This window comes from Cupressus sempervirens, chromosome 6 (genome assembly GCF_028749045.1).
Source record: "Cupressus sempervirens isolate cs-2001-9-10 chromosome 6, ASM2874904v1, whole genome shotgun sequence".
In the NCBI taxonomy this organism is placed as follows: Eukaryota; Viridiplantae; Streptophyta; class Pinopsida; order Cupressales; family Cupressaceae; genus Cupressus; species Cupressus sempervirens.
The window spans coordinates 691,950,956-692,023,044 of record NC_143123.1 but is presented as its reverse complement, the minus strand read 5'-3'; the positions used below and the strand labels follow the sequence as shown (position 1 = coordinate 692,023,044).

The following is a 72,089-nucleotide window of genomic DNA, read 5'->3' as shown; positions in this document are numbered from 1 at the left end:
CTAGCATGTTCCACCTTTTTGTGGAAGAGTGCTTAGTTGTCAACCTTATCTTCTACCACCTTCCAAGCTTGTTCTACAAGCTTCCTTGAGGCCTTTATAAGTAGTCTCTCTCTCATTGTAAATTCATCCATTCACATAGCAATTTCATTTTTCCTATTGTGAAATATTTTCTCTAGCTTTGTTTCCTTCAAGCTCTTGCTCCTTAGGTTTCTCTTCGGCAAGCTATTTGCATTACAAGTGATCTTGGCAAGTGTAGAGTTGGACTTCATCAACTCCTACACGGTATCAGAGCCTCCCTACTACTTCTTGTTCGAAAGATTTTTTTGAAGCTGTGATTCGGAGACACAAACCCTAGTTTGTTTTTGATCTTTTCTTCAATCGAGAGGAAGAGCATTTTTTTAGTATTTGGAGAAAAAGGAGGAAGAGGGTTTGGCATAACAAATCTGATTTTTTTTGGCTTTTTTCTTTATTTTTTGGAGGTGCAATGGCGGCGATTCAAAAATAATAAGTACAAAGGTGATTTTCAAACGGCGATATCTACCTCATACGGACTCATTTTTTCGAGCAATTTTTTTTGTTTTGGGGTAAGATTTCGTGATCTACATATTGGTGTAGGTGGTTTGAGATCTCTATTCCTAAATTTTTCTACAACTCGCAATTCTCAATTTTTTCCAATTTAAATGCTTAGTACAAGCTCATCTAGACACATAATCAAGTTCTATTTTTTTTGAAAGTGTATTTTTTTTGTCTACTTTCCAGATCTGCAATTAGATTAGAAGTTTTGTAGACAAAAATACTACTTTCATAAATAGGTCCTAAATTGGCTATTGTAATTGTACTAAGTAAAGAATGCCCAATTTATACATTATGGGAAGGGAGTATTTTCTTCTCTATAATAAGACCCTTCTACTTCCATCTTCTTCTCTCTCAATGGCAGATCCATCTATGACCTGTCTCATGCCACACAACTATCACACCTAGAAGGCACAAATGATAAGGTTTCTCATGTCAGGCTTATTGTCATGTCTAGATGAGAATCAACCTGTTCTCACACATCCTTTTGAGGTTCTTCAGCACAGGAACAAAATGAATGAGGCCATGGGATTGATTGCACTGAACATTTTATACTGTCTGTTATTTCACTTGGATGGTTTGACCACTACTCAGGCTTATTGGCTCAAATTTTAGACTTTGTTTGGCACACTGAATGAATTATGAGCATTGTAGCTTGATGTAGAGTTGACTTCTTTGACACTTGATAGCTTTCCCACCATTGAGGACTTCTTGATGAAATTCAAATCTTTGCATACACTTTTGTAGGGATGTGGGAAAACCAAGACAGATGTTGAGTGTATCTTTTTGATACTCTCAAAGTTAAGGGGACAATGTTAAATCTTCTCTTCTACTCTACTATGGATGCCTTGGGTGACAAACATAGGATACCTTCATTTGAGATATTTTGTGATCGGTTAACTCATGAACAGTCCAAGATCAATCAGATGGATTCACTTTTAGGTTCATAGTCGTAGTCATTGCTTGTTAAGGATACATAGGAGCAGAAGTCGAAGCAGATATCAAATCCCTCTTCTACTAATTCATCATCTTCTAAGAAGAAGGAGAAAAATAAGACTGAGACTCCTACCTATTCCTATTGTCAAAAAGGATCTCATGATGAGGCACATTGTTTTCAAAAGAGATTTGATGGTTATAAGAAACAAATTGCAGATTTGCAAGCTCTTCTTCAGAAGAACATTGTTTCTTCTCCATCCTCTTCTACCTCACAGGGATCTGCCTTTCAATCTTCTTCCACATCTTCACCATCTACATCAGATCTTGGAAAGGGTCATGCATTACAAGTTACCATTGCATCTCCTTCATAGGTTCCTTAGATACTGGATTCAGATGCTTCTCACCACATGACATCTTCTCAAGGTGTCTTCTCTACTCTTAAGGCTTCTCCTATTCCTCATATTCTAATGGGGAATAACACTACACTACCAGTCTGTGAGAAAGGTTCAGTTCACATCCAGGATGGTATATTCAATGATGTATTATATGTTCCATCTTTGTCTACCAACCTTCTCTCGATTTCTCAAATTACACACAGTGGATCAGGGAAGACAGTTGAGTTCACTACTAATTCAGTCTTCATTCAGGATCATGTAACAGGAGTTCTTATTGCCATAGGGGCAATTGATCCTTCTACTCATCTCTACACCTTCTCACACTTTGGTCCACCATCTTTGTTGTTGGAGAAAACTTCTTCTCTTTCACAGGAGCATCATGTGGTGCAGTTATTATACTTGAACCTTTGTATTATTCCTGAGATCCCTATTTTGACTACCACACTACATCCAGTTGAGGGCTTTTCTCTTCTACAAAATTTTTCTTCTACTCTACCTAATCCTCTAGTTCCATTCATTGAGCCTCCAGGTGTACTTGTTGTGGATACTACAGAGGACATTCATGACAATGTCATCACACCTGCGTTGGGAATTCCTTTTCAGGATCCTCATACTTTCTCCTTTGGGCATCAGCTAGGTCTTCTAGTTTCCCCTGTCATTCAGGGATTCCCTTGTTATTTTCCCTTGTTCCTTCCACATTGGAGTTTCATTGGTTTGATCATTTCTATAGGAGCTCCATCATTCTGGGGGGGCTTTGGTGACTATTCTCATGGGAGGGCTAGTTGTACTTATGGTTTTGAGAGAGTCTCTTGAAACATTTCTAGTGGAAGTTGTCCTTGGGAGGTGTTGTTGAGACCTTCCTTCCTTCGCTTCATATTTTTTACCTCTTTTTGGGGGAGGGTTTTTCCCCATGAGTTTTTCCCTCTTTCCCCATTTTCAGAGGTTGCATTGTACATGGGTACCTAACATGGCCTTGTTGTCAAGACCCATTCTACATTTTCTCTTAGTTTTTTCTGAGCTTAAGGCATTCCCCTAAGTTGCACTTAAGGGGGGGCGTTAAAGTCAATAATTAATTATTTAGTAATTATTTATTCTATTTACTTAAGCTTACTTAGGTTAATGCATTTATTTAATATTCAGTATTTAATGCATGTAGTAATGAGTTGTTGACAACACTGGAGTTTGTTCCCTTCTAGCATGTTCTACCTTTTTGTGGAAAAGTGCTTAGTTGTCAACATTATCTTCTACCACCTACCAAAATTTTTCTACAAGCTTCCTTGAGGCCTTTATAAGTGGTCTCTCTCTCATTATAAATTCATCCATTCACATAGCAATTCCATTTTTCCTATTGTGAAATATTTTCTCTTGCTTTGTTTCCTTCAAGCTCTTGCTCCTTAGGTTTCTCTTTGGCAAGCTATTTGCACTACAAGTGATCTTGGCGACTGCAGAGTTGGATTTCATCAACTCCTACACGTGGCACATGAACACAATATTTGGTGACCCAGAAACCTTCCAAATAGAAAGTAAAATTGGGGTGGGGATGATACCCACAAAACTTCAGTACTACAGTATAAAGTTGGCTTGTTAAGGCTTACAATGATCACTTATGATTATCTTCCCTATAAGGAGCAAATAGGACTGCTAAGTCCACCTTGTTAGAGGTTTTACAAACATAGAATGAAGTATGCACTCTGTTAAGAGATTTAAAGAAAGACTATTAAGCCTACCCTATTAAAGGATTTAAAAATTAATTCACCTATTAGGATGAAACAGTAGATCTAACTTACAACTTGATTACTAATTAGATACTTGAAGTACATATCACCTCTTGTGATAGATATAACAATATTTCTTCTGATTTGACCTTCCTAAATACCTTTCTCTACTGCTGATTCACATTTGCATGTCGATCTTCTCAAAAACATTACTTCTTCATCATGCTTGGGAATGATACAATGCATTACATATATACCTTTCCAATTCTTATATTTACAAGGTCAGCCAAAACACAAGTTAACACAAATATTACTGAGTCGATCCAAATGTAGAAACTCAAGTTTTGAATAGTTGACTTGGTGACCTTCTAATACTCAGTGTCCAATGCATTACTCAGCATCATCATGCATTCGATAGAAGTAGAAGCTCGGTCCATACTAATCACTCAACATAGCTTCGAACTTGGTGAACATTGGAGACTTGTTAGATATAGTATAACTTGGTAGAAACTGATTTCTATGTTTACCTTGCTTGCACTCGATAAACATTACTCATCCATCACTCAGTTGACACTAGCTTCACATTACAAAAACTAATGACTCGATAAACACTCTGAAGCTTGGTAACCACTATCTGCTTAGTCTAAATTGTTGGACTTCACACTGCCTGTTTTCACTCGGCAACTTCTAGAATGCTCGATGTGAACTGCTAAAATGCTAAACTTAATTGACAACCACTCAATGCATGGTATAAACTGGAGACTGAATGATGAACTCGGTAACCATGTAGAATTATGAATAAGTGTTGTCACTAATGGAAAATGTAACTTAATGCCAACAATCTCCCCCTTTGGCATTAGTGAAAAAAACACTTATTGGTGAAGACTTATGTATAGTGACATGCTGATTTTTTTTATTTTTCAAAATTTGTATTTGTAATTCTGTTGTATATACAATTGCACATATCTCCCCCATACAGTGTACATATTATATAAGGCATAGTACCATACTGTATATACAAGTCTCTATTATTATGTACTATACATATGTCTCTCCACAAATATCTCTTTCTCTTCCCATTTTTGACAATAATGCTAAACATTTATTCACATCATACTTATATAGAGACACTAAAATGTGAGAGAAACTCAGAGTGTACGTTGAGAATAAGAGCTAATGTCTTATCCAAGTTCTCTTGCAAAATTTTGTAGGTATGAAGTACCACTTGAACCTCTACTAAAAATTCAATCATATGGTTTGCAATAGAAAAATTGTTATCATGAATCAATGTTTTTGAATATGCAATATGCTTCTACATTGTGTCCATGATTGGTAGGATCATGTTTTGGATGTCTATTAATGTAGACCTAATTCTTGCTTCCTTTCTCAACAATTCAGCCTACATGTTTAACAAAAATCTAATCTTTATGTGATGTGCAGAGCTTGAATTGGGATCAAGCTACAACTTTTGAGCGTTAGCCTTCATATCCTCATCAATTTTATTTATTTTTACCTTTATTTCCTTGGTATACTCAGTAACATCACAAAGTTTGGCAAAAAGAGATGTTACATTGGTAAAAGAACTTTCAAGATTAGCCAAAATTGAGGAAAGCTCTACTTGATGAATAGCAATGTGCTCAAGCACCTTATTGTCAAATTTTTTCACTGCCTTTTCTAATAAATTTTCTTGACTAGTAGAGTACTCATTAAATTTATTCACTACTTCCTCTAACTATAACAAAATATGTTGATATGAATCAACATCTACACCTATAGCCTCTGTCAAAATGTTATTTGCACTTTCAATTATCCTGTATTCCCTGTCCCTTTCCTTTCTGAGCTACTTCTATCTAGCCTTCTATTCCATAAGTTGGTTGACCAATCTCATTTGTTCAATAGTTGCATTATCAAAATCCAACTTAGGAATTTCAATCTCCTTATCCAAGTCAATATCTTCATCAATTTATTTTCTAGTAATCAGAAGTTTGAGGGATGTCCTTGGTTCTACTTCTGATATTACTGCTTTGGACTTAGAAACAGAAACAATTGTAGAAGCAATAGGGCTTGTTGTGAAAACTTGAATAGGGCCTACTGAAGGAATACTGACAGGAGCGCTAACAAAATCCAAAATTGAGGTGCTACCCAAAATCAAAGTAACAACAGGTGGAATACTAACTGAAGTACATATACTAGGAGCACCGGTATAAGTATTTACAAATGAAGTACTTACAGGAGCATGCAAAGTTGAAGTTGACAAAATTTTAGAACTTGATGTTGTACACAATGCGAATGTCCTTGACTCGGGAGTTGAAGAAGAGGAGGTTTGCAACTCGATGAATGAAGTGGTAGACACTTCCATTAGTGATGCTTGGAGCTAAGAGAGAGAGAAAATAGTGATTGATCAGATGATGTATCTATGGTGGTTGCAATCATACTTGCTAAATTTGTCTCCATGCCAGATGATTTAGCAGTCTTTGGTGGAGAGTGAGGAAGGGAGGCTATAACTTTTGCAGCTATCTTTACTGGATCATTCTCTTCATCTCCTTCCTTAGCTTCCTCATTAGCTTCTTCCTCTTTCTCTTCTTCACCATCCTTCAATGCCTGATAATCTTCAACATAAAAAGTGACACAAGGTGTATTATCTTCTTCATTGTCACTATCATCATTATCATCATTTATTTCAACTGGATCCTCACTAGGTTTATGCCAATGATAAAAATTTTCCCACATAGATGTAGCATCCTTAACTACATGCTCAATTTCCTTCACCAAAATTAAACAAGTATGAAACCTCATCATCATCTTCTCTTCATTTTTCTTCATTTCTACCTTGACCTTAGCATTAGTAAGATTTGGTAGCAACTTTCTCAAATTTTTCTCAAATATATCTTTGGTTGTCTACATAGTTGCTTCCCATCTAACCTTGACTTTGTCTAACAAGACTGCAAGGATTTGTGAAGCAAACTAATCAGGAGAGAATTTCCATCTTCCTAACTTGTCCATGATTAGATCTTCAACCTCCTTTTGTTCTACTGGATTACTAGTTTCATATTCAAGTGCTTTGAAGTTATTGATTCCAGCACCTACTCTTAATTGGTTGAGTCTTTCTTGAAAAGTGGGAGAAGGCTTAATAAGCACAACTTCACTATCTCCTTTCTTCTTAGATCTTCTGGTAAACACAATTGTGGAGGTCTTAGGTGGCTTGGTGATGATCACCCTACCTTTCTTTTTCATAGGCACTTCCTCCTTTTCAAATTATTGCTCTTCATCTTCAGATTCTTCGTTGTCTTCTCCTTTGGCCTCAGTAAGCATGAGAGGAGCACTTGCAGTTTTTAGCTTTGCTATCTTCCTCTTACCTTTACTTACCGCCTGTGGGAGCTTGATCTCAAGCTCTATTCTAGACTTTGCATCATCATATGTTCCAAAGATAGGTAAATTTGGATCTATAGTTTCATTTACCATGGCTTCAATTATGTCTTTTGTTTCATCAATATTAACCTCATAAGGAAGAGGTTTCACCCATACAATTCTAGGCCTAACTGCCTGAATGTATACTCTGTCATAGTCAAACATGAAACAAACATCATCCTTGTAGTCTTCAACTAGTTTTGGTGGAATTTGAAACCTATTATTCATCTTATCCTTAAAGGCTTCAAAATAATTGTCCATTATACTGTCAAAATTCTCACCCATTTCTGCAATAAACTCATTGATTTGGTACAAAACTGGGGTATCCTTTCTCCATACTACTGATCCTTTGGATGGAAAAAAAATTTGTACATAAAAGAAAAAACAAGTTAACAAAGAACCAAATTTACGTGGCTTATTCTTTGATGTCCTTATGCTTTCCATGTTCTTGTTAAGTTGTTTCAACATCAAATCTGCCAAATCATATTCTAAATTCTTTTTTACAACCTTGTAAGCTAAGTCCACAGCCTCACATAGTACACTATTCAATCTGTTGGAGCTATATATCTTGTGCACAATGATATGAATTCCAAACCTAAGTTCCACGTCAGATACATTGATGATTTTTAGTCCTCTACCATCCTACTCAGCTAGTGTTTTCTTCTATAGCTCATCCTGACCTAGGGTTTTAGTAACCTTAACCATGTTAAGCATAGGAAGACCCATGATTTTGTGAATCATCTTCTTTATTATCAAGACAGGCTGCTCTAACCATATCTAACCATTGTGCACATGGCTCAAAATATACCTAATCCACTTAATTTGGAAGTTTCTTGGCAGATGCGGAATGTGGGTCAAGCCTTTCTCTTCTAAGTGCTTATGCTCAAGTTTTAGGGTTCCATCCACACATAGTTCTCCTAAGGCACTATCCATTTCTAGGGTTTTAATTTCTTCCATAGCACACTTAAATTGAGTATGAATTTTTAGTAATGAGGAGTACCTTTTGTGGGATTTCAAACTGAGCTCCATTAGGGTCGAGTGATTCCACAATTGTTGGCACTAGTTTGAAGTTTGGAGCCTTCCACTCAACACCACGCACCACCATCTCAGAACCTTTCTTCATCTTGTTGCTACTACTGGTGGATTTCATGATCACTCAATACACTAATAAAATCTCCTTCAAAAAATTTACTACAAACTATGCTCAAGATTGCCTGGATGCTCTGTAAATTGCTCGGCTCTAGATACAATGAATTCACGGTGAAAATGAAGTCAAAATTCTGCCCTTTTGATGAAAGCATTTCATTAATGCTCAGTATGAAGAGAGCCATAATGACATAGTGCTTGATAGGTTGTCATCCACTATCTATACAGATAACTTGGTAGAACCTTGTAACTCGGTGACCAAACAAAATCTTGTTACTTCCAACCTCGCTTGGTATGATCTAGCCTCGGTCGGTGAATACTGATGCTAAACTTCCTATGATCCCTCTGTATCTGAAATACTAATTTGGAACTGCTTAATATGTGGCTTGAAGATACAATTCTAGTTCTTCCCTAAGAACTTAATTGGAAATGGTGGAGTTACCCATTTCTTGAGTGACATGACCATCATTTGAACTAGTTTTCTCGATAGATTTGGGAATTTATTGTTGTCTCATCTATTTCCTGATGTTATGAATTTTAGCTTTCTTTTCATCTTCAACTCTTCCTATATTCATGCAATTCTTAGCTATATGACCAAATTCAGTGGATATATATCACCTTGTTGTTGTATCCTTCTGTCTCAACTGATGCCTTGCATAGTTTATGCCAATGTATCCATATTCTCCACAATAATGACATCTATACCAAGTATTGTAGTCCCAACCAAATATTTCCTTTACAAGTTGTTCATCTAGATTGAATGGTTTAGATCTGCATTTAGATGCCTTGTGACCTTGTTTCTTGCATTTGTGACATTTACCTTCAAACTTTGGTTTCTCTTGCATTCATTAGTTTTATGACCATGCTGACTGCAATTGTAGCATTTTCCATTGAATTTTTCCTTTCCATTGCTCCAACATTTGTTTTATGTATGACCTATCTTGCCACAGTGATTGCAAGTAGGTCTTTGATTCCTTTTACCACATTGTTTGGAGGATTTGTCTTCTTCTTTGTATCCAAGTCCTTCTTTACCATTTAGCCTATAAAGATTATGCTCATTTTCCTAATTCAATTGATCCATGTCTGCTTGGGATTTCATTATTCTTTCATTAAGTTGCTTTTCAGAATTTAGATCAACTTTCAATCTTTCATTGATTTGATTTTTAGTGCTTAAATCATTCCTTAGCCTTTCATTTTCAAATCTCAGATATGTGATTTCCTCATTTGCATTGGAGAGCTGATTAATAAGACTTTCTTGCTGAAGGGATTGATTTTGAGTTGCATGGTTTCTTGCCTCCAAGTCTTCATTAGCCTTATTTCTCTGTTCCAAAATTTCACACAATCTTATTGACTGAATTTCTTGTTCTCTTTTCAATTTTCTTACCTCTTCTTGCAAGGAGCCATTCTTCTCTAGGAGTTCTTTGATTGCCTCATTTGCTTCATGTAAACTGCTTGAAGAAAAAAAATATTCAATCTTTTCTTCAACATATTGGTGATCATTCAATTATTTTGTAAGTTCCTTCCTTCTTTTAGGGATTGGGAAAGATGCTCTTTTGCTTCCTTGAGTTGAGCTATGGCCATCTCCATATCTAGGTTCGCTTTGTCAAGTTTGAATATCTCCATTATCCTTGATCTTTGCTCAAGCTGTCAAACTTTGTCCTAAGAACCACAAAGCTCTGATATTAATTGTTGGAAATAATTAAGACTAGCTAGGTTACTAAGAGGGGAGGGGTGAATCAGTAACCTCAAAAACTTTAAACTAATTCAGTACTTAATTAACATAATCCATTCACCATTAATTCATCTAATCTACTGATGCATGAGAAATTGAAAGATAAACATTCATGGCACATGAACATAATATTTGGTGACCCAGAAACCTTCCAAATAGAAAGTAAAACTCGGGTGGGGATGATACCCACATAACTTCAGTGCTGCAATATAAAGTTCGCATGTTAAGGCTTACAATGACCACTTCTGATGATTTTCCTTGTTAGGAGCAAATAGGACTATTAGGTCCACCTTGTTGGAGGTTTTACAAACATACAATTGGTTAAGAGATTTAAATAAATATTGTTAAGCCTACCCTATTAAAGGATTTAGAAACTGATTCACCTATTAGGATGAAATAGTAGATCTAACTTACAACTTGATTTTTGATTAGATCCTTGAATTATAGATCACCTCTTGTGATAGATATAACAATATTGCTTATGATTTGACCTTGTTGAATACCTTTCTCTACTGTTGATTCACATTTGCATGTTGATCTTATCAAAAACATTACTTCTTCATCATGCTTGGGAATGATACAATGCATTACATATATACCTTTAAAATTCTTATATTTACAAGGTCAGCCAAAACACAAGTTAACACAAATATTACTGAGTCGATCCAAATGTAGAAACTCAGGTTTTGAATAGTTGACTTGGTGACCTTCTAATACTCAGTGTCCACTGCATTACTCAGCATCATCATGCATTCAGTAGAAGTAGAAGCTCAGTCCATAATAATCACTCAACATAGCTTCGAACTTGGTGAACATTGGAGACTTAGTAGATATAGTATAACTTGGTAGAAATCGATTTCTATGTTTACCTTGCTTGCACTCGATAAACACTACTCATCCATCACATAGTTGACATTGGCTTCACATCACAGAAACTAATGACTCGATAAACACTACGAAGCTCGATAACCACTATCTACTTGGTCTAAACTATTAGACTTCACACTGCCTATTTTCACTCGGTAGCTTCTAGAATGCTCGGTGTGAACTGCTAAAATGCTAAACTTACTTGGCAACCACTCAATGCATGGTATGAACTGGAGACTAAATGATGAAATCGGTAACCATGTAGAATTATGAATAAGTTTTGTCACTAATGTACCTCAAAATAGACAAATATCTTTAATTTCATCACAAATTAGTTTTAATAGAAAAGAAATATCAAAATATGTTATGAGGAAAATAGTTTGTGATGAGTCCTGATAATGCCCTATTTTTGTTAACCTTTTGTCTCATACATTGCCCACTTCTTTGGCATAAAATTCCCTTTTGCCAACCTATTGATAGGAAATTAGACTAGTAAAGTACTTCTTTAAAAAGGAAAGAATAGTTCCTAAAAGTTATTTATTTTTTGAAAATAACATATTGTGACTAATGCTACTACAGGAGCTGAGAAAGCTAAGGATGTGTAATCGGGTATTCAACTGGAAGATCCGTTTTGAAGATTGTTGTTTTGTTACACTAAGAAATTAGTTTCAAATGGCTCACCTTTGGCCATATGTTATTATAGTTAGACTATTGTATAAATTGTTATATATGGCCTGCGGCCAAAACAAACTATTGTCTATGTTTGCGAAACAGGCCAACGGTCATTCGAGTTAGTTGTCAGTATGGTTAAACACTTTAGATTATATAAGCAAATGTGAATCAAAAGACCTATGATCGATAATATATGAAATTCCCTGTTTTTGCATCATCTCTAAAATACTGAATTGAGAACGCAGAACTCCTATAGCAGCCAGTTTTAAGTTAGTTTCACCCTGCGTACCGGAGGAGGGCCCCCTCTTGGGAAACTTGGTGAGATTAGTGCAGTTTATTTTGTAAGTATTTTCATATTGTTGATTTTGTGTGTTCCTTTCAAGTTTTAATTGTATGCATTTTCAAGAATTCTGCTATATATTTGATTGAATCTATACAGAGCTTGTCGATTGATTATCGATTTAGTTGTCTGATGAAGTAATTGGTTGTGATAAGTTATAAAGAAATTGTTTGATATTATCCTATCATTACATAAATCTATTACTGTTCACCACATTCCTCCTACCGCCTGTATTCATCCTTAATACTCAAATATCATTTGTTCTATTCCCCTTACCATATCCCTTCATTCATTGAGCTAAAATACTCCCAATATTCATATCCTCCTGTCGTCATCCATAGTATTCTTTGCCTTCTTTATCATACTTCCTACCGCACTCATCACACTCTCTGTTGCACTGTATTAAAACCAGTCAATTAAAAACCTCCTGTCGCTACCATATTTCCTGTCGCAATCGAGAAGCTTATAATCCTTAATTAAACCAACCTCCAATTAGACAACAACTTTCACAATAAGCATTCATTGAGATTAATTATCTAAAAGAGTGTGATTAATTACTTAGAGGTGTGTTAATAAATACATTGTTTAATTGTTAAAAGGTGTGAACTTTAGATGAATTTAATCCATTTATAAAAAGTATTGTTTGAATCTTAAAACTCATTTTGCAGCAGATGTGTGGTGTGTTTGACTTTTAATTGCTTTGTGTTTAAAGTTCATTTGTAGTAATTTGATTCTTAATTTCTTTGTGTTCATTTGCAGTGAATGTGTGGTAGTTTAATTTATTAGTAAGCAGTAATTTGCATTCATAAAACCCTTGATTTATTACTTTCACCCCTTGAGCAAACAGTCGTTATATCTCTCACAAGTTTACGAATCCTGGATTGACATTTGTAAGGGTAATTTTGATTCAATTATATCCATAAAAGGCTATCCCAGTGAACCTCAATTTTACCCAACAGTTTCCCGATGATAGCACTTTGGAAGGAAATCGGGCAATTGTGTGTAGAGCTCCTCATTGTGATAGGGTTGACGATAGAATCAAAAATTTGGTATATCATTTTGGGATGATAATACTCATCCTTCATCAAATACTAGAGATGTTGTCAGACACAAGGTTAGAGCTAATCATTGTGAACATCATACAAAACATTGGTTGGACATAATGCAACGTGAAATGTAGGTCTCATTTTGTAGTTCAAATCCTAATATTAAGATTGGGAAGACATTATTTGAAAGATTAAAGCCATATTATGTAAGGAGAAACAAAGTGTTTGAAACTTCTTGTTGTTGTTATCATATTGAATTTGATCTCCACTATCAGGTTTATCAAAAATTTGTAGAAGATACTTTTGGTTATAAAAGTGCTCCTCCTAGTAGATGGAGTGAGTTCATTTCATATATTTTATGTGACAAAATAGATGATCATGTTGATCAAATTAATTTTATTAAAGGAACATGTGACACATGTGCTAATTTAACTCTTTTTCCTTAGAATAAAGAAGACATTAGTGTAACAAAAATGATAAATTACAAGGGTTACAAGTATATAAGGAATGAAACTAAATTTGGGAAAGAATCAAAAAGATTAGAATATGTTGAAGAGGAGATAATTGTTGGAGCTTTTATGGACAAATTTAAAAGTTTTATTCAACCATATATTCATCATTCATTTTTGGAAAAGTGGCAAACATGGAAATTTGAAACACTTAGAAATAATTTTCCACTTCAAACCATTTTATCAATTGTTGACTTCACAAAAAAGTAATCTTTCATTCATCAAAAGGCTATACAATCAAACTACTATTTTTGAGATCAAGTTTCTATTATGGTACAAGTTTTTTATTATCATGCACATATATATTTGGATGGTATTCAAAGCACAGATGAAGCACAAGTCATCAAGAAAGAATATCACTTCTATATAAGTGATGACAAAGACATGATATTCATTATGTAGAACATTGTTTCATGAAATGTTTTGCATATATGAAACAAAGGGACTTAAGTATTGATAAAAATTACGTATGATGAGATGGGTGTGTTGTACATTTCAAATCATTTAGGCCATTTTATGCACTTTTTTGATATCATCGTAATGAAAACATACCCACATGTACGGATTTTCTTTGAAAGTGGACATGGCAAAGGTGAACATGATGGTGTTGGAGCTTGCATCAAATGCACTCTATGAAAGTATCAAATGAATTATAAGTGAGTTTGTATACATAATGAACATGATGTTGTTGAATGATGCAAGACACATTTAGCATCAAATGAGGTTGGTGCATCATCAAGAACGAGTCAAACAGTACCATGTAGAGTCTTTTGGGAGATATCAAGTACATGTGTGCACAAGTATATATGTAAATTATTTAAGTTATACATGTATTTATATATATTTTGTCTCTAATATTTATGTATATATTAAATATGTGTGTTCAAGTGTTGATAGAAAAATTATGCATGGTTGCAAGAGGATAGAAAAATATGATCCTTATATTATGTTATGAGCACCAATCATCAAAATTGGGCATTGTACATGAGAGACTATTCATGTTTTTTTTGTTATTTCATTGATGAGAATTATTTTTAATGCATCAACCAGGATCATGGATATGTAGGTCAATGGACTTTAGTGTCACTTGTTGTTACTGATACAACTAATGGAGCTAAAGATGAAAACTTTGATGGCATCCCTTTGATTTCTTTTGATTATAACCATATCTCTGTACTAGCTTGAATTGGTAAGTATTTTTAATTTAAAAATTATATATATATATGTCACAAAAAAAAAAAATAGCTCACATGTGTGTACATGTATGTATTTCTTGTGTGTAGAGGAAGTCTTTGCAATTATTATTGAGCTTGGAAATGTAGAAAGAGTGAGTTGCTTTTTATTGTGTTGCACTTCAAAAAGGATGAAGTTAACTGAAACTAAAGTAAGTGATTGAATGTTATTCCCTACAGGTTTATTTTTTAAATTATATATATTACACGTAACTTATTATTAAATAATTATTTTATTTATTATGTATGTACACATTTAAATGCATGGTGTATAGGTTTAGTTATTTTGGAGGGAACATATCACAGGCAAACTATATTAGTGAAACATAGAATTCAGTTTGTTGATTACAAACTTGACAATAAGGTGCTTCAATATAGTCATCATGTTATTGCTACCTCTATTTATCTACATCTAGTTGAACATCGAAGTGGACGTCACAAGTGGAGACTAGATACTAAGGACCATGAGAGAATATTAAATGTTCTTCATGGACATGTGGGGCCACTTGGAACAACTTGAGATATTTCATATTTAGAACATGCTTAGATATTTCATATTTATCTTCACTCGAGAAATATTTAAAATTTATGTTCATTTAACACATTTAGGACTTATATGTGTATGTGTACACACATGTTCATTTCATATTTAGGATGTATATACACATGTATATACATTCATTTTATGTTTAAGACTTATATATGTATATGCATGTTTATTTCATGTTCAGGACTTATAGATGGTTGTTCACTTCATACTTAGGACTTATATGTGTACACATGTTCATGTCATGTCATGTAGGACTTATTTGTATATATGATATGTTTATTTCATGTTTAGAACTTATATGTACATCCTTTTCATTTCATGTACAACTTAGGACCTACACATATTTGAATTTATGTTCATCTCATGTTTAGTCCACTTATATGTGCATGTGTATATATGTACTCATTTAATATTTAGGACTTATATGTGTACATATGTTCATGTCATGTAACTTAGGACTTATATGCATATATATGATATGTTCATTTCACATTTAAGACTTAAATGTGGATTATTCTCATTTCATGTACAACTAAGGACTTATACGTGTGTGTGTGTGTGTGTGTGTGTTCATTTCATGTTTATTCCACTTGTATACATGTTTATATATGTATTCATTTAATGTTTAGGACTTATATGTGTACACATGTTCATAGCATGTAACTTAGGACTTATATGTATTAATGATATTTTCATTTCATGTTTAGGACTTAAGTGTGCATTATTTTCATTTCATGTACAACTTAAGACTTATACATGTGTGTATGTATGTTCATTTCATGTTTAGTCCACTTATATACATGTGTATATGTATATTCATTTAATATTTAGGACTTATATGGGTACACATGTTCATGTCATGTAACTTAGGACTTCTATGTATATATGATATGTGCATGTCATGTTTAGGACTTAAATGTGTGTTCTTTTCATTTCATGTACAACATAGGACTTAAACGTGTGTGTGTGTGTGTGTGTGTGTGTGTGTGTGTGTGTGTGTGTGTGTGTGTGTGTCTGTGTGTGTCTGTGTGTGTGTGTGTGTGTGTGTGTGTGTGTGTGTGTGTGTGTATTCATTTCATGTTTAATCCACTTATATACATGGACATATATGTATACACATGTTCATGTCATGTAACTTAGGACTTTATGCATATATGATATGTTCATTTCATGTTTAGGACTTATACACATATTTATATTCAATCTAATCAATCATTTTAATCATGCAAGTGTTATAATGTTGAATTACCTAAATTGAACCAATCACATGTGTACATGTTTGTTTAATATAAATAGTAGATACATGTGTATGTTAATTTCATGTGTACATGTCTGTTTCATGTTTAGGACTTCATGTGTAGGATTTCATTTGTTAATTTCATGAACTTAGGATTTCATGTGTACATGTTCATTTCATGTTTAAGAATTATATGTTTATTTTTCTTTCATGAACTTAGGACTTATACATGGGTATACTCATTTAATGTGTATATTTAAATGATATATGTGTACATGGTTTATTTAATATAAATGATAGATACATGTGTATATTTTCATTTCATGTCTAGGACTTCATGTGTACATGTTCATTTCATGTTTACGACTTTTATGAGTGCAAATAGATGTGAGCAATAATATTGTTTAATACTTGTATGCATGTGTATGATATGTGTATGTTTATTTCATGTTTAGCACTTAAATCTAAATTTTAATTATACTTAGTCAATTGAATGCAAGTTACATAGACAAGTATCTAATTTCATTAATCGTGTGCAAGTTATAACATATTTAATCACCTAAATGTAATCAAGAGCACAAATCTAATAAATCACATGAAATTAATATCTAAAGTATGTAATTGAATCAAGATCGTAAATGTAATCAATCAATCACATGTAATTAATATCTAAGTTCTATGTAATTCAATCAATTACATGTAATTGTGAACCTAGAAATTAAATCACCTAAATTGAACCAATCATGTGTGTAATCATAAACTAGAAACATATATGTAGTTCACGTGTCTAATCATAAACTACAAAGATATATTACATGGAGCATAAACTAGAAACATATATAAAATGTCTAATCATATGAATCATATAAATATGTCATGTATCGTAAATGAACCATAAACGTGTGCATACATGTCAACACATATATAAATACCAAATCATAAACATGTATATCTCTTGCTTAAAAGATAAATAATAAAGTAAACATATCGTGCATACATCCTAAACTAGAGAGTCATCCAAGCGCATACGAATAGATTGACCCTCTAAGCGAGACTGATGAGCATCATGTGGTTGTGAAGTATCAATCGACCCCTACAAATTTAGTGTACTTGTAATTCATTAGACATATATACATGCATGCATGCATGCATGCATGCATGCATACATATATAATAGCTTTTAGGCTCCTTATATTTGAAAGGTGTGTAGTCTAAGGACCTGGCCAAAATGTTCATGGGAACTTTGGAAAATAATGATAGGAAAATGTTTTAAAAATTATGGCCACTAGAAGACTTACAACTAGTATGAGAATGCTTCTTGCTATGCTATGTTCAAATTTCATAATTCTACTACTAAGTCAAAAAAAAAAAAAAAAAAGTAGTATCCATGCTCAACTTTATAATTTAATCTTCTCTCTAGCTATGGTTCCCTCTGGGGATTAGAAAGCCTACCTTCAAATACTAGTTCTTTAGCATGATGGGGAGTCGGTGTGCTCTCTGCTGTTGTCTAATTTGAACATTCCTAAAGAAAGAGACTAGCTATGGGCCTTAACAGAGCAATAAGGCTAAGGTCTTGGTAATTATCTAATTTCGTCAATAGATTATGACTTTCCTCTCTAGTATGTTTTATGTTTATTCATGGTTTTCTATTTTCATGAACTCAGATAATTTTCTAAACTAATTATTGGGCTCAAATTACTAAGGTGACTTGAATCAAAATGGTTTTTTTCATATTGCTTACATTTTTGAAACCCAATGGTTCCTAGTGAGTGATAGGATGTTTCCAATATTAAATGGCACTAACATTATCTCCTAGTCCAAAAAAAAAAATTCTTGGTTATTTTGGTAGGATGTCTCCAAAATGAGATGGAACTCATCTTTAGTAATCTTCTCTCTGAAATGGCCTTCCTGACCAGAGCCTTTTATACAAAATGTAAGGAAACTATTCTCATTTCTCAATGTATTTCTCTCTACTAAGAGATTATCTATAATCTCTTCATCAACCTCTAACTATTTAATCTCAATAATATTATTCTGCAACTCTGTAAAAGAGGGTATCCCCTCTTCAAGTCCCTATTTGGGCATTTGTATGTATACCAAACTTTGGTCCTAGGCTACATCGGGGGTTTTCTTAACCTCATTCTTTTTCCCCTAGTGCCTAAACTTGAATGGGGTATTTTTAAATATTTTTGAAATTAATAAAAAATGGGTACTTGTCTCTTATTGATCAAAAAAAAGGTAATATCAATTTATATTATGTAGAAATATATATTATAAAATATATTAATTAAGTTGATAGGCTTATATGTGGGAGCTTTGCTCCCTATTTTTGCATTTTTTTGACTGGAAGTTGTCAACCCATATAGGATTTTATAATTTTGGGTAATAAATTTGTTAATAACTACCTGAAGTCTTCCAAAATAGAAATATCAAAATATTCTATTTTTGTCTACAAATAATTATTATTTAAAGTAAAATATTTCAACAAATGTACAAAAACAAAAATATAGAACTATCCTTTCCAAAAACCTAAAAATTCTCAAAAATGGAAACATCAAAATACTCCATCTATTTGTCAATTATTATTAAATGTGAAATAGAAACATCATTTCTATGCAAGAGAAATTATAGTGCTATTAGCCATAGGCAAATCTAGTTGTGTATATACACACAAGAAGAAAGAACAGTAAAATTCAAAGCACAAATATATTGTAGTATGTAAATAAATATTCTAGAGCGAAGCTGCTTTATAGTGAAACTTTAATTTTTTCAATAATCTTGTCAAATCTGCAGTCATACATTGCAAAGCATTACCAAAAACCCTAGTGATTTGGTCTAAGTTATTCAAATGGTCAATTACAAGAGGGAGATGAATGAATTTTGAATATGTTGTCATTAAAGATCAGTCATTTCCTCTAGTGTATTAACTAGGTTGTGATTTGTACAATGATATTCATCCAAAAGATTTCCCTTTCTCCATTAATTTCTAATAAAGTGTCTATCAGTATAGATTTAACATTGATTTTATTTCAATAGATTCTTTACAGACTTTAATTTTCGGCAATTTTGATTGTTTAAAATTTTGAAATTTTTCTTGGCATCTTTCAATTCAACGAATTTAATCTTTATTTTCTATTAATAGATTTTTTTGTCTTTAATCTTCAACAATTATGATTATACCTTTCAATTCAACTAATTTTACCTTGATTTTTATGTATGGAATTGTTAGAATTTTTAATGAGAAAAATGACATGTTTTCCTTGGCATTTTTCAATTTCTTTAAGCAAATTAGAATTTTAGATGATGTCTCTTTCTTAACAGGTTTTCTATGCCAACGTGAATTTAAAATAGATTCAACATGAATTTCAACCTATATTTTCTTTGAATGGATTCATTACAATCTTCACCAAATCATTTAATTTAGAAAATCGAATTATTTTCTAAGATTTTTCAATTTAACGTTGCAATCTGATCTTCACTGCAAATTTTTGGAGATTTAAATTTAGATAATGCTTCATTAAAAATGGTTTAATTTGATGGCAGTATGAATTTAACATTGATTTGATTTGAATGGATTTGTTATAGACACCTTACTTTAGCAATTTGTATAAGTTTAAAAATAACGTTTATTCTTAGAATCTTTCACGTTGTTTCTTGGTTTGAGTTTCATTGAAACAATGTAATTGGAATGTCCCCAACATATAAGAATTGAAAATTCTAAGAATGTGTGGATGACCTTAAAAGGGATCAACATTGTAAGTTGATAAAATTTGAAGCATCGAGGAAGAGGTGGGTGGACGTGGGATAAATTGATGAAAGGTTTTTATTTTTTTTTGTTGTTTAGAAGTTATCAAATTCTTTTGTGTAAGACTTATCATTCTAACTTCTACTTTTGAGTGGTCTAAATTGTCTAACATAAAGCATCTTCAAATACAAAACTAAAATGTATATCTTACCAAGAGGGATGTGTGTCTGTGTGTCTGTGTGTCTGTGTGTCTGTTTGTATGTGTGTGTGTGTGTGTGTGTGTGTGTGTGTGTGTGTGTGTGTGTGTGTGTGTGTGTGTGTATGTATATATATACGTATGTATGTATATATGTGTGTGTATGTATATATATGTCTGTGTGTGTGTGTATATATGTATGTATGTATATGTGTGTGTGTGTATATATTTGTGTGTGTAGGTATACATGTATATACTTATACATGTATATGTATACATGTATGTATATATATACATACATATACATATATATACGTACGTACGTACGTACATACATACATACATACATACATACATACATACATACATACATACATACATACATACATACATACATACATACATACATACATACATACATACATACATACATACATACATACATATATATATATATATATATATATATATATATATATATATACACATATATATCACTATGAATACATAATATTGAAAATGATATTATTTAAATTTATAAATATGGATCTCTTTCTAAGTTTAGTTATTTCAGTTAAATCAAAAATTGTTTAACATTTCCAATAACATTTTTATAGTAATATTTTTCACATCATTTTGTAGTTAATTCTATATTAATTATTCAGTTTTAACTTATAGATTTTATTTTAATCAAGCATCTATTTTAATTTTCTATAAATTAACTAATTCATTAAGCCTATAGATGAAAATTTTATAAGAGATGTATTTAATTTTATTATTTTAATTTTCAATTTTTAAAATGTAATTTTTTGATTAAGTAAAAATAGGTTTTGATAGGACCCGAAATCTTTTACATAGAGTAAAGCATATAAGCATTAAAAGTCCAAAAGAAGCTATGCATCACCAACCATAGAAGAAACAACCAAAATCAAAGAACCCTTAAACAAAAGGGGCAAACAACAGAAATAGAAAAAAAACAAAAGAAAGATAGAAAAAGAACAACTAGAAAGTCTTCAACAGGTCCACTACCTGATCAACCAAAATGTTCATTTTAACTATAGAAGACCTTACCTCATCAAGTTCTTTATCTTTTGTAGCCTCAGGTTTCTTTGAGCTAGCCCTAGTACATTTTCTAGGTCCTTGATCATCCCTCCACTCCTTATTTTCGTGGTCCTTTCTCCCCTATTCCATCTTCTCCAAAAGAATCTTGATGTTTTCAAAAGTGACCTTTAAGACCGAGCAGCTCTGTTCAGCAATCATTTTCAGTATGTATTCAATCCCCATGACTCTATTTCCTAGCTTGTCAAACCTATTCTACAGATCTTTCACCATTTTGTCTGTATTTCTGACTATCTCCTCCATGGGTGGAACTATTTCATCATATTAGTGACATCTTCAGCATTACCAATAAGATCAATAAGTTTGTCTAGGTGTTGGCCCAGGGTTATTTTCCCCCTATTGATTTTACTGAGATGCTCAAATTCCTTCTAGAAATCCTTCATTTGATCCTTAATCAAATCAATATCCCTCCTCATTAGACCTGGATTGTTGAATGCACTAATTACATTCCCATGATCTTTAGTATCAAAGCTTTGTCTCAAACTTTCCTCCCTTGGGTTCACATTAACATTCTCAGAGTTATCTTCTAGGTTCAAATCAGCATCCCCTTTGGGCATCTTCCTCTTACCCTTAATGTCCATAGCCCCCATATAGGAGAGAGGATTTGCATTCATTTTTTCCCTCTTACCCTTCTTACCTTTTTCCTCCACAATCTCCTTATCAGAACCCAAATTGGTATCATAATCCACCTCATCATTGTTCTTCTTCCTTTTCTTAGAAGACAAGCCATGCAGAGTAGAGATCTTCCTCTTGTTTTTCACTGGCTGATACTCCTCCTCATTTGTCTCACCCTCATAGTCCTCATCAAACTCACTCCCTTCTATATCATGATCCTCCATATTCTTCCTTCTCATACAAAGCTTTTCCACTTTCTTCATTTTCAAAAAATTCATGATTAAATCCATAAGCCCTTCATGATAGGCACAGTCCCCATCTGGGTCATTTTGTAAGCTCAGAATAGTGCTATCCAAAGATTACATGAGGTAGAAAGGGAAATCAATCCTAACCCCATGCCTAAAATGGTTCACTAGTATGAAATGATGATCATAAATTTTGGAATAGCACCCATCCAGGGTAATATACTCAATCAAAACAAACAAGACAGATTTCCAAGGTCTAGAAATTCTTTTAGGGCTAAAGTAAGAGTTATTGATTTTAACCAACCTTTTTCTTTCGTGGTCCGATTCTGTAAAATCATCAACAGCTTTGTCTGAAACTTTAATGTCCCTAAAAAAGTTGATCCCCTCCATTTCCAAGCTTGTAGTTTCAGCAATAACATCTTCGATTACCTCCACATGTTGATTCCCTACAAGAACGCTTCCATTATTCCAAGTTTTGAGGAATTTTCTAGTGATGGAGGGATTACTTCCCTTAAGCTTCTCAAGATAGCCCATAATCCTGCCTCTTTCCAAAATACTCCAGAAATCAAGTTTTTATTTCCACTCAGAGTAATTATCAAGCTCTCATCTCTTTGTTTTGCCACCCATATCTCTATTTCTATTGGAAATACATGTCTCATCCAAAAAAATAATGGCGTTCATAGTCTTTGCTGAGAAGAAAAAGGTATCTCTTTTATTCTCCAAAAGCACCAACAATCTGTGTAGCATAAAGTAATTGATCACATCATAATTGTGCCCCAGCAAGAAATGCCTTTTCCAACTCACCTCATAATTATACCACAAAGTAAAATCAATCATAGTTTAAATTTTTTTGTTTGCTACCAATCTAGTCATACTCCATCAGAGATAAGCCTTCAATAGGGATGTCACTACCATTATGCCAAACAATCTTCATGTGATTTTTGTAGGCCACATTAGTAGCCCAATCAGCTGTCATATTAGATTCTCTATAGTTATGGGTAATAGCACATGCATACATCAAAGGAATTAATCAGATTTATGGATTTGAAAATGATATTATGAATAGTCCAAGAAGGGGTAGTGACCTTATTAAGGTAGTTGATGATGTTTAAAGAGTCCCCTTCAAGCCATATTTTCTTTAGATTCTTGCTCTTAGTAAACAAGAGACCATGTAAAGTTTTAGATTAAGGTAAAAATAGGTTTTGAAGGGGCCTTGAAACCCTTTACATAAAAGAAAAAGATAAACCATGAAGTACTACCAAGTTTTACTAAGACTTGAAACCAGTTAAAAAACCAAAACCAAGTTTTACAGGGACCTGAAACCAAAAGATAAGACCAAAAAAAGAAACCAGATTTTACAAGGACCTAGAACCTAGAGACTAAACCAACTGGCAAGTAAAAGCTAGCAACTAGCATACTAGTACCACAACCAGCACACCTACACAACAGCCAGCACCTCATCGAAAAAGCCAGTGACAACAAGGGAACTTATGATTTTCCTTTTAACTTAGTGTCTTCCTTGCACGATCGGAGCTTCATATCTAAAGGGGGAGTAGAAGGCTTAGTTTTCTTTCCTTTTACCACAATCCAACCATCCTCCACCTTCGTAGCCTCAGCAACCCAAACCCCAGAAGAAATGGAATGGTGGAACCCAGGGGAAGTAGAAGCCACAACAATCTCCCTAGGAGAGCCAAAAGACGACTAGCCCCCAGAAAGAGCATCTGATATAGGGGTAGGAGCCAAAGTGGGAATAGGGACCAAACCTGAAGTCCGAACAACTTCCTCTACCATAGGTACTGAATGATCGCCAAAAGCATCATCAGGGGGATAACCACCCATAGGTTATAGAGGCACAACTAAAGATTTATGCACCTTATAGTGATTAGAAGAGGCCCTTGACCACCAAAAAGGTTGTTGCCTTGATTTAGACTTCTTAGCACCACAACAATCAGCAATATGACCTGTCATGTGACATTTTCTGCAACAAAAAGGGATACCTTCAAAATCCAACATTTGAGTCTAGGAACCCCTCGTAGAATCAAAGTAAATCTCCTTAGGAAGGCCCTTAGAAACATCCAACTCCACAAGAATTCGTGCACACATCGAATGGAAAATATTTGAAGTGTCAAAATCCACATATAAAAAATCATCAATAGCATTCCCAATAGTTTCAAAAATAGAATCTTGTCATAGATGCATCGGGAGATTCGAAAGTCAGACCCAGATAGGGAACCTATTAAAGGATTCAGTAAGTGGATTAAAATCCATATGCCAAGGTTTAGCCATAAGTGGATATCTGCCCTGCCATGAAAAATTGTTATCACACATAATAGTTTTCCTATCTTTAACACTTTCAAACTTAGCTATAAAGAATCCTTTTGCATTCGGAAAGATGTGGACATTATTGTCTATAATTGGTTCCCAATGCATGGAGATCCAAGCATGAAGATCAGAAAGAGGGCCAAAAACCTCGAAAGTGAAAAATAACAGCAAAAGAGGAGAGCTCTTCTACCGTATGGAAGATATCTTCAACTATTTTTGGGTCTAAAGAAACCCCAAGAGACCATGTAAAGTTGCACTAGCCTCCACTACATGATTAGTTTGATTACCTATAGGGATCACCCTAGCCCCATTACTATAACCATTTTCATCTCTGATAATGATACTGCATCCTACAACCCCAAGGTTGCCCTTCGACAAGCCATCAAAATTGATTTTATACCACCCCTTAGGGGAACAATCCTATCTAGCATTGCTTCTAAGGTTGTTCTTCAAGTGTAGATGATGAAAGTCATCCATCTTCTAGTTCTTAATTACTGTAGTCTCCCAATCACCTTTAGGCTCTTGATCTTTACCACTCATCCTAACATTCTCAATCACCGCCCTCCTAATCTTGTAAAAAAATTGGTTAAGTTTGACTCTTTACCTCTAAAGACTCTGTCATTCCTTTCTTTCCAAACCCCCCAAAATAAATGAGGTAGGAGAAAGTTCTAAATTATGATAATCAAAATATGGTGAGAGGGAGTTTACCAAGTAGTAAAAAAATCTTGAATATTGTTAGGAAAAACGCACTCAATACCCATGAATCTAAGAAACTTATCCCATAACTTTATGACATACAAACAATGTAAAATCATATGATCCATGGATTCCTCTTCTTCCTTGAAAAGGTAGCATTTGTTGACAAGGCATAACCCTTTTTCTTTAAATTTTATGTGGTGAGAATTTTACCTTGCAACAAAATCCAGAAAAGGATGTTAACTTTAGGGGTCATGCCCTTGAACCAGGCTTTACCCCAACAGGGTTCATGGCATTCTTCAAAATTCTAAACATAAAGAGATGAAACTGAGAATAGTTCATCGGGGTTAAGCTTCCAAATGAGAGAATCCTCATCTTCAATTAAAAAGACAGCATTCAGCATTATGTTCAAATCCTTGAGAGATAAGTTCACTCTAGAAAAGTCCACCCATTTACCATCTTCCCAATAATCAGCAACATAAGAACCAAAAGCCATCTTGCACTGCATCATATAGCCATTCCAATGAGGATCAGTACTAAGAGGGTGATCCACCACCTAGATATCATCCCAAAAAAGGACAGACTCACTATTGCCCACTTTCCATCTCACCCCCTTATTAATCATCCGAGTTTTTTTTTGGGCATTTTTGTAACGTCCCGCGAAGGGATCGAAAAGAATTAACCTAAAGTTTTACTAAGTTTACTATACACTTCTTTTTTTTTTAACAAGAATAAAGATTAACATACACATCAAACACATAGTAGGTTTCCTATGTGTCTTTGTGTGCCTCTGGGTCTAGATGTCGGTCTATATTGGAACCTTTGAGTTAGTATACTTTTAGGATTTCCTCGACCTAGAGAGTATTTGTGTTATGTGATTTGATATCCTGTTTAGGACTTGAGACTATCTCCTCAACATGGTGGGAGTGGGCCATTTAGGTTCCATGCATTCGAGTCGTAATGCTTTTTACTCTTACCATTGAGATCCGTTCGTAGTCACTGTGGCTAGAACTTCCTTGTCTGCATATCCTTTCATTCTATCTTTATATCATCGATGGATGGTTATATCTTTTTGATGGATGTTTATATCATGTATGTTGGATGGTTTCATTTATTTTATTGTACTTGTATCATAGATCCGAGGAGGAGGATGTATTTCTATTTCTACATGTATATATTCTTTTAGCCTTTCATACCCTGTGACATGTATAGTGGATGATTGAGCATTCTGGATTTCATTTTCCCTAAAATATTCCAAGGATAATCATTTATTTAAAATAATCTTTATTGATTCTTTAAAAAATTCCAAATAATGGATCCACCTTGACCATTGTCATTGTTAAGAAAATGGTGGAGACTCCTAGTATCCATATTATATTTGTTATTCCAAAAATTCTTCCATTCTCCATCATCATTAAAAAAATCTAAATAAGTTAAGTCAGCAAATAATCATTCATATTACTAATTCTTCTCAACACCAAGCCCCTTTTTCTAATAGGCTTGCAAACCTTCTCCCAAACTATTTGAGCCAATCTTATATTATTGAGTAATGTAATGTTTTGTATTAAGTAAAACAAGTTTTGAAGGATGCATGAAACCCTTTACACATCAAAAGATTTTCAATGAAGCCCAAACAAAAAATACAACAGACTAGAGGAGAAACAGGTTACCAACCAAAAAAAAGTGATCAAGGTGGCCTCACAGATAACACAGTTCACGTCTACCACCAAATTACAACTTCATAAAACCATTTAGGACCCTTTAGTCCCAAAAGAATGAGAACGAAGATGTCGATCAGAGGACTATTGAGATCGTTTGTATTTATTTCTTTAACCTTTGTCCAACCTTCTTCCACCAAAGAAGCCTCCTTCTCCCATACCAAAGCATTGACATCAATCCCATATAGAGAAACAAGAAAAACCATACTAGAAAGATTACCCATAGGATCCTAACCCACAGAGGGAGGGGAAACCACTACATCCATATTCAACAATAAACCAGAAGCTTGGTCAGACAAGGAAGAAACACAGGCACCCAAAGCAACCATAGGGGTGGGGGAAACCAAAGGAGCAGGATCTTTAAGGACAGAGTAATGCTGATCCAAAGCCCTTACCCACCAAGAAGGTCTTTTCTTTGATATCCTTTGCACTACAGAGTATCTCCAAGCCACATGTCCAGTTTCGGAGTAGACCCTACAGTGTAAAGGAATACCTTCATAGTCTAAAGTCTAAATCCAGGATCCATTAGGGACCTCAAGTTTGATCTTCTCAGGGAGGCCCATCAAAATATCAACCACCACAAGAATGAGAGTGTAAGTAGTATGAAGAATATCTGAAGATTTAGAATCCACCATTTGGAAGTCTCCAATGGCATCTCCCACAGCTTCAAGAATCGAATCCAGCCACAGGTGAAGGGGGAGATTCGGGAGCTTGACCCAAAGAGGCATATGAGAAAAAGATTCAAAAGTAGGGTCAAAACCCTCATGCCAGAGTTTGGCCAACAAAGGGTGATGGTCCTCCCAACTAAAGCGACTACACAAAATAGCTCTCCAATCTTCAATAACATCAAATTTTAAATAGTTTCCTTCTCAGAGAAGTCCTCGATCTTTTGAGCAATTTCTTCTGCAACTTCATCCTCCAACTCCGACCAGATTGGATTGTAGACCATGATAGGAGTCACATTCAAGGAGAAAATCGGACGATCCACCGCCAGAACCCCTAAACCACGGACCTCGAGGAGTAATGTAATGTTTATTCTTCTCTAAAGATTACAAAAAAAAATGAGATAAATTTATTGAGTTATCTATTTTATATGTTATTTTTCTTCTTCTCTCATAAGATTTATAAGGTATTTGGTTGAAATAAGACATACCAAAATAATTTAAAATCCATATTTATGTTTACTAATCTCTAACTTTTGAGTTTTTTTATTTTGTTTTTTTATTTTAAAAATGTCTATAATTACATTATTAATGCTCATTTTACATTTCTTTAAAATCTCATCTCCTATGGGCATACTCACAAATTCCATTATTGATGAGTGGCTTACTATTTCTATACTTTTAAGTCACTTGGTAAGTTCTTATATTTAGCAATTATTTTTTGTTTTTATTTTAATACTCCCGCCCTATTTAGTAATTAGAGTTATGTCAATTTTTAATGAAGTTAAAAGTTCTCTAAGGCTACAATTGAGAAAAGTGTTTGCTAATGATTTTTTTTAAATATCTTTCATCCCATTTATCTCTCTTTCTCCTCTCTATATCCTTCTTAATTGGTTTTTTTTCAAAATATTTAACATTAAAAAAAATTTTAAAAGTAAATAAATGAACAATATGAAATTATTTTAAGTTATTTATAGTAATTAAAATGATGATATAGATCTAATTTGGTTGAAATAAGACATACCAAAATAATTTAAAATCCATATCAATGTTTACTAATCTCTAACATTTGAGTTTTTTCCAGTTTTTTATTTTACTTTTTAAAATGTATATATTTACATTATTAATGCTCATTTTACATTTCTTAACAATCTCATCTCCTATGGGCATACTGGTGACATGCACAAATTCCATTATTGATGAGTGGCCTACTATTTTATGCTTTTAAGTCACTTTATTAGTTTTTATATTTAGCAATTATTTTTTGTTTTTATTTTAATACTCCCACCCTATTTAGCAATTAGAGTTATGTCAATTTTTAATGAAGTTAAAAGTTCTCTAAGGCTAAAATTGGGAAAGGTGTTTGCTAATGATTTTTTAAAATATCTTTCATCCCATTTATCTCTCTTTCTCCTCTCTATATCCTTCTTAATTGGTTTTTTTTCAAAATATTTAACATTAAAAAATAAAAGTAAATAAATGAACAATATATAATTATTTTAAGTTATTTATAGTATTTATAGTATTTTAAATGACGATATAGATCTAATTTGGTTGAAATAAGACATACCAAAATAATTTAAAATCCATATCTATGTTTTACTAACTTTTGAGTTTTTTTTTTTTTTTTTTTTTTTTTTTTTTTTTAAATGTCTATATTTACATTATTAATACTTATTTTACATTTCTTCAAAAATCTCATCTCTTATGGGCATTCTCGTTACATGCACAAATTCCATTATTGATGAGTGGCCTGCTATTTCTATGCTTTTAAGTCACTTTGTGAATTCTTATATTTAGCAAAAAATAAAATTGTTTTTATTTTAACACTCCCACCCTATTTAGTAATTAGACTTATGTCAATTTTTAATGAAGTTAAAAGTTCTCTAAGGCTACAATTCAGAAAATTGTTTGCTAATAATTTTTTTTAATTATCTTTCATCCCATTTATCTCTCTTTCTCCTCTCTATATCCTTCTTAATTGATTTTTTTTTCAAAATATTTAACATTAAAAAAAAAATGAACAATATAAAATTATTTATAGTTATTTATAGTATTTAAAATGATGATATAGATCTAATTTATGGTTTGTTATTTGTAATTTAAATTGTTTACCAACATGATGATATTGAGATTGAGGAGGATATCAATAGATAATATAACCAACAATTATTATTCCCATGTATAGGCTCAATTAAACCCCCTCTCTCTTTCTCTCTCTCACACAATTTCTTCATCTAAGCATATTGAAAGAGGTTTAAAATTTATTCGTAGAAAAAATTTATAGAAATAAACATTTGTTGGGTTGTAGGTTAAGTAATATTTAATAATTAAATTAAATAAGAATGATATGTACTTATTGCTACCATAAATATATATATTAAGTAACATCTTCTGATATCACTATTAAATTAAATTGCACTCAGTAATAAAATTAAATGATTTTAAAAAGTATTGTTATTAAATAAATGTTAACACTTTAATTATAAAGAAGTACCACCATGTACTTGTCATTATAATTTTATTTTATTATATTACATTGTTTATAGTAAAAAAAATTATTTATAATAAATAATTTCTAATATAATTTTTTTGTTTTATATTATTACACTAATTATAATAATAATATAATAAAATAAATGAGTGGTTATATTAATGTGTTCTATAAAATGAAGTTTTGCATTTGATTTTCTTGTTTGAATATTTTGAATTCTGAATATTGTACAGTAAAAGTTGTTTTAGAATTTAGGATGACAAATCAAAGAGTTTGTTAATAAAAAGTAAAGAAAGAAGTCAAATTTAAAAAGTGTTAGTAGACAGTGAAAAAAATATTGGATAGAAGTTAAAGGTGGTGAAAAACTAATGATCATATTAATTGAATATTCTATTCGATTCTTATGCAAAATAACTTCACAATTTTTATTAACCATATTCTCTACCATAAATTTTAGCCAAAAATATTTCAATATGGAGAACCTCAAGAAAAAAGCTCCACAAAATCAATTCAACCAATCATATAATTTCTATAAAATATAAAACTTATAAATAATTAGCAAGCTTTAAAAATATTTTAATAATTCAAAAATCATTGGTGGACGATGTTAAACTAATTGACTAATCTTTGACTAATCTTCCAAACAGTAGTCAAGACTAGAATTGATGGTCCTATTGGCAGTTTTTCTACTTCTAAACCATATATGATAGGCAGTTTTTGTACGAATTGATAACCAAGATTTTTAGAGAACCATGTATTTTATTTAATAATATAATAAATGTAATTTTATAATATGCATAATACATATGTATGATATATATATATATATATATATATATATATATATATATATAAAATTTATTTTCTTTTTCTTTTTTTTTCCTTTTTTTTCTTCTAGTTTTTTTTGTTGATGTTGAGATATGTTTCAATTTTGATGATTGTATATTTATATTAATATAGAATCTTGTTAAAATAGAATATATTAAATCTATATTTAACATTGTTAGTTCTTATTTTTAGCAATTATTTCTTCATTTTTATATTAATGTTCCCTCCCTCTTTTATAAGTAGTGTTTATTCCAATTTTAATGAAGTTAAAAATTCTCTAACCCAACAATTGGGAAAAATTTTGCTTGCTAATGAATTTTTTTTAAATATCTTTCAAATTTGCAGAAGAGATTTCAAAAAATTCTGATGTTTTGGTAAAGGATTTGGCATGTCGAGTTTTTGATAAATTTTCTAATCTTGCAAGCTATGAAAATGAAAAGGGTCTAAGTACAGTTCCAGGAATGAGAGGAAGCACAAATTTCAATTATTAAGTGCCCTGTTGGATGAAGAGGAAAGTGAGGATAATAGAGATGAATTTGAAGTTCAGGTGGAACAATTACAATTCAGAATAGTGCAAATATTATTAGATGGAAACTATTTTTTCAGAGCCTTAGCCGATCAGCTTGAAGGTGACCAAAATCAACACTTAAAATATCGTGGTATGGTAGTGGACTACATTATGGACAATTGTTCAAACTTTAAGCCTTTCTTTTTTCAAAAAGATGAAATGACTTTTAAAGAATACTATGAAAAAATGGCAGAAGATGAACATGGGCAGACCATTCTGAGCTTCATGCAGCATCTATAAATATCGTGGTATGGTGGAGGACTAATTATGGACCATCGTTCAGACTCTGAACCTTTCTTTTTTCAAAAAGATGAAATGCTTTTTAAAGAATACCATGAAAAAATGGCAGAAGATGGAACATGGACAGATCATTCTGAGCTTCATGCAGCATCTATGGTCAGTCACATCAACATTCGTATGCACCATCTCATAGGCCAAATAAATCGGATAGATAACTTTGATAGTGCAGATCTTCCAAAAGTGGGGTGGACTATCTCCATTATGTTTGATTTCGAGGCTGTTAAAAAGCTCCAAAACATTGTCATATTCAATCATATGAACAATCAAGCTGTGTTATTGTAATTTACTTTTAAAGAATGTCATGTATTACTATGCATTTTTATTAAATGTTACATTTTGTGTTACTCTGCATTTTAAAACAATGTCACATGTTTTGTTTATAAAATCTAGATTCTGTGCTATCGTATTCAAATTCATAGACATCAATCTACTTTGACCCATATGTAATCGAATAAGAATATAATTAACCATTCATGAAAGCATTCTACATGATTCACATGTTCGTTGACCTATACATGGACTGATTCATGTTCAGAATTTTGAATTTAAAATGTTACAGTAATCAATTTGCAAACACTTACTAACCATTTTTTATGAGAATTTATTTATAATATGTAGATCATGTTTAAATTTAACATAGATAATGAGAAATTAGTAATAACCTATACGTGGACAGAGAAATTAATTTGAACCCAGAAAGTCTAAATCTCCTTCAACTGTATTTCTTGCACGTTGCATGGCAGACGTTCTAAAAGTTGCCTGGATTCATAGTTAAAATACCATGTTTAATTACTAGAGATAAAGATCAAAAACAATTTGTCACAGCATAGATAGAAAGTGGATTCTTTCTAGGCTTTTGCAAACATTCCATTAACAAAACTACCAAACCATAATAGCACAGCTCACTTAATGAGAAATTTTGATTGAAGAACTTGGCAAAAAGTGGCAACAAAAACACTAAGACTAGTTTTGAATACAAATGAGTCAAAGCTGATAATGTCTCTTGATTTTTGTGTGCATACAAAATTAGTTATACTAGATAGATTCTGGAGAAGTCAACCCACGAATTTGCATATGGTCATGTATTTTCTTTGCTTGATCTACAAGACCACCTGCTGAAAGTCCATTTGTCAACTTCTCAAATTCTTGGCCATTCAAAGCATGAAGATTAGTTTGCATTGTATCTAAAATGACTATTGCCTTTTCATGCAGCCCTGCCCTCAAATACATATCAGAGAGGCTTACAAGAACTTTAGTGGGCACTTCTCCCATTTGCAATGTCTCAAGAAAAATTTGCTCTGCTTCCTCCACAAAACCCAACTTGCCAAGCCAATCAATTAAAAGAGCTGAAGTTGCAGCCCCTGGCTCGAATCCATCTTTTTCAAGATTCAGTAGAAAGGTTAGTGCTTTACCAAGCATATTCTTCTTCTCATATGCACAAACCATCAAAGATGTGCATTTATCATCTGGTTTGTGGCCAGCCTTCATCATGTTTTCAAAAACAGCTCTAGCATGGTCTGGATCACCAGCGTGGACATAAGCTTCAACAAGTAGAGTGCATGTATCAAGATTTGGAAAGATCCCAGCAAACTGCATAGCATTGAAGACCCTCTGGGCACCAGCAGCATTACCTTGCAGGGCAAAATATTTTAGCAATGCCTTGTAGACCTCTATACCTGCATACATATCCTTGGCTTCCATCTCTCTAATCAAAGACTCTCCTGCTTCAGGCATTCCCACCCTCACATAAGCCATTATCATTGCACCATATGCTTTTTGATCCAGTTGAAGACCAGATAGTCTCATCTTATCAAATGTATGTCTTGCCTTATCAAAATCACCTGCTTTACTGTACATCCGGATTAATACAGTAAACAGAGCTGCATCACACACAAAACCCCTTTCCTCCATTGTTACAATTATTCTTTCAGCATCTTCCAAATTACCTTTCACTGCATAGGCATCTATAATTTTTGTATAATCACGAATGTTGGGTTCAAACGATTCTTCACTGAGAGCAATTTCTGTTATCTGCAATCACATTCACAATAGTGGCATTAGTGGAAATAAACTAATCCTGAATGGAAATGAAAATTACATTTTACTTCTGTTAGGATTATCATGAAGATATATTCTCAAGAATTAATAGCCTATAAACAGTATTCATTTCACATGCAAAGTTATGATTGACCTTCACTAGTTAATGTTTGGACCAAAAAAAAATCAATGGTTTCTGCAATTCAAAAAATCTAGAGTCTTGAGTAACATCTACCCTGTAATTCCTTCTTTTATTTCAATCCAGTTTGTAATCAGCTCAGTGAATAATTACAAAGCTTTTTTTTATTTCAAAGACTTCAAGAAACTTTACTACATGTACTGTGCCAATGTATTCAATTCTTGCAGTCTGGCAAGATATAAAACAATGTTCATTGCACAGTCCATGAAATCAAGAACCATACTTGTATAGCTGATGATTATTTTACATCGCTAGCTATTGGTGATTTCATTAGTAGATCTTGATGAATTAACACTAAAGTAGTGATTAGTTGAGGAGGGAAGAAGGAACAAGAGGTAATTCACTAGTAGTAGAAGCATGCTCTCATCCTGGAAGAGCTCCAAACAAACACAAACCAAAATTGATGTCCTATACAATCAATCTTAATTATCTGATTTTAAAGTTAAACCTGTTCGTATAGGTTGTTGTTGACTTGTGTCTAATCCCTAACCATTTACAAATCCAACCATCCGGCTTTGAGTCATCATACTGCCCACAGTCAACTCCCATGCTTGAAGCCCTAGCTGTGCAGCGTCCTCCGTCTCCAGAAACTGTTGAGCCCCAAGACCAGGACAGAGCTCACACACTAACACAGCATGAGAGGCCAAAACCAGACAAGTGTACTCCGACAGAGGAGGGCAGACTGCAAGCAAGGAACGGAACTCACCCCTCATCCTCTCCAACTGCATCATCTTCGTCATCAGGATCAGCATCTTCAACACTAGAGGTGCCTACAACCCTAGTGCCTGAATTCAAACACTGCCCGCTGCGTACAATCCTGCTCCAGCCCATTAAAAACAGCAAGACCATTCTGTTAAATAAATAATCAATTGTTATATTAATTAAATAATAATGAATGGACATGGGACATGTCTCTCCACATCTCACCCACATTATAAATAAGAGAGAGATCACTGCCATTGAAAAACAAATACCAAATGGGACATGTCTCTCCATGTCTCATCCACATTATAAATAAGAAAGAGATCGCTGCCATTCAAAAACACATACCCAACAGGCAATGCCATTACATTTGCAGCGATCCTTACCTCTTCTCTATTCCTAAAATCATAGGACTTTGAAAGCACTTTCTTTTTTGTCTACATCCACCGCAGGAGTCACTTCCTAAGGCAACCAACTAAATTTAGCAAATTATGCATTGCCCATTCAGCAAATTCCAATACTCTTAGCAAAAGATTTTCCAAATTTATTGGCCACACAACAAAAAATAATTCTGCTTTATTGACCTCATCAAGCAACCATTTCGGAATAAATACAACCCACTACCTTTGTACTTTTCTGCTCAATACAGTTCATGTGACAAGGAAAAGTCAAATGGCCTTTTTAAATTCCCATTGCTGTGACCCTGTAAACCTTCGAACACCAACTTTCCCACCCATACACTTAGCAACTTGACCACTTCAGCAACAAATCATGTGCTTCAAAAATCTATTTTCTAGCTTAGTCAACTACCTTTAGTTTTTGTAGCCATTCACAGAACTTCGTCAACCAGAGAATACACTTCAACAATGGCTTTAGGAGCCAACTACAAAACTTCCATAACATAGACCACCTTCCCAAAACTAAAGAATATTCGTCGGCTACAAATACACAAGAATATACTAATGCCCAAATCTCCATATTGTTGAAGTATAGCTTCAGTCGAAGTGAACTACTCATTATATTGAGTGTATGTATTCATGATTCTAAATGAACAATTGTTTTATGTTTTATGTTATTGATAAGAATAATCTACACACACACTGTGTGTCTATTATTCATAAATGACATTACTTAACTAATCGAGCTCTTATCATATGAAGAGACAATTATGTTATCGGGCTTCCTAAATGTATTTGTTTATACACCGAATGATGATCGGTTATGGTCTAACATTATGTCCACGTAGGAACATGATCCTACATGGCCTTCGGCCACGTAGAGTCATGTCTCTACGGGGACATGACCATATACAAAACCTACTACTGAACTAGATGAAGATCGCCCTATAGAAAATGAGAGGGAGAATGATACTGAAACTCCTTCACCTACTACCTCAAATTCAGAGAGTATTGAAAATTCTAATAATAAAAAGAGGCCACTTTGGGAAAGGAAAATGATAGAAGAGAATCATGTTGAACCTAATGAAGTAATCAGAGAAAGCAAGAAAACAAGAAATCAGTCATGTTATGTGGCACTATTAAGTGAACTTATCAAACAGAACCTTCAAATGTTGAAGAAGCTTTATCAAGCAAACCTTGGAAAGAAGCAATAATTGAAGAATATCAATCAATACTAAAAAATGATGTGTGGGATGTTGTACCTATTGGTTCCCAAAATCGCAGATTAGAATCCTACAAGCCTTGCCTACTCGATGCTGGGATATCCAACCAGTTAAGACCAACTTGACGGGATTGATCGATGCAATCCAAATCCCTTGTGCTTCTGGCTCTGCAAAACCAAGATTGGTGCACTTGATCCTAGATAACAAACTTGGATCCAAGACGTTAATAGCAGATAGATTTAAATGTGAATATATTGAAATTTTCCCAAATGTCAAGGATTATAGAAAACTTCAAACTTGCAAATTGTGAATTGAGAATAATAAATGAATATATGAATGTTTTCAAAATAAAAATAAGTATAGATTAATGCAACAAATAAATATATTAACTCTTCAAAAGAAAGATACGAAATAATTGCCAGCGTATGGATTGCGAATTATGAAAAATATAAAGACCAGTGCCAAAGGGCAACAGAGTCAATATTATAAGTTTAAAACGTACAACTTTATAAAATTCTACGTACATCAATTATAAACAATTTAGTAATCAAGATGCGACAGAGCAAATATATGGACGAAATTTTAAAACAATCTGGAATGTATTTAAACTCCTGTGGTTCGAAGACAAACCAAACATAGATTCGGAAACAATTAAATATTTCTCAATATCTATGACGATCGATTTTAAAATGCTATAATTGATCTTGTCCACTTATCTATCATATAAATTATTTATAAAATTAAAAATAATAATTATAAAGGACGAAACCATATAATATTTTAACTCTAAAGCTTCAAGCAAATAAAATAAATATTTCTTACTGATCATGCCGGAAATAAAATTGCACTGGAGACACTCCTTACAAATGATCCATCCAATGCAATTTGACTCCAAAATCGCATAAATATATTTACTCAATAATCCAAATTCACGAGCTTAGTTCAAAAAATCATTTCTTTACCATTGAAAGAATATAATACATCAAATGGGCATGTATAGTATGAAATTTTGGAAAGTATATATGAATATGAACTCCCCCGATCTCCATTTCAATTACATATTTATAATAAATAAAAAGGGTACATAAGGAATGGACGCACCCCTTCACGACACCTAATTACAACCACTTTGGTAGTAAATCCAAAACAAATAATGATAATTAAAGGAGGTGGCTTCAAAAATATAATGGGTCTTCCAAGATTATTTGATGAATTAAATCCATGATTTGACCAGTATCTTCCACGCAATATCCCAGACATAGAAGTTTTTATATTTCATTTCTCCATACATATCCAACCTCTGGCTATTCGAACAAGAAACCAAATTGTGAATTTCTGGACACAATGGTGGATTGGGTGGCATATTCTGTGCAAAGACATTATCGTCCCATCATATCTTTGTCTAAAGTCGACTGGGCTGGATAAGCAACCAAGTTTCTCCTCTCCTACATGCGTCTCTAGACTTGACGGCACCATAGAACGAAAAGGCCATCTACAAATTGCAACGCATCATTCTCTTTTCACCTTATCCATGCAATGAGTTTTTCGCTGTTGATATGTGATGTCGTTGATTCAAAACTTCTTGCTTCCATGGTGATTCTTTATCCTGCAATAACAACAATCATTAGATACCAATGATTAAACAATGCTGATAATAGATAAAAGTCCTTTGCTTTGGCAATTCTAGAAGATATAGCCGCATAGTTCTCCATTATCATGGATGAGAGGCAACTCATGAACTGCATGAAATACCAATTTCTTCAACACAAACATTTTCTGGCATATGTAACCTTCGAAGGCCTCCAACCACCATGCAACTCTGGAAACTGGATTATTCAGGAGCATGGCTTCAACGCATAACGAATGCTATGGGGAAGAAAAGACCAAACCTTAACTTTGTGATGCTTTCCCTGATTCAGAAAATCATTTATTTATTTTGAGTGCATCTATTTAATAATCCAAAACTGCTACGAATGTGGTTATTGAGCCAATCTTCCATGGACCCAAATAGCGGCATCTTGCATTTGATGGGAAAGAAAAAACTCATAGCTGGATGATAAATATCGTGCCCAGTGTGAATAGTGTCCTTCCCTATTGAAATGTCATTTATGAGAGCATCCAACCCGTTACCTCCGCATGAATAGGTAACAAGATGAGGAAGGTGCAAGAATCAGAAAATAGAACATCACTGCAGATGCCTATGATATATTAGTATAACTGTCCAGAAATAGAAAGGCTTCAACATCTAGGAGATGTAACTTGGTTGAACTAAGGCAATGCAAGAAATTGCAGAAGGCAATAATCTCCCCACTGATGCCTCTAGTGGTTGATCATCCAAACCTTTCAAAATTCCATTCAGTATATTACACATTGAAGCATATTCAAGATTTAGAAAACATAAGTTTTGAGTAATACAAACTTCCAAACTTTCCCATTATTATATTTATTATTCATCTCTCAGCAAATTTTTGTCTGCTCCTAATTTTCTATCTGCTATGTCATGTTCACTTCTAGATAACTCAATTCCATATTATATTGATCATATGTAGATGCATCTCTATTGGCATACAGCAATGTGCATGAGGCAAATATTTGTGAAGAAATATACTCACACAAATGGAGACTCTGATTTTGTAAATCAGGGTTCCATCAATACTCAGACCTAAGAACAAATCAGTTGTCTCTTCTAAGCGGCTATACAAAATCAAGTATGCACCTGACAACAACATTGAAAAATACAAAGCCAAATTTGTGGCACACGAGTTCTCACAAAAGGAAGGAATCGATTATGAAGAAACTTTTGCTCCAATTGCTAGGTACAAATATGTTAGGACTATCTTAGCAATTGCAACATCCAAAGGATGGAAAGTTCATCAAATGGATGTTAAAACAGCATTCTTAAATGGTGAAATTGAAGAAGTTTATATTGAGCAACCAGAAGGGTTCATCACTCATGACAAAAATTCCCACATGTGTAAATTAAATAAAGCACTATACGGTCTTAAACAGGCACCTAGGGCATGGTATGAAAGAATATACAACTATCTAACAAAGTTCGGGTATTCTAAGAACAAAGTTGATCCAAACATATACTTCAAAATAAATGGTGATGAAATGATTATTCTTGCGTTATATGTTGATGATTTGTTAATTATAAGTGAAGAACATCTTATAACCAAGTGCAAACAGGAACTAACAGTAGAGTTTGATGTGAAAGATCTAGGTCTTCTCCACCACTTTCTAGGACTAGAAGTCTAGCAAAAGGGGAACTACATTTTCCTAAATCACGGAAAATACACTATTGATATTTGACGAATTTTGGAATGATGGATTGTAAACTAGTTACTACTCCTATGGAAGTGAACTTACATAAGCTGAAGGATGATATGATTGAATCTCAATCTATCGATCCTACTTACTATAGACTAATCATTGGATCTTTAATGTATTTGGTGAATACTCGTCCTAATATATGTTATGCTACTAATACCTTTAGTCAGCTCATGTGTGAACCAAAGAAGATACATCTAGAGGCAGCCAAATATATCCTAAGATATCTAGGAGGTACAACTGGTATGGGACTCAGATATGATCAAGTCGAAATCAATCTTCATAGATATTCAAATTATGATTAGACAGACAGCTCTACTGAAGGTAAAAGTACTACAGGATGTTGCTTTAGTCTCGGATCTGGGATGATTTCTTGGTTCAGCAAAAAACAATTATCAGTTGCATTAAGCTCCACTGAAGTAGAATATATAGCCTCCTCCATGGGAGCCAGAGAAGTTGTATGGTTACAAAAATTGCTAGTTGGATTGTTTAGAAGCCCTTGAAGCCAACTAGCATTCACTGTGATAATCAAAGTTGTATTAAGCTTTCAGCTAATCCAGTTTTTCACAATCGATCTAAGCATATTGAAATACCTTATCATTACATTAGAGATATGGTAGATCAAGGTGTTATCAAATTGGAGTACATAAGTACAAATGAGCAAACAGCAGATCTTTTTACCAAACCTCTTGCCAAAGTAAAATTCGTATACTTCAAAGGAAAACTTCGTATGATTAAATAGTAATGTTGAATATTGAATTTAAGCTTCAATTTATATGTGTTGATGCTTCTAAAGTTGTCTAGTTGCATCAGATATGTAATGAAAGGTGATGATCTTTCATGGACATATATATTCAAAAGGTAATCTCTGTAAGGTGACGATCTTACAAATGATAGGCCTGTTATTATGATAGTTTTGTTCCAGATACGCCAGAAGTCATTGATAACGAAAGTATTATGATTACTCTAGATATTGTTTTGGATAATTAAAGATCATAATACATGTTATGCTAGTGTTCATAACATTGTGATTATAGTTATTTGACAAGTCACTATTTCAAAGTGTTAAAGTGAAATAATGTATTGTACTTAGATATCTTGGATGCTGATATCTTGTAAAAAAAAAAATTATCACTTCTCCCTTGCTAAGAGGGAGTGTTGAAGTATAGCTTCAGTCGAAGTGCACTACTCATTATATTGAGTATATGTATTCATGATTCTACATGAACAATTGTTTTATATCTTATATTATTGATAAGAATTATATATATATATATATGTCTATTTATTCATAAATGACATTACTTAACTAATCGTGCTCTTATCATATGAAGAGATAATTATGTTATCGGGCCTCCTGAATGTATTTGTTTATACACCGAATGATGATCGGTTACGGTCTAACATTATGTCCATGTAGGGACGTGACCCTACGTGGCCTTTGGCCACATAGAGTCATGTCTCTACGGGGACATGACACTTTACATATTTAACTTGGAACGATCGGTGTAGTTTGATATCATTCACAAGGCATACTCAGACTTAACGATCGCTCTTTTGCAAACAAGGATATTCATCAAACCATGCTCGACCATTCTACATTACTGTTCAAGTTCAAAAGATCTACATCAGAACTGCACATTATATATACAATCAGATTGATAAGTAAATCTGAACTAGTTCAATCTTTAATAATAGTTTGTCTCTACCAACGATCTTGTTTTCACACATACAAGTAATTGTAAGTTAATACCTTCACAAGCACTGAGCTAATGATCTAATCCATCACCAAGAATTCCTGCAACTTCTGCAAACTCATTGCCTATCCATTCTAACAACAAATACATTACTATAAAAAATCAGTGGCTAAACTATCATACAACTCTAAGCATGTGCTTGATTTAAGAATCAACCTAATCCAAACCACTCAACTCAGTTCCAAATCAGGCCTCACTAATCGGGGAGCTTTGTATCTTCAAAAGCCTCAAGATACAATGAAAAGTGTGCTTCTTATCCACTTCTAAGCAAGACACGCACTTAGTATTGGAAATTATCCTTTCTCACCAATCAGTGATACCTACTAATCTCCCCATTGGTCTGCCTCAACTGCTGTCAAGAAATACATAGTTCTGCAACTTATCCAACTCCACCATAGTTACAGGACTCGGACTCGCCTCTGACTCGGAAAGTCAAAACCTAACTCGGACTCGGACTCGGCAAGGACTCGGAAAATTTAAAAACCCATGAAATTCAAAGACTTTTGAAAATTTTAAGATTTTTTCATGCATCTTTTAGTCAATTAACATCAAATACACAATAATTGAGATAAATAGAAGCTACTTAATACACATACACAATTTTGCATAGATCACATAAGTATAAAAGTGAATTTCTAAAGGAAAAAAATTGAATAACACAATATAAAGTAATAAACATAGTGTCACTACAGTGTCAAATGTCTACAATATTCATGGATTATGAAATCCATGGTATAAAAAGTTCAAAACATATATCAAAATAACAACTACAATGTAGAACAGTAGAAGACTAAGGCTCATAGTAGCCTATGTCCTCCTACGAATATGCCTAAGGTAAGTCATAGAAGACTATAGAGCCATCCTCTCCCTGTGTCTGAGGTTGAACCTCAACCTCATCCTCGCCCACATAATCCTCATCATTAGACTCGGACCCATCACTCCTAGCCTCAGGGTCCTGCACTCTGTCTCCTCATGCTCTATCCTCCTCGACTGCCATCGCTACTGCCTCAGTCTTCTGATCCACTTGATTAACCCACTCCACATCTTTATCATTGAAGATAGGATCAGCAATCTTTGTGTTCCACTCTGCATGTGGATCAACATCCTCTAATACAATCGATGATGTATCGGTGCCCAAGGCCAATGTCTATCAATGACATCCCATATAAGCCCATACCTATCTCAATTCCCTGCAAAAAAAGAGCGGATAGCCTCCTTCACCCTATCCATGTCTCATAAATGTAGCCCATTAAGGGCTTCTCTTCATCAACAATTCGTAGGAGAACAACAAGCGACTTTACGAATTGCAATCATTATGAAAGTTAGAAGAGAAACAATCAGATTTAAGTTTTTTCTTTAAAAAATGAACAATAATTTATAACATAATTTCATAAACAAAAAAAGTTGAAATGAAGACAAAAAGGAAAATTACCGTCACAATATCAGCGATCGGTGTCCAAAAGGAAGTCTCATAAAAAACATGATCATTTGCATCAATCCCTGCAGTGGTCTTTGCATATGATGATGCAATCCACTCCTCACTAACAAACATGCATCTCAAACCTCCCTTTGAATCAAGCAAAGATTTCAATGTGAGAAAATTGGTTGCAAATCTAGTGACCCCTGGACAAGACAACTCCTTTTGGTCAGTGTATTTCCTCATGAGGTTGAAGACCCATGTATGATTATATATGTATTTACATACACTCCTTCCTTGCTCTATAATTGTTTTTATCCAAGGGAGTTTATCAAGATCCTCTTACATGAGGTCAATGCAGTGAGCAGCACAAGGGGTCCAAAATATGTGAAGGTGTCTCTCCATAAGAAGCTTTCCTACAGCAACATAATTTATTGCATTATCTATAATTATTTGCACCACATTCTCCTCACCCACGTCCTTTATCACTTCATCCATTACCTCACAAAGATATTAAACATTTTTTGTTCTTCTTAAGGCATCAATTGATTTCAAAAAAAAGTGGCACCTAAAGAAAAAGAAACAAATTAGTATAATAATCAATGATGAATCATAATTTATAAACTTAATCACTTAGGGCCGTTTGGCAAGCGGAATAGGAATACCTATTCTGGTTTGCTATTCGAAGAATACAAAAATGGAATAGATATTCCTATTCTCTGTTTGGTTCACCCCCGTGCTCTCAAAAACCCATTGAAATCCTTTTGAAATTGTGCAAAGTAGAAATTTATATTCCACCACTTGCTCATCTTATCTTCGATCTCTGTCGATATCTATCCACACGAAATATGGTGAGTCTGTAAATACATATAAAAGGATCAATTTATTAAACTCCGTTTCACAAGATTTTCTAATATTTATCCCTTTTGTTCTAAGATTTGCTAATATCCCTTTGTTTAGAAAGACGAAATTACCCGCAAGGGCCAGTAAAGGCTAGTGGAGGAATGGACGAAATGTAGATTGCGGGAGGGGAAAAGCCAGTTGTGAAAGAAGCCTGGGACTCTCGCCATCAAATAACACATTTCTGCTGGCAGGGCAGCGAATATCAGTTTGAAAAGCGTATTGAAATCTGTAGATGGAAGGTCGTTGAAGAAGATCTAAAGCTCAGGAACCCTAATTCCTTTGCGGGTATATTTGTTTCGGATTTCTGATGTGATTATTTAAGTGGCGAGGAGTGCATTGGGCCCCGATGAACAACCTAGATCTGCAATACACAATGTCTCGCACTCTAATATCAATTTTCAGAGAGAACAAATCGCTAAATTTTACAACAGATTTTTGACGGACCCGAAATTTTATAGTTTTTAACAAAGTATTTAGGTGGAATAGGAATAAGTATTCCAATTCCACCTATTTAGGTGGAATTGAAATACTCTCTTTTCTGACATAAAATGGAATACGTATTCCCATTGTATGCCTATTCCTAATTCCTGTCTGCTGCACCCAAACGGAGAATACAAGATTTTAAGAATAAACAAATGACTATTCCAGTGGTATTCCGCTTGCCAAAAGGGCCCTTAAGTACAAGTTCTACTTCTAAATTTTTATGTCCAAGTACAATTACTTGATGAGGAGACAAGAAAGTTGAGTGTTCTACTCCTTCTATCAGTCCAACCAGCGGTCCTGATGGTGCAACCCTTCGTCTTCCACACCTCACGTTGCTCCTTGATTGCACCTTCTACATCAGCCAGCCTTTGGGTCAAAATAGGGCCTCATAGCTCGTCAGCACTACGGGCTTTGAACCCTGGACCACAAACAGTAACAACATCTATTGCAATTTGCCAACATGGGGACCTAAAACAAATTAAATAAAATTTAAAGTTAACAAATTTGTGTATTATAATTAAATTTGAAAACAAAATACAAATTAAAATAAGTAAAATAACCATATTGTTGTCTCTTGAAAGTTGAAACTTGAAAGCAAGAGAAGTTAGACATAAATTTAAATTTAAATAAAAAAGTACCTTGTTGCATTGAATGAAATGTTGTTGTAGATGAAGTCTCCAAGTGCCAATTTTGCATAATCATACTTCTCTTTGTTCCAACCCATGCTCTCAAACGATGGTTGTGCACCTGGAGTCGTGCGTAGAACAAACATGGAATCAAGTGTCGATCTTTGTTTACAAATGCGAGGCCCAATGGTCACACTCGTAGAAGTAGTAGCATCCATAGGTGGAGTAGGATATAATGGAGAGAGCGAAAACTAGAAGATCCATGTTCAGCTAGTTGTGTCATTTCTTCTTCTTGTTTCATTTTCAATTCTTTTTTCTCCATTTTTTCCTCTAGAAGAGTTTGCATGTCTCGCATAACATCCTGAGGTATATCTTTGCATTTTTTAGCATCACGCTATGGTATATGTGCTACGTGATACTTCAATCTATTTATTCCTCTCCTATTCTATAATACACCGCAATGCCAACATGTAACAACTCCCTTTTTGTGGCCTAGGATAGCATGTTTCCAAGCCCTATCCCATGCTATTGCAGTTGGGTTTGCATCAGGGTTAAATGCAGGCCTAGTTCCACTTCCACAAGGCTCACCCTAAGGCATGATGTCAATGTGTTTGCTGCAGCAGTCTAAATATATTATAAATAGAAAAAAGTTAGCATCAAATCAGATTTTTAAACTTTAGGGCCTTCTTACTTTGTCATCAAGATAAATTAGAATAAATCTAGATTCTGAATAGTAGATGGTAGAAGTAGAGACTAAACAAATGTAAACAAAATGGAAAGTAAAAAATATGAATGTAAAACATATTACAAAACAATATAAAGAAATGCAACTTGTTGCTTACCTCTTCAAATTTGCAAAAAAGTCAAACAATGGAAATGCAAGTAAGTTTGTAAAAGCCTCCTCCAAATGCTTCTTTAAGCTCCTTTCAATGCTTAAGTGCAAGCTACAAAGTTACACAAACCATCAGCAATTGATATGAGAGAGCCAACCAGTTTGCTGATTTCTCTCTCAAAACTTCAACACTCTTCTCTAACTCTTCCTCTCTATCATAAGCATAAGCAAATGGTGGAATGACCTTTTTAGGTCAGATAGATATTATAACAACCGAAAGATTGCAACTTAAGTCCTTGTTTATTTGATTTTTTGCACTTTAATCTCTTTGCCACCAACGAGAGTCCTGGGCTCAGGACTCGGCTAGTCTGGCAAGTCCACGTGGACTCTGCTAGGACTCGGCCGAGTCCGAGTCCAGAGGCCAATTGCCTCGAAAAGTGCGCCTCTGCCTCCGTCTAGCAGAGTCTCGGAACACTGATCTCCACAGCTGCAACGTCATCCAAGCAAGGAATAATGACATCGTCTAGTTCTTGAATCTTCATCTACCATGGAAGACTCAAACAAGCATAACCAATCAAAATTAATGACTGAAAACATCCTCATGTATTCAAACAATTCCAACTAGAAAGCATTGCACCCAACCTGCTTAATTATCTGAAATGGACCATACCACAAAGGTTTAAGCTTCAAAAATCAACTTTGTTGCTTCTCCTTACCGAGGTAAACCAAACAATATCATCCACCTAAAACTTTTTGCTCCATTTGATACTCATCATGATGTTTCTTCTACCTAATTTAAGAGTCTTTCAGCCTCTCCTACCTCAGATTCTCTATTTCTCAGCACCTTAACTGTCCCAAACATGCATCAAATGAGCTTGCTGGCACAAAGTCAAAACATGCCTCAAAAAGTGAAGGATTTTATGAAGCAAAAATCGCCCTATTGTAAGATTGTTGAATTCACCCCAACCATAGATTTTGAGAATAGAACTCTGTAGTGCCTACCCCTAGTTCGCATTTTTGTTATCATTGTCAATTTGCTTTAGGTTGATTTTATGCATTGATTAGTTTTAGAGATATTGGATTTACAATATTATGATATTATTTCATGTTTTGGATTACATATATATTTGTTGATTTCATTTCATTCATGTGTTGTTAATGATATCTTAATGATTCCTAATTAGTAAATGTGGTTTCTTTCATAAAAATGTTAACATGATGTCTTTAATGATGATTATGTTGTATTGATAGAGATGCATTATTATATGTACGCATTTGATCTTAGATTTGTGATTTTATACTTACCCCATGCTTGCATGTGTATGGTGCGCGTGTTTATTTTATCTTTCTGTCTGAAGTGTTTGATGTGGTTAGGGGAGGGAGTCGTAGTCACCTGCTAGTCGAAATCTACACGATGAACCACTCCCTGCCATTGTCTGTTTAGTTTAGATATATTATATACATGTACATGCTTGTCTTTTATGCAGGATGCAGGAATCGGGCATCGACTTTCCTGAATTGCCAGGATGAGCGTGCCCTATTACAAATACTCAAATGGTGAGAATGGGAAGATAATGATCAGGTCCAATCCTAGCCATAAGCCTATAATACTTGTCCTGCAAGGAGGACTCGTAACAAACTGTCTACCCTTTTTAAATCCGTGAGTCCTTTGTGCGTATGTTGTTTTGTGAGTCTTTGATGAATTTCTATTAATTAAGTCTAATTAATAGATTAAATTAATAATTTAATTTAATGGAAAATTATTATGATATTTTGAATATTTAATTATATTTAATTAATTGAGAAATTAATTAAATATAAAGAATTAAATTGAAGATAAAAGTTTTAAGATTAAATTTAGAACATGATAATATTTATTTAATTTAATAATAATATATTTAGAGTTCATTTTTAAATAAATGCTAAATATTATTGTTATTTAAGTTAATAAATATTTATCAAATTAAACGTTCTAAATATATTAAAAAGTTAAATAAAGTTTAAATTTAGAACGTGATTATATTAATTTAATTTAATAATAATATATTTAGAGTGCATTTTTAAATAAATGCTAAATATTATTGTTATTTAAGTTAATAAATATTTTATCAATTAAGTTTCTAAAAAAATGAAATTAAAAGTGAAAAGATATTTAATTATCATAAAGATTATAGTTCGCATGATTTATGCATGAGTTGAAAATAAAAGAGATTAATTAAAAGATAAAATATGTGAACTTAATAAAGATATTCTAAGCAAGTGTGCAAGAGATTTTAAAAGGTTATTAAATTAACTTAAAAGTAAAGTGGAAAGTTAAATAAAGTAATTTAACAATTCACTTAAAGTGCATGAAAGAATAATAATAAAATATTTTAATTTAAAAAGAAAATTAATTGTGCATGAATGAATTAATTAAATAAAATAATTATAATTTTTGAGTTGGGGAGACAGAAGCCCTAAAAGGTAATTAGATTCTATATTAAAGGGTTTTGGGTCATTATTGCACACACAGGTTTGAGGGAACACACTTTTGGAAGGGGAACAAAGAAATCTTTGGAAGCTTTGAAGGGTTTGGATTAGCAAGGGTTTCACCAAATTGTTAGCATCAGATCAAGGTAGGGTTTGTGAACCATTGTAGAAATATTTTCGAATCTCTGTCTTCTTCGTGCTTGTTGAAAATTGATTTCTCAAATTCCGTTGTATGAATCTTGCCACCCTTCGTTCTACATCTTTTGTTTTTTGATTCCATCTGTGAATCCGGATTGAAAAAAACTATTTAAATAACCTCGTTCTGCAATTGAAAGAAATTGGAAATAAATCGGGATCTAGGCTTTTGAATTAAATTGGGATTTAGAAATTTAAATTTAGAAAGGGTTTGTTGGTGGAAATGAAAATCTTATAATGAAAATTCGAAGGGTTCGATTTGTTTATTTATCTTCCTATCAGGCTAATATCGTAAACGTTCTTAAAATATATATATATGGGAATTATTTAATAAAGTTTATATAATCATAAATCTTATAAAATAAATCAAACTCTTTATAAAAAAAAAATGTCTTACGAAACTTTTAAATAAAAATAAATTTAAAAGAATATATATATTATATATGTGGGGGGGGGGTTTTGACCACCCCACCACCTTCCTGTCCGTCGTGCGTGCGCAGGCTGACTGCTGCACGCGGCAGCAGACAAGCCTGCAGTTACGCAGGCAGCCGCACGGCTTTGCCATTATGGCCGACGGCTTTCAAAAAGCCTTCCAGCGATTTTTAGCTCAAACCAATCTTTTTGTATTTTAATATATATTTTAAAGTTTAAGTAATATTCTTTAATTAATATTTATTATTTAAGAAATATTATATGTTATGTTTTAGTTTATAAAATAATAATGAATTATTATTATTAATTTCAATTATGTTTTAAATAAAATTATTATCATTATTATTTTTTAATAAATTATTAATTAATCAACAAATTTAAATTATGGTAATATTTAATTGAAAGTCTTAATCAGTGACGAAATTAGAATTAATGTGAATGTCTTATATTTTAATTAATTTAATTAAATATAATTTAATTAGAATTAATTAATATTGGAATTTGTCCAATTAAGTTTTAGATTTATTTAATTATTATAATATTGATTATAATAAAGAAAAAGAGAGTCATAGATTATATCTTTGAGAGAAACAACAAGTATTAATTTAATAATTTAAATAAATTATTCTTGGATTGTTTTTAGGAAATTGACTTAAAACAGTAAGGGTAAATTTAGAGTTAGAGTGGGTTAACTTGTAAGGGTGAATTCTGAAACATTTTACTTGAAAATGTATGTTGAACTGAAACTATAACCTTCATTTAACTCAACTATATGCTTTCAAATCAAATCAACTGTGACACTATGATGTTTTCTATGTACCGTCTATCCTTCGTGAATTTTCGAGTTGATTAGATGTTGACCAGTCTAGGATGTACACCAGAGGTTTTGTGAGTTTTCTTGGATACTATTTATGGGACTAGATGTTGTGATGTGTTTTGTGATTCATATTGGAGATTATATCTATGAGGTTTATCTTGTGGAGAAATTATGTGTACTTGGGTGGGAGAACCATCTTGTTATTAGGTTGCCTGTTAAGGAACCGAGTTTGATCTTTATGAATGTTGTGGTATGGGACACAACTGTGTTTTTATGTGCTTAGGAGAGGTTGTCTAGGTACGTGACTTGGGAGTGGCTTGCATAGGGGTCCGAGACCCAAAGTGGTCAGTACCAAGGTAACCTAATGCAAGTTATGTAATAAGTGATAATCTAGTAATTAAAATTTATGGGGGGGAAACACACTAAAAAGATAAGTTAGAGATTTGATCCACCCATGCCTTGAGTGCTTGTATAGGCTAAGGATGGGAATGAGAAGAGTGCCTCGTCTTCTTGAGAGGGCTTTCTAGTTTCCATATGTGTGATGTTGAGGGTCCGGGGTTCAAAGTAACCAGTCCAGGGTAACTCAACGCTTGAGGGTCCGGGGTCTCTTAAGAGATCAGTCCAAGGTAACTTAAGCAGCCATGTGATGACACTCCCTAGTATGTAGCTGAGTCTCCTCTGTAGATTTTGTGTATCTCTGGTGGTGTACTTATTGTTGGATGTGGTGTACTTATTGTTGGTGGTGTATTTATTGTTGGTGGTGTATCTATTGTCGGATGTGTTTATTATGGTTATTTACTTTCATTGATGATGATTGGTGATTCATGAATGTTGTACTTTTGACATGTGGCTTTTGACTTGAGATGATTATCTTTCGTTGACTTTATCTTATGATCTTGGTATTTGGTTTATACTTGGTTTGTGTATGATGTTTGGTTATGTGGTGTCGGTATTGGATTGAGTGTTCTTACTTTTGGATTATTTTATCTTCTTTAGTAGCATGTGTTACCTTTGAGATAGTTGTGGCCTTTAGGAGTTTCATGCCTAGGAATGTTTTATGTTTGATAGCCGTATGTGGATCGTTCTTTATCTTCCCTGCACGGTGGGAGTGGAAGCCTGACTAGGTAACCACGCGGTCGGGAGGTAGTGCCTTCTTACCATTTGGGTTCCCCCTTCACATTACCAGCTGTTGGATGTTCATTGCAGAAGATGTACCTTTATCATTCTTATTTCTTATCTTAGAGACTTCTTTTCTGATGATGTATATATGTTATCATATATCCTGGTGTATTGTATCTATTTTCACATACCCTGCGACATGTGCAGTGGATGTACTTTCATTGTATTAGATATACTTATGCTTTGCTTATGCGATTATGTATCTATTACTTCTTTATGATCTTGAGACATTGTACTTGGAACTTAAACTAATTAATTTAAAATTATTAAATGTGACTCAACGTAAAGGAACTCTTGAGGAATTGAAACTGTATCTATATTTGCATATGTGTATTTGATGTGTATGTTCATATTGCTTCCGCATTAATGTTATCTTGATGTTGTTTAAAACTTTTTTTTAAAAATAGTTCAGTAAACATTGTAACATGTTAGGTTTAATTCTCTTGGGTTCCCGAGCGGGGCGTTACAAACTCCCATAAAAAGAACATATTAGCCAAACTTCAATATACTTTAGATAGTGAGTTGGCCTACACAGGCCTAGGTTGAAATATACCAGGTAGGAAAAATAAAACTCTGACAGTACATAGTATAGCAATTTCTAAACTAATTTCCAAGTCATTATATCAACTGAGGCAAAGAGAGAGATTCAGTATATTGGTTAACAAAACATAATCAGTTCCATTCATTAATCAGATCATTCTGAAATACAGTCTGTAACACACATTGTGGTTATCAATAGCCAAATCAACAGAGCTTAACTTGATAAATCTATATACGATAATGGTCATAGAACTTTATACTGTTTACACTTCTTATGTTGTCCCTCCACTATCCTCATGTTTAGTTGAATCAATCATCCCAAAAGACCTTATGTTGTAAGGTGTCGTAGATATCTATAAAAGGCTGCATTTTCATCACGTCATACCTATTACCTAGGATTATTCTTCTATCCATATTGAATAAATAATTTTTAATTATTTTATTACATCATTATCATTTTCCTTCTGTTGATTCAACAAAATTACATCAGCAGCCTCAAGTCGTGCTCTAGCTCTTTTGAGAGCCACATCAGCTTTGCTGCAACTAGTTGAGAGCCCTCGACTGTAGGGCATGCATTCCATTCATTCGCCTCTTTCCAGGGTGAAGGCTGGGCATAATGCTGCTTCATCCAAATTACTTAACTAATTTATCATTTTCTCTCTAGTATTAATTAAATTATTTTATCATATAATTAATTCATCATTCAGTCCTTTACAATTAGATAATTTTCAAAATTATTTCATAAGCTAACACTTCCCTCTCAAAATTAAATAAATTCAAATAATTTCTTTAATTTTCCAACCTCAAATAAATAAAATTAATAATTACTTTATTTTATCTATGCATTTACACCTCATCTTATCCTTCCACCTCATTAATCCATGTGCATTATAGGCCTGACCTTCACTTATCTTTCTCAACCATTGATTTTTCCATTTAGTCTCTCCCACTGATCAAATGTAGTGAGAGGCATGTAAAAAAGACATTCACTCATTCATTTATCTGCTTCTCCCTAGCTAACATTATTGTCAAAAGCACCACACTATTATTTGAGCATTATCAAGCATTATTAGCATTATTTTCAAGAGCTCGCAATATCATTATCAAGCATCCAGCCTTCATACTATCATGATGATATCAAAGTATTGTTACAAAATCTGAGAGAAAATTTACATCCAAGAATTTAAGAAAGTCTCGAGCAACAATGAAATTTCAATCTTGCATTATATTGTATTAGTAAGCATTTAAGAAAGTCTCAGGTAACAGTGGATTGCGAGTTTGAATCTTGCATTGCATTGTTCCTGTTATTTTGATTCTGTTTTCACATAATTCACAAGTGCAAGCAATGATGGGTCTGCGCCCTTGATTTCTTGCTCAGAAGCATGAGTACCAACCATTGTCATAAAATTCCTCCTAGAACCCAATCTCTTATCCTTTCACAATGCACCCTAAAACTTATTGCCTTTGTAGGCAGCTTGTCATTTGGAGACAAAGCAAATCTAAACTCAGAGATATCATTTAAGCCTGGACCAACTCGCAATTTCTCTTGATGAACTCAAACCCTTTACAAGCCAATGATCGGACCACACCCAAAATGTAGTTTGTAGGAATTGAATGAGCTATTATAATGCTAACATGTAACCTAGAAGGGGCTTTCTCCTACAAAACTAAGGATAATCAGGTTTGTGTTCAAGTATCTGACTATATTCATTTAGTGCATGAAACCCAAAATTCTCTAATGCCTCTCATAACAACATTATCCCAGTATATGCATGCATCCCTTAAGTCGTCTTCTAAAGGAAAACTGACATAATCATAAGTCCGCCTCTAAAGAAAATCGACATGGTTTGGCCTCAAAAGCATTTATATCTTTCAATTATTAAAAATTCAATTTAATGATTATTTATATAAAGACAAGGCAGATAAATTGGGTGTCAGCCAACGTCACTGGTGTGTCAAGCTGGTTGCTCAACCTCTAGATTGTATTCGTCAAAGTCCTTTCATCCCATAATTGCTTGCTGTTGAGCGATTTCATGACAGGATGCTCAAAAATCTCAATCCCCTCCCATGTTACATCTTCAAGAGGAAGTCGTCTCCATTTCACCAAATATTCAAGAATGACTTTGTTTCTCAACCTCTTCTTCCTCACATCTAAAACCAATTCAAGTTTTAGAATCAAATCTTTCCACATAGCCCAATGGTGGTAGCTCTTGTAAAGGGGTGACATGCTGTCCAAGGGCTTTCTTAAGAAACACAACATGGAAGGTGTTATGGATTATATTATCAGCTGGAAGTTTCAGCTCATAAGCTACCTCACCAATCTTCCTTACCACCTTGTAGGGCCCATGAAAACATGGCTTCAGCTTCTCATTTCCACTCCCTTTTATAGAAGGTTGCCTATATGGCTACAACCTCAAGAACAATATATCACCAACCTCAAAAACCCTCTCAGTTCAGAGCTTATCAGCATATAGTTCTCACTGATTTTGAGCATGCTGCTAATTTTCCTTGAGAAATTGCTGCACCAAATCCTTTGCACTTTGTACTCTACTATCCGTACGAACCAAATCCATAAATGAAGTAGCATCATAACAAAAAAGTGCTTTAAAGTGAGTCATGTCAATTAACATATGGTGAGTCGTGTTATTTCAATATTCCACTAAAAGCAAACACATAAATCCACACTATCTAATGCCCTGCAATATAGTACCTCATGTAACCCTCTATCCATTTTTTGACTACCTTTGTATGCCCATTAGTTTATGGATGATAGCTAGTGCTTAATGTCAAATTAGTACTTGTTAAATGAAGGAGTTCTTGCCGAAATAAACTGATAACTTACTGTCCCTATCACTTAAAGTATTGTTCAGCAAACCATGAAGTTTCAAATTTTCCCTAAGAAACAAATATGCCACTCATGCAGCTTTAAATTCTTAAGATATGGCATGAAAGTGTACATATCTAGTGAGTCCATCAACAACCACATTCAAGCAATCCTTACCTTAGCTATTTAACAGCCCCATGATGAAATCCACGGATATACTTCGGATTTCAGATTTGGGATAGGTAGGGGCTGCAATAAACCAACTGGGAAGACATGTTCTGCCTTGTCTTGTTGGCATTCCAGATGTTCTCTCACCTGTCTGTATGTCTTGTAGAAGCCTAGATGGCCAGTAAGCAATGCATCATGACATGCCTTCGAAATTCTCTCCATCTTTGACTCCGATATGAGATGCACCCATTTTTTGTAAAGGATGAGCTCACTGATCACCTTTTAACTATCATCTTGCAACTTTCCCTCCAAAATATCATTAGTTGTTGAATTCTTCACATAGCCAGCCACTATAAAGCCTTCCAATCAGCAGACATATCAGTTATAAATAAATATAAGACTTTGTAGAGAGTGCATAAGCCACCACTGAGTTATTCCCCTTTACATATTCGATATCAAGATCGTAGGCTTGAATTTCACTTATCCATTTTTGCTGTGTATCATTCAAATCTCTTTGGTTGAGGAAGAATTTCAAGCTATTATGAACTGTTTTAACTACAAACTTCCCACAAACCAATTGTGGAAATTTGGCTAAAACATGCATAATATCTAGCATTTGTTTGTTATAAATATAAATGGAGAAATGTCATTCAGCATCCTTAAGTTTCTTGCTTTCATATGCTATGGTATGTTTGTTTGGCATCAGGGTGGTCCCAATTGTTTTCTGCTATATACGATGAATTAAATACATATATAGTAAAGATGACAATGCATACCAGAAACAGGAGTAAATATATCTTTAATTTTCTCATGAATTTATTATAGAGAAGAAGACCAGAGATGGTCGGCAAAGGATTGCAATTCATCCACCTACATCATACTACCTTCCTTGATGATATCAAGTTGCACGGGGACGGGCATTTGGGTATTACAGGTACGAGTATTTTTCAAAATAGGGGACAAGAATACTTGGGTACATCAATTTTTTTAATATAATTTAATATTAATAGAAAGACTGAAAATATGAGTTATAACAATGGTTTTTCAAAACAAGAACAGTGACAAAGGTTGCAGATGTAATGTATTATTTTCAGTTTCAGATTTGCAATATGTTGGTAATTATAATGTGAAGTCCCCATCTTTGAATTGCAACAGATTTGATAGATTCAGTCTATCATTGTCTCCTTGTAGGCTGATATTAGTGTTTAGAGGACCTTGTTGTGGAGTTATAAGGCTCTCCATTGGCCAATAGTGATTTTTGGCTCTGTTTTGAGGGACTTACTATTTATAGTAAGTTAACAACATATGGTTTCGATGAGCTCAGATAAATTAGGGGAGTTGAATTATGCTCTCAATTTTTATTTTTGGCTTCTAGTTTGGGCTGCAAGAATCTTGGAGGGAGTGTCTTTTTTAGGAAGTCACCCCATCAGGTTCATTCGATATCTTTCTTCATTAGAATCACTCATGCGTTGTCAGATTTCGAGTTTGATGTTTCTTTAGTCATTTTTGCCAAACAGGTGAATTATAATTATTATTTAACTAAATACACTGAGGTTGCTATTTTTGTTGGTATTGTATAGTGGCCACCTTAGTGTCATAGCTCGTTTGAACCGAGTTGGAAAGTTTTTTTTTATTAGGCACAAGAAACAATGACCTTGTGTGTCAAACTATCATGATATTGATGAAAAGGTCATTTTTGGAGGCAAAGGGAGTTAATAAATTCTATTATTCAACTATGTGCCTACGTATAATGTAAAGTGCATTTAAGTGAAAATGCGCTCATGAAGCTATTGGGTGCTAGGTGTGAATGAGAAGCCAAGTTTCATTTTATATTATAAAAAGGCCTTCATGAGGAAATCTAACCATCTTTTGTCTATTGCATTTTTTATGATTTTGGGAGCTCTTGAGAGTTTCAAAGTATTGGGTGCTAGGTGTGAATGAGAAGCCAAGTTTCATTTTATATTATAAAAAGGCCTTCATGAGGAATTCTAACCATCTTTTGTCTATTGCATTTTTTATGATTTTGGGAGCTCTTGAGAGTTTCAAAGTTAGCTGTTGGAGAGGATTGATTCCTCTATTCATTTGACACTTTGATCTATTGAAAATATACAGTGAATTGTGCTGATTCTAAGAATTATTTCTACATTTCTTCATATCAAAAGGGTTTACTGGTTGGACACCATTATTTCAGCCATCATTTCTGTTACAAGACTGTTGCTTGAAGGCGGTTTAAATCTCCAATTACATATTTTATTGGGCGGCCATTTTGGGAAGGTGATGTTAGGGATTGTTGTAGCAGTGTCTGCATTACTTGAGCTGCATTTGGGTTTGCTATGCCAACAATATTGCATCTTCTAGGAACGTCATTACTTGGCTGTCATCGACTGAGTTTGGTGTGGATTTTCTGATGATTCGGCTGCAATATATAAAACACTACATGCACAAACAAGTTCCTTGAATTAAAGGCTTGTCTATGAGTTTCTGAATTGCAATAATTGCCTTCATTATAACTGCAATGTAATTCTATATTGGCAACCATTTTCGGTTTTAATTTCATATCTTCTTTAAGCATTACTGCTATTATGAAAATTTGTAAAAACTCTTATATATTCAAAAAACCGAAAAAGGCAAAACAAAACATTCTCCTGTTACAATGTGATCAACAAGGCTTATTACATGTAATATAAGCTAAATGTTTAGATACATAACAGAGGAGGCAAACTTTAAACATGACCAAGAAGATCATAAATCAAGTATCAATGACATATTGCAAATGATAAACGTGTGACTTGAATAGTGATAAAGTTTACTGTTAATCAGTATTGTATCAAAGTTTCAAATTGATTGCATATTGAATTAAGCCTGCTAAACAACAAATTGATACACAAACAAAAAACCAAACCAAAAATCAGAAATCTTAATCAAGGTCCTTAGCTATGACTCTCTCCATTGAGTACTTGGTACTTGGGTATGTGCACCCAGTACTTGGGTACATGGTTACGGGTCCTAGGGGTGTAAGTAAGCATACCTATGCAACCTTGGATGATATGCAACATATTTAAAGGACTTGATAGTTGTCAAGAGCAACACAACCATCAACCAAAGAGGACTTAGTATATGTGCTTAGCTTTCATGCATGCTATTTCATCACTTGCATTTCAATTGGGCAATCTACTTGCACTTTGCACATACATAATCAAATCAACCAAATACAACAATTAAGGGAAAGAACATCCTATAGAAAAAGACTCCTTTGCATGCATCCTTGAAAGGGCTTGGATTTAGCATTAGCACCCCTACATCCATTAGGATAATGCTCATCAACTTTGTGTCCTTTTGAAGGTTATGCTTGAAGGTCCTTCTTTCACTTTCCCTAATGTACATAAGAAGTGTGGTAATTAACAAACACATTGCCTCAAACCATATTTTTTATGTTACACTGATGATTTTGGCAAAACAAGAATCTCTCATCTTATCAAGCCCCTCAAACACATCTACGCACAATGGCTTTTTATGGACAAACAAAAGTTGGATACTAATTTTCATAGAGTAGACCCATTTCTTGATCTTCTCATCAAGAGATTTTCATTCCATTTTTCAAGCATCGTTGGTTTCAAGATCTCTGCGCCTAAATTGTATAAACTCTATTCCACCACGAACTTTCTGATGAGAGTGAACACTCGAAGACATTCACTCCCATACCACTTTTCACCATGCAATGTGATGTACTTAGAAAATCCACCATAGTATCCAATGGAACCAAGCAGAATCCGCAAGTTATGTTTGTTGACAAACAATCAACACTATCACCAATGCTACCGCCACCATCGTTGTCAAAGAATGTAGAACTACTGATGTTGTCCTCTATACTCAAACAAGATAGCAGGGTTGATGACTTCCACTGAAAAAATCAACCAATCTATCATTGTCTTCCAAACATAATAGGAACACGCCAATCCGATCAATCATATCTCAATCACTCTGTCTTTCAGAATCAAAACCATACATGGGCCTTTGTACTAAGCATTAAATAGAGACAAAGATAACTAAAAGATGCATCACCTAATGGGCTATAGGCAGGTACTCAATACCTAACGATATGGATCCCTCCACATATAATTCCACCACTATCTTCCCAGATGACTTTGTGGTGACCTTTCTAAGGAACTTCCAAAAACAACAAGGCAACCTTCCTCTGCCACTCAATTGTGGACCTTTAGAGCCCCAACCATTGCATTACCTAAAAATCACAAATTTAAACACAAGAAAACTCAAAATTCAAATCTAATTTCATTTCCATTCTGCTTTTGCTTAAACCTGCTCTGATACTATGTTAATGTTTTAGACTAGGAATGAAAATAAGGAGCAAAGCAAAATATATGAGCAATAACACCCAAATAATTATCCTAGGAAAATCCTTCAACTTAAGAGGAAATACCCAACAACACAAAAATATCGCTTTAGTGATGAATAAACAAAAGTTTGAAATACAATTCCCCAAAACTCCAGCCTCAAACTAAAACAATGATCTTCAAAAACAATGTAAATGCTCTTCAAAAACGTAACCTCTCAACACTTGAACATAGAAACTCTTCATAATATGTCTACAAGTCTCTTCATGTTCAAAATGGGTGTCTCTTCATATTTCCAAATGCATGTCTCTTCATATTTCCATACGCAAGTATATGAAAGAGCACTATCACGGGTAATTAGGATATCTCCTACAACTACAAATTGTAAACATCAACAGCGCGATGCATGTTTCTGCTAGATATTGTTAAGATTTTTATAGCAAAAAATGTGCTATCTAGATCCACTAAGTATTTCCTAGAAACCTTTTTGGAAAGAGATTTGCTTTAAGATGTCTATATAAGTTCTCTAGAAGAGTTTAAGGTCTTCCCAAGGAAGCTTATACTCTTATGTAAGTACAAAGATTTCCTTAAAACAATAATATTCCCTTAAAAACAACAATACTTGTTTTCAATTATCAAAGGAAACTACTAGAACCAAACACAATTTGTATGTAAGGAGAGAAAGGTTGGGGAGTTTGGATAATGAATTGATCTGACCCAAATGACTAGACCCCTCGATGCTTTTGATATATAGCAATGATGTTGGTTTTGAAGAGCACACGATTATACTGAGAGGGGAGGTGAATCAGTATAATAACAACTTTTGCAATTTAAAACTTTTATCCAAACAATAACTTCAAACGCTGAAAAAAATAATTATGCACATCAACACAATAACACAATGTTTATGTGGAAACCCAATGCGGGAGAAAACCACGACAAATTAATGCTTTCTTATAGAAATTGTTCTTTTACAATATTTTATAGGCTACAACCTACTAGAGGCTCCAACCCTTTTGTTTATGAGCACCAACTCATTGAAAACTCCAACTCCCACACTTTGCAGACACCGACTAAAAGCACCAACCCCCACTATTGTCTCTGTGAGCATCAACCCCCTACGCACAAACTTCTCTTCCACCTTGATAATGCTGCCGACTCAACTGATGATGGACATTTTACTTCAAACCTCTTCTCTTTAGTTTAATATTTATAACTGCTTTGATTCCACACTTATATTCCAAAAATATCATCCTTTATAACCTCCTCTATTCTCTTACTTCAATATTTTGTTCTTTATCCTCTCATTTTTATTATTCTGAAGTAATCTTATTTTTTTCTTCACATACATCTGATTTCTTCTTATTAGCATACACACAGTCCTGATTTTATTTATTTTTATTCCACATACATATTCATCAAATATCTCACCTATTCTTCATATTCCTCTCACTTTTAATACTCCTCACACTCCACCTATTATTCTGATTTAACATATATCAGATAAAAATATCTGAACATATATTTCTTCTATTTGTTTTGTTGCTTCTCTTCAAACTGCAGATACTTTTTTGCAAATTAAAAAATGACTCTTCTTTTATATCTTGAGAAATAAAAATATATCTTTTTATTCTGAATAGGTGCACCTCTTTATAAGTCACGATAGTGAATTTAGATTATTTGCATATTATGCTATGACTTTAATTGCACCCTTTCCTTAATTTAACATCATTTGTAATTGTACTACAAACAAATTTAATTGTTTTTAAAAATACATCAGTCTGTTCCATCTTTGATCATATCTGTTTATTCGATGAAGATATCACTGGGCAACTCGCTGTTAACTATCACACAACACATTTTCAGGATTGCCAATGTCTATGCACAACTTCTACTCTGACTTTGGTGACATGGTAGATTTGATTGAACAACTGGAAACATATATTTGTAACTCCTGTGATGTGCTTTTTCTATCATATTTTCCATTGTCATCCTTGCAATTTGATAATCATATATAGAGACTAGGTCATCACTGTATGTATTTTAAAATAGATTCATTTACTGCAGACTGATATTTACGATGACTAAGCACTTCAAACCCAACAGTCATCTCTTGATGTTGATAGATATCGTATTGTTTCATTTCTAAAATCTGGCATCATCTTTCCAGCACTATACATAATATTTGATATTAACATCTCACCGCCCAAGTCCTTTGTTTACATCTGATTTTCCTTATGCTCAGTATATACAAAACGACATCTGTAGATGTTCGATAGCTTGTAGCAGGCTATTGGTCTTTATTAATTGTTCCATACTCATTTGATGGCATCCTTTTATAGTTATTGATAAGTCAAGCTTTTTTATTATAGTTGTTGGTGATAATGGAGATGGTTGCCCTGTCATACTTGTTCAACGTTGTTTGTATGTTAGTTGATATCAATGCCACATATATGTTATTGACGTAGGTGTCTTCAAATCCTTACTCTTAAAATGCTGTAAATCATAGTCAGAATTCTTTTAAACACTTCTTTACAGTATCACTGTTTGTTCTATGTTGGAACCATTCCAACCACGTTGACTCCATATGATACAACTAATATTTTCCCTTTTTAATTTGACTGCACTTGTTACTGAATCCCTTATTGTAACTTTTCTATTCATGTCACCATCCATTCAATGCATCATTACCATCTGTCGTATTAACACTGACTAGAAACCCACGACATCATTTATTCTGATTGCTGGTGCCATTTTGGGAGATTTTCACGTCCTTATTGTTGCTGTAGCATATTGCTTTGTTGGTAGGTACATCTTTATTCGAAGGGTGACTCTTCTGGTATTTTCTACATTACTTGCTCCAAGGTTGTATTCAAACCACTGTGCACGCTGCTTATCTTATTTACCTGGCCGTTGATGCTTCTTGCTATTGTGTTGTCTTAGATCAGGGCCCTGTATTATCTCTAATCCATACTTATCTCTGGCCTTTACAGATTTCATGACACCATGTATCTTGGTTCATATAGATACTATGTTTATGTTTTGTCTGCTGCTCCAAGTCATACATCAATCTTTTCTATTAACAGAGTATGTAGCTTTATAACATGGTACCTTTTATTTGTCGCCATTGTAGTCTTTGGCTTCAATATAACATTCATGCATTTTGTCATATGATATTTAATCTCATCTATACCTAGATATAAACACTTTTGCACATGTGACTTTCATTTGCTTCAGTCGTGTAGAGGTTATTAATATAATTCATAAATGTTTGCTTCCTATTATTACTGTTGTCATATAGAGACATTTTAGATTCATCTATGATCACTGTATCTACGCATTCATGCCATTAATCTTCTATCATTGTATCTGGCTGCTACCCTGTTTAATCGCCATGTCATCATACTTTGACATTTGATTATGCTCAACATGGATATCACATTTGCTGCATTTTCTGACATTCTTAACTTTGACATCCATGACAACATCTCATCAGGTTTGTGGAAATAACAAGCAATTGAATCTACAAAAGGCAACTGATTTATTTTCAGAAACAAATGAGAATGTAATTCCAAATCTAATGGATACAAAACAAAATTTAACTGTCTGGTCAATAAAACAACCTAAATAAATTGATAATGACAAATCTAAACTAAACAAATCACACATCCAAAACTAATTAAAATGAAGAAACTAATCTAAGAAGATAGGAAATCCCACACCAGAAGCAAAGTACCACAAATGTAGAGCAGAATTTTGATTGGAGTGTGTCCTCACATCCAAATGCACGTGATTTATTTTCCCCGCTGTCAGTTTACTATGGTTGAATCTCCAAAGTAAAGCTAACTAAAATGGCGAACTTAGATAATAGAAAATGGCAATTGCTGTTAAATGCTGTATTGAATTAGGTAAATGCTTCTCATAGAGAAATTTGGGTAGAGTCTACTTTGTGTAAACCTCTTGAACACTAGAAAATGGATAGGATAGCACATTAAGTAAAGCAATGGTTGTTGAGAAGTGAAAGTGCAGTCATGAATCTTGAGTGAATGAAATAGAAGAGGAAATGCATGAAGAACTCACTTTTTGGAAGTAAAGCATGCATTTAACTCATTTTGATGAAATCACCACTTCATTCAGGATTTGCTGAAATGAAACTATTCTTGCCACCTGCTGAAAGCAACAAATTCACTGAAGTGCAAAAAACAACTTCTACATGAAACAAAAACAAAGAAAAGCAATAATAGGTAAAGGGAAAATAATTGAGACAACTAAGAGGTCTTAGGAACTCAGCAAGCAACTTTTTACCTTTGAGACATATTAGCTACCACATCATCACTTCTATACACCATAATGGCCTTTTGCAGATTTGCATGATTGTATGTTTTTGGGTGCATATAGACTTTAAACACAACCTTAAAATAGAAATTCCAAATCGCCCAAATTGTTTTTCTATCTATCATTCACAATTTCACATATAAGAGTTGATTCCAGATTTCATGCTTCGTGAGCTGAGGACTCCAGCCTTTTTCAACTTGGTTGAAAGACTCGCATTGCAATTTGGACATTACATTCAGTAATTATAACTCAGGCCTTCTTCACAGGGTGTTATGTCAGTTCTCCTCAGCCCTTTGTATGCTTAACAAGCAGTGGGGATAGAATTCGTCCCTGCACACTTGAGTTTGTAAAATTATAAGTCTCTTGCAGCCCAAAATGAGCCCAAGTTTGCTAATTTTCTTTGGCGTTAGGGCTATCAAGAGCTCTTGCTTGATAAAAGACGTATGCATATTGGGTCTACTCGTCCTGACTCCCCAGCCAGCCACAGATGGTAGCCCTTCAAACACCTCCTTTGGACATGCCCTCTTGCCTAAGATACTTGGACACTATTTGTTTGGAGATATGGCCATGTTATCTAGTAAAAAATGTCATTTTTGCAATTTCTTCGGAGCTTTGTTTCAGCACCAGAAATCTAGAGATTGTGCTATTTTCAATGCAAAAACTTTAATTGTTGTTTTTCTCTCAATTTGAAATGTCATGCGCTTACCTCTACGTACTTTAAGATCCTAGAACCAGCAACAAAGGTAGCACTAGAATGCCAACAGCTGCAGAACCTCCTCAACAATTAAGGAAGTGGTCCACGTACTTTTAGCAAAGCTTTGATCAAAGGGAAACATATCGCAATCAGATCCCTGTCAAAAAAGTCACCCACACGGCCAAAGCCAACTCTAACAGCCTCCTTCGCAGAGGGATTGGGCCCCCTCTCCCTGTGAAAAGCTTAAGGGCGATTGCAGGGTGCTGTCAAGACCCCTGTTCGATCTCCAGTGCCTGAGTGGTGAGTGTTGGTGTTGCTCGCTGAAAGGTCCCTGATCCTCCCCCAAGATTCCTTGCCGGGACGATTCTCTTCTCCTTCCCTTGCCATGCCAACTCATGCTTAGTGGCAGCACTGTTATTTATTAGCCGGTAGCCTTTAGTTCTACATTTATATCGCCTGTGTTCTGATAGGCCATGCTTACTCACCAGCTGCTTCTAATTGTAAACCATGTAATCATAAAAATTTATAATTAGTAGATAATAATTATTAATGTATTTCTAATACTTATCCGTTGTTAATGAAAATTACTCTACATGGTATTCGAACAATCCTTATCCTGAGCCCTATGGCTCGTGTAAGCAAGTCATATGCAGAGAACTATACAACCAGAAACCCCTAAAACCTATATCTTATAGAACTGAACATTGAAATCATACAAAACAATAGACAAATTGTTCAATACACATTTATGATATTTGGCAGGAACAATTATTCAGGAGAAACCGAAACAGAACCGACCTTGAAGAAAAGAGGATGATCATATGAATTCAACTTTTTGAGAACTGTAAGCCAATCTGCTCTTTTGGGTTTCATGATCTTAACCCATTTCCTTAACAACGCATATGGGTCATCCTCCCCTGTCATACAAATTATATGTTTGATAACTGCCCTACTTCTTCCACTCATTTTTGGAGGCAACTCTTCAATGAGCTTCCTCTGTGCAACATCCACATTTTGGACTTGTACATCAGTCCACCTCAACGCATATTCCTGTGTTTTTACTTGATGGGAGGAGATTTCTTCAGCGCCCAAATCCAAAGCGTCTGCATACGTCGGCTCATTCTCGTGGTCTTCTGTTGCTGCTGTCAATAAGAACCCGTTATGACAAGTTTTACGGCAGTGAGATTTCCTGCCCCGCCGGATAATGTGTTGAACTTTTGATTGATAAGCAGATGTTTGGGAAATGTTTTTGGTAAAGCGGAAGGCGGATCCCCGTGTGGCCGGGGGCACTTGTTTGATATGAATGCTAACTAGCATATATCGTTGAATGCAAATCGCCCCTTCCATCGAGGAGATGCATATTGGCATATGGGAGTAGACTGTTTAAACTAATTTATTTCTTCTTCCTTCTTTTCCGACAGCATGTATTACAAAATGAATGCCTGCCGGTCAAGTTCCCAAATGACAGAAATTATCAGTACTCGCTGATGTCAATTTTCAGGCATCTTATTGCTTAAGAGAAAATTACGCTCGTTAGCAGCAGTGGTAATCCACCCATTTTTATAAAATTAAAGTTTACTATAAATTTGTTTTACAGATTTAAAATTTAAAATATTACTATGCAATTATTATTGCATATATTGCTAATTTATAATTGTTTTCTATAATTTAATATTACTTTATAATACATATGAATATAGAAACTTTAAGATATGAAATTTTTGAGAAATATTACTAATTTATAATATATATTATATTAAATTTTGACTTTATCTTAAAATGTTAAATGAAAGGTATTAACATCATCAAACTATTATGACATGCTAACTGTCAAATTTTGGGTTTGATGATGTGTTTGGGAATTATTGACAAAGAACTTTTTTTAACTGATTATTAATATTTTCTCAAAATTAATTTTTTTTTTTTTAAATGAATTATAAAACTTTTAACTTAAATATTCTAAAATTATTTATCACCAATATCATTGATGGACAATGGAACTTTGAAGAATGGTACAATCGATTCCCAATTCATTGGGACAATTTTTTAACTTTATAAAGTTCCTATGATTTTTAGGAAGTATGTGCTTAAAACAACTCTCGCTATCTTTGTAAACTTTGAAACATGTAAGCAATAGATTCAACAACCATACAAAGATAACCATGCACAATAACACCAAATATGTTAACTAGGGAAACCCTTGATTAGAGTGAAAACCCCGTGAGAATGATGCCCACAAGATGATGTACTGACATAAAAAGTTTCTTGTTAAAGGATAGATGTTGTTAGGAGTCAATAAATACAATCAATATATGAGAGTATTTGTTTGGAGACTTTGAATCTCTATTAGGAGATTACAACCCTATTAGGAGCTATGCCAACTTCGTTAGGAGTTGAAAGGAGGACAATTTAACCCACTCTCCATATAGCCTTAGAAACAATCTTCACTAGACCATCTTCCAGATAAGCATATCCAAGATCTTTGAGTTAATAACTCTTTTGTCACTATAGTTCCTTTGTAGCTCATAGTACATCTACAACATAAATCTCTACTCTAATCAAATAGATGGTTGCATCATGCTTGCATACACAATAACCATCTACACTGGATCACACTTTCAAGTCTGCATTACAAAAATGATCTCACTAAGATTATAACCAAGGAAACAACCTTTCCTTTATACCAAGTCCTAAAGACAATAGTGAGTTGGTCTTGAGGCTTTCCCAATTTATAATAATAATACTATAGGACATCATTAAGATATTACATTACATGTTGCATTACAATTTTACTCTTTCCAAAATGACTTTTACAATAGTCAGCTCACACAAAATAGACTCTGAACACAAATATGTCTTTGACTATCCTTCAATCAAAAGATATAACCATTTTACTAATAACCCACTTTCTAGAAATTCTCTTTGAAAGCAACCTCTAGAAATCTTTGCATGACTCTGTTGAAACTACAATTCTTCTTTTGTGAACATAGACTTAACATCGAGACATGCTCTTGAAGCTATCTTCAAGTGCCCATAACACACTTCGTTGACTATTGACCACGTCGAACAATTCTTCCCTTTTAACTTTGGAACTCTTCACAAAACAAGGTTTATGTTGACATCAATGACAAACACTGTCGTGAAAACAACACATAACATTTGAATCATTGATCAAGCATTACTAACATACTCCCTCATAGGAATACCATCAACATTCATTCTAATGTATCCTTATTTAGTTATTGTAAGGGAACACTTTGACTCTCATAATTCTTCACTTGATCATTTTTTTGAGTTTGACTTGATTGTGTATCCTTTGATACAGTAGTTATAGGAGGTCTTCTTCACTTCGAAAGACTTTAGAGACTTTGGAGATTGGTATTCATGAGTATCAAACTTCACTTGAGATAGCACATTGCATGGTTGATCATACTCACGTGTTGGAGATCCTCTTCAAGTCCCTCAAAAATTCTACATTTTGAGGGTTCTTTCTATTGATCAGGGAAGATTCTTGGATACACGTATAGCACCATTTCTTCCTAAAGAGAATATCATCATTCATTTTTCTTGATGCAACTTCTACATTGATCCAAGATTATTTATCATGAGTGTAGTGTATTCTACATTGAGGAAGGGCTTCTTTTCTTCTCTTTCTACTTCATATTTTGAGGAGATGCCCTTGTCTTTGGAGTTTGAACCACAATATTACATGGATCAGTTACCATTGGTTCCTTGTTTGTCACCTTCTTCTATTGGGATTGACCCTGATTGGTTTGTGACATCTTCATTGTTCATAGACATGGTGACACATCATCAATTTTTAAAGACATCACATATCATTTGGATTCCCCTTCCTTCTTCCTATCCAAAATGGGAAGCATTCTTGTATTTGTACTTGGTGTGTCTTCTTCCTAAGTAGATAAATGTTGTTTGTAGGAATTGGACCACATTTTTTCTCCAAACACTCCCATACTTGCAAAAAATCATTCCCTATGGGGGGGTATCATGTATTCTTATTTCCTTCCTATGGAGGGATTCTTTATTGTATATGTACGATGTATGCAATTATAAGGGGAGCTTGAGTACTCTATCCATTCATGCATCTTCTCATTCTTTTCTCTTTTGATTCCTAAGGCAAAGTTGTTTATTAGTGTCCAACACTTAGTCATTCACAAGGTAGGATTGGTCATCCATCACTGCAACTCAACCATCTTATACAAGTTGAGAAATGGAATAAAGACTTATACATATTTCAATTAAGTGTCGAGCAATAGTTATTGCCGAGCAAGTCTGAGATCACTAAGTACTCCAGTATAAGTTGAGTTGGTCAGAAGTTAGTATATTTTCCTAATACATACATATGTCGAGTGTAATAGAGACCGAGTATTACAGTGTAAGCTGAGTAGAGTTGAAGTTGAGAGACAACATGTAAAATAGACATGGTTGAGCATTAGTAAGCTACTAGTGTCAAGTAAGAAAATTTGATATATTTGTTTGGAATGGCACATAATCTTATGTTAACCATTTTTGTCTAGTTGGAGGTGTATTTATATGATGGAGAAGTTTTTATGGAGGTAATTGCCTCTTCAATAATGGATTACCAATGCATATGCAGGGAGATTAGCCAATCAAAAAATTACAAGGACAAAGCAACAAAAGAGTTGAATCTAGATTCTTGATTGAGATCTAGAAGCTTCACCAAACATTTATTTAAGAAGGGTTTTAGACCTAATTTGTGTGTGTGGAGCATGTGTGATTTCAGAGATTGGATGCATGCAAAGTTGAAGGTGAAACATGTAGAGCAATCGAGCAATGCAGTGAATAGTTTTGAGCTAAGTCATTGAAGTTCAATCACATGGAGGTGATATTGCATTAGATAGAGGAGATCTAACATCAGCATTGAAGTGTAAACCAAAGGATCAAGTAGTGTTACATTCTAATAGGTGTTTTAGGGTTAATTTTTATAATAAAGTGGTCCTAATAGGCCTTTGTAAATCTCCTGAAAGAGGACTTACTTGGATGTGATGTAAAATTATTTGATAAAGGTAGACCTAATAGTCTTGCAAGCCTTTAACAAGGTAGACCCCTCATAGGGACACTACTACATTTGTACCCAAATTGCAATGGTAGGTTTTTACAATTGTGATGTCTAATCGTTGTCCTAGTGATAGGACCATGAATTGGCTCCCGTTGAACAGGCGTCAAACTTTTTTTGTCACAAATTGTGATGGGGAGGTAATCAATCATAATGGTAATGGCTCACACTATGGTTTAAGCTTCTAGTTAGTCATCACAATTGTGACATCAATGTGATAGTTGTTCTATAAAAGCAACATTCATCTATTGGGATAGGTTCTTATGATCGTGATGGTTGTGTTGTGCAAGTGACAACTATCCGTTAGAATTGTTAATGTTATAATTCTATCAGATAAATTATATTATATATATGAGATATATAATATATGACAAATATTATATATCAAATAATAAACTTATATTAAGAGTGATATATATATATATATATATATATATAGTTTTATAAAAATTATAATATATTGAGAGTATATTACTTGTGTTATAACTATAACTAATGTAAGTCAATATGTTAAAGAGACATGTCTCTTCAAGAGACATGCGTCTTTATTTCACAAATATATTCATTCATCTAATAACTTGGAAAACACATAAAATTTCATAAGTGCTATTACAAGTTCAAATCTTATTTCACTAACATGGTATCAGAGCAACTACAAATCCCTGGGTTAAGATTACAACTAGGTTGGAAGGAAAATCAATTGGAGAAATGGATTCTCCATGTTCTCTGCAGATCACTAAAGTGCTTCTTGTAAATGGATATGTGCAGGGTCTTCCAGATTTTTGAAAAATCACTGTATGATGTCGCTAAAAACTCTTTATATATATATATAGTGTTGGTTTAGTTGTTCTAGCTGAATTTGATACAACAATGGCACACAAAAGGAAATGATTCAGATGAGAAACATCTGCTGCATATAGATCAACGTATAGTTAGAAATCTTAAGATAGTTGCATTTGGTTGTTCTCAAAGATTAATGAGGCTAGAACAATTATCTTCCACCATCATCGAGGCCAATTGTGTCTTCATATATGTGTTGCATAAATCTTTGGATTCTTAAAAGGGTTCATATTGAACTTGGGATATTCACAAAAGTAATATCAATTGGACTAAGGCAGTTATCATGATAACTCAGAGATAATGGAGATATTACCAAAGATTAAAGGAAAAAGAATTAACTAATAATAAAGTTGTCATGAATTAATGAATTTGAAAGTTTAAGTTGTCGGCTGGAGTTTGCAGGCAACATAAAGAGATCAGATTTATCGAAGGAAAAATATATGAAAATGGTTATGTACTAACAAGGAAAAATTCAGTAACATCCTTGTACTAGATCTGGAAGCAGATCTACCATTTTAACGAGCAATGAATCCATTGATATGAAAACTAGTAATTCTTTAGGCACAAAAGCAACATCTTTTGCAGCAACAACAATGTTTGGATTTTCTTCTTCTAGTAGTAGGGGTGGAATGGGGACTAGAGACCATCGCTCTTTATCCATGGTCAAGTGTACAAACAATCCTCCTAGACTAAGTTTCTTATCATGTGGGAAGCAACTCAAGAGATCTTTAACAATATATCAAGCAATCCAATGCCAAGTTGTAGTAGATGAAGATGATGATGAAAGATATACTGGATTAGATAATGCCCCTGGTGAGGGTCGAAGGCTTTGGGATGAGATTTACATGATTACATATAAAAAGGGTAGATTTCCAATCTGAGAGAGATTTAACATGATTCTCTATAGGCTCTTCCACACTTAAGACTTCTAAGAATGCTACTACTAACAGTTCTAGCTCTGAGACTTCATGACAACAGGCATCACTCTTGGATAGCATTATGCAAGGAGAGCTTCCATGTGATTTAGAAAAATCAAATCCCACCTATAATATTTTGTTGCTATTACAAGTTTTGGAAGGTCTTAACTGTTTAGCACCTCGTTTAAGGGTTGGAGTAGCATTAGATGGTTTTGCAGAGGGGAAGATGTCTACATTTGATGAATTGAGAATTGTAGGCCCCATTATTCGACAAAAAGATTTTTTAAGCAGCAAACTAACTTCAAAATTATCATGTCAAATCCAAGATACACTGGCATTATGCAATGGAAGTCTGCCTTCATGGTGTTACCAACTAACCAAAGCCTGCCCCTTCCTATTTCCATTTGAGACAAGGAGGCAATATTTTCATTCAACTGCTTTTGGATTGTCTTGTGCGTTGCAACGGTTACAACAACAGTAGACTGCTGATAATCCAAATCTGGTTGGTGAAAGAGAATTGTGTGTTGGAAGGTTATTGCACCAAAAGGTTCATGTCTCAAGAAGCTACATATTGGATTCGGCAACAAAGGTAATGGAAATGTATTCTAGTCAGAAAGTTGTTCTTGAAGGGGAATATTTTGGTGAGGTGGGTATAGGTCTTGGACCAACCTTAGAGTTCTACACACTTTTGAGCCATAAATTACAAAGGAGTGCACTTGGCATGTGGAGAAATTCTCCTATCACTAAAAGTAGAGCCATTGAGAAGCCACTTGAGATAACTGAATACATCTTCAAGACCTTGCCTTTCTATAACATCACATTTCATGTTGAACAATACAAGTTGCAAATGTTTTATTACTACTTGAAAAGACTTCTGCAACACTAACTTAATTCACAATACCTGAGCAATCTCACTTAGTGAATGCAGACAAAAGTTAACAATTGATGGTGAATATGTCTTTAGCTTAAACCTCCATGTCAGATCTTATTTAGCCCATAATCAAGTTCTTAGATCATAAGTCACTGTTGCAGATTGAAAATGAACCCACGTTGACTATGCCATGGACTGCAATCCTTCAAGGAATAATTGATGGGCAATAGAGACTTCAAGTGTTTACAGATTAAAGATGGAGGAATATTAGATTATTTGACTAAATTATAGAAGACAGTAACAATAATTATTATTATCACAGTGACGACAGTATAAGTTATGGAGAACAATCGATGTCAATATCTCACACAATGAAATCATATGAGACACATGACACATATATTAATGGATTGAAGAGGTATGAGGAAATGATTTAGGAGTATGTTACAAACAGGAAGGAAGAAAGAAGATGGCATCATGAAGGATGTTATTGAACATTTTAAGATAAGTATTGCTAGTTATTAACTCATGAATACCAATTTTATTTATTATGTTCTTGTTCTTTTCTTTGATTCCTAGGAATGATTC

The 72,089-nt window shown here is 33.8% G+C and overlaps 1 protein-coding gene across 1 annotated transcript; it reads right to left on the bottom strand.

The window, feature by feature from the left end:
- Positions 1–32,768: 32,768 nt before the first annotated feature.
- On the bottom strand, positions 32,769–65,257 carry LOC149554087 (Tetratricopeptide repeat (TPR)-like superfamily protein). Its single transcript, XM_089789425.1, has 2 exons — positions 64,577–65,257; positions 32,769–33,897 (listed from the first exon to the last, which is right to left on the bottom strand). Exons 1-2 carry the CDS (start codon positions 65,144–65,146, stop codon positions 32,902–32,904), a joined length of 1,566 nt encoding a protein of 521 aa, XP_089645551.1. The 5' UTR covers positions 65,147–65,257; the 3' UTR covers positions 32,769–32,901.
- Positions 65,258–72,089: the final 6,832 nt, after the last annotated feature.

Excerpts from the sequence above, each read along its gene's own strand:
- LOC149554087 (XM_089789425.1), bottom strand. The coding sequence starts at position 65,146 with ATGCCAATATGCATCTCCTCGATGGAAGGGGCGATTTGCATTCAACGA. Across the intron at positions 33,898-64,576 it reads ATCATCCTCTTTTCTTCAAG|ATAACAGAAATTGCTCTCAG; the intron begins GTCGGTTCTGTT and ends ATGTGATTGCAG.